The following is a 72,089-nucleotide window of genomic DNA, read 5'->3' as shown; positions in this document are numbered from 1 at the left end:
AGGATCGTACTCCCAGGATCGTACTCAAGGGAGGCGAGTGCTAGATCAATTTTAACGTAAACACTAAAAGATCTAATTAGTACTTTAAATAAATTATAGTACAAGAACAAAAAAAGGTTTCTTAAGCTTTTTATAATAATAAAATAAAATAACATAAAAGAAATAAAATTCAGGAGATAGAATAATAGAGTAAATCAAATCTCAATTATGGGTGATTAGCTCAGTTCAGTAATCTCCATCAACTGTCATTCCGAGTTCCTCGTCAATCAAATAGTCGCTACCCTGACAGTATCTTCCGATCTTCCACTAACGTAACGAGTCAGTAAGAACTACTTATCTTTCAACTTCATAGTCTAGACTAGCTTGGGGTGAAGGTGTTCACGAATGGATAATACTAATTTTGGGTTAATTCCCACCTTGATGACTTCCTGGGGTTGTCAGGCCTAGGGTTTGTTTTACGTTCTTTCTTTCCCAAATAGTGGATCAGTTAAGTAACCCTATAAAATAGTTAATAGATCATACCTCCACTACCTAATCCCCCATAGAAAGATTAGTTCATCATGGATTTCATAGACAATATAGTAAGGGAAAGCATGTTAATTAAATCGACAAGATAAAGTAAATGAAAGAGCCTGATTATATTGAGATTAATTGCTAATCCACAAAGTTTGAATACTTCCACAATTCAGATCTCTTGAAATCAACGAGAACAACTGAAAAAAATCTAAAACCTAAGAACAAAAGAAAACTAAACTAAATTTTATAAAGAGAATTGAGACTAAAGGAATGATGTCCATAACATGTGCCAAATGAGCCTATTTATAGAGTTCCGGTAGCTGTCGTCCTCAACCCTAGGGTAGCCAATTTTTCTAAGCTTTAGGTTTGATTGTATAGACCAAAATACCCCTATTTTGTATTTCATTTCTATCCCAGAGTCGATGTCGAGACACACCAGGACCTGTGTCGAGACATCGAAGGCATTCTTGAGCTTTCTCCATTTTTCTTCCTATGTTGCGACATCGAAAATCCCGTGCTGCGACATAGTGACCAGTATCGATTTAGTACGCGTTCAAAAGGTCTCTTACACACTCACAAAGTGTGTTAGCTTTCCCTTAGGCCCTATTTGGCCCCTAAGGTCAATAAAAGATTCAATTTGCACATTTTATTGCATGTAAATTAAACTAAGAAAACTTAACTAAAACATAATGAAAATGCTTGTATTCAAGCTCCTTGAATGCAAAAATTAGTTTAATCTACTACACCGAATTACTTTAGATCATATGGCTGTTATACTCTTCCATTCAGAAGCTATTACTAAGGCACAAATCTGATCTCTTAACCCCCAATTCAAATTTATCACACATTTCTTTCTCCGTTTGAAACATGTTTTTAGAATAATAGCTAAGTCTAATGAATTCTCTCTCGTAATCCATCATAGACATCCTTCCTTGTCTCAAATACAAAAATTCATTCTTCATTTTCTTAACATATATCTAATTCACATATCTTTCCCTTAACTTTTCCAAAAATAAGTTCCAGAAAATCATCTCTTCAAGAGTTACATTAATTAGCATTTCCCACCATTGATAAGCCTCTCTTTCTAACAAAGATATGGCACACAAAAGAATTTATTTTTGTGTACACTTCAATTCTTTTATTACCCTAGATACATGGGATAACCACTGTTCAGCCACATTGGGATCATCACTTTTATCTTCCAAAAACTCTTTAGCACCCTTTTTTTCTAATTTCTCTCACAAGATCAACTCTAGATGAATTTACAATAGGCATTGGTGGAGCAGGTTATGCCGAGTGAACCACTTCAGGTTGTGGTTGCTAAGGTTGTTGTGGCTGGTCAAACAGTTGTGTCATCATCGTGAAAAATACATTCTTAAAAGCATTCCCTATATTACCCTTATTGTTTGTAGGGGCTTGGTCTTGTGCAGGCATATGACTCTCTATCTCTTTTATAGTAGCTTCTTCGGATCCGTCTGATATTTTCTTATATCACTATAAAAGAAAATTTAACTAAGTTCAAACAATAAGGACTACTCTAGAGGCATATCATGCATGATGGGGCATGACTTAGACATAGCCTTTAATTTTCCAAGAATTAGACAAACCTAGCTTTGATGCCAAACTCATAACACACCAAACCCAACCCTATAATAGGATCCAAGAATAGAGGTGTCACTACTTTAAATAGGTAGATATAAAAACATGTCAGAGAAAGCTTTGCGTTGTTATTACAAAGTTATAGTTACAAAACATACTTTAACTGTTATTTTACTAACATAAAAGAAAAACCACCCATTTGAAATATTATATGAGTCATATGGTGTATAAACTGAAATATGATAACTTTAATAGTAAAATACTTTGGTTTAAACTCAAAAATTAATATTTCATTAAGTTCTCGTTAAAACAGAGTTTTAATAGACATAAGTTCTTTATACACATTATTTCAAAATACACCAATGTGCAACCCTATTATTCATGCATGATATGGACACAAAATAGTCAGCTCACAATATTAACAACTCTCTGGCGTAGTCCTTGATCAAAAACTTTCTTCAATCAATAAATGCTAAGAAGGAAAAAGAATAACAGAATAAGTTCATATGAATTTAGTGAGTTCCAAAGAAAAATCACTCAATACATTATTAGTATAATACTAAAACTATTCTAGAGATCATACACACATCACAGAGTACGCCCACTGGCATATATAAAACACAAACAGACTCAGTACACCAACTCGTATCATTTTTGGCGTATATTGTACACCAACTTAATATAACTCAGACAAATTCATCTTCATTCCAGCCACGTGCCCAGAATCTAGAATCAGAAGAATACCTTTCAAACTTATTCACATTCATTCTCCCCCTTAGCTCCTCATATCATTTTCATTCAGAACATCATGTTTTATTGTGATCTGCCAATTCGATTTGCAATATATCTATCCTACCGAAGGCTACACAAACATATCTCTATATCTTCTTTTTCACATTCAGTTCCTATCATTTCATACATATCAAAAGCATATAGTAGTGGATTGAACATGAATAGTGGCATTTACTTCATATCCTAGACAGACTGCACTTAATCTGATGACTTTGGATAACCATTATCCACACAACAACTTTCATTCATTACACACTCACATACTTTTCATTCTTTACAAAGGAGGAATACTTACCTTACACGAAATATAAAATATGTAACATCCCATCTAGCCTAGTCTAGTGTTTGAATATTGTTTATCAAAGTATGGTGTTTAGAGTAAGTTCTGAATGAGTAAGATATTAATTACAACTAAGTAGGTAAGGCTGTGAATGCACCTTTAGGTGAAGTCTGTGTTCGGCAAGCTTGGTGGTTTGACGAGCTCATCTCTGGAGTATACATCGCCCTAGCTACTAGATGAATATGCTAAGTCCTTAGTCTAAAAGAACTATTTACTATATTATTGCTTTATTATTCTGATCAAATTATTTAGTTAGACAAAAGAGAATTGGTTAGAATAGAACTAATTTACTGTAGTCGATAAGACTCACATTTATGATTAGAGAGAAAGTGCTTAGTCACAGGAATCGAATGGGGTTTAATGCAATAATCAGACTTCTCCACTAAACCTAGCTTCCTTGTATAGTTGTATAAAGTTAGTATTGGCTTCTTGAGCAAGTTTTACTTCTTCCTTTGCATCCATACTTTCTTATCAAAATTTTCTCTGCACTTTTCTTTTGAAAAACCTAAGACCAAAAACTTGCTTGAAGATTTGGGTTCGCTATACTCAGTCAACTCCTTTCTTGTTTAGCACTAGTAAATATCAGTGAACTTTAGGTTATTTCCATGGTTATTTACATGACCTTAGAGCTACACACTTTAGCATCAGTTTAGAGTGTAAAGGAGGAAACTTCCTAAATCTAGGTTTTTGTGATGATGTTTCTTGTAAGCTTGTTTAGTTTTCTAGTATAGTGATATAATAAGTTTAACTATTTATATTATAACTCAAAACACCCCTAAAGGTTTTCGTGATAAAGGCAAGTGTCTAGCAGTTTAATCTTGCTATGTTTTTTGGTGAGTTCTTTCTTACTCTATGTATGTGTAATGCCTTTTTTTGTGTTTGGTTTAAGGTAAGTATACATATTCTGTGAAGATGAAATATTTGTGCAAGAGTGACGGATGCTTGTTGTTATTAATCTAGTTTAGTCTATCAGTGTTAAAGACGTAAGAACCTTTCTTCGTGTTTAAGTTACGCCCCTAGCTTCTAAAATTAATAATATGATCTAAAACATGAAAATGAATTAATTGCATTGCCTTCAATGAAATGAGAACTAAACTAGCAGATCGTGATACATGAAAATGGTCGTGTAGCCTCTGGTAGGAAAATATTATTGCAAACCGAATTGGCAAATCATGACAAAGAAAAATGAATGGACGAATGATATGGCTCTACAAATGGATTAGGTTTTATGGCTAACACGAAGAAGGTGGTCTATATGATTGCATGGGTGTAGTGTACATGCCAAACGGATATTTTTCGTTGTATAGTCTGTTTGTGTTTAGCATCCGCCAACTGGTGAATTGTGTGACGATGCTAAGTTGGAAAGGTTTATACGAATTATATGTGACTGTTGCAAATGTTTTCCTCTGAAACAAACTTAGTTATTTGAACTTACTTAGTTATCTTTCCTTTTCAGGCCTATTGACGAAGTAAATAAACTTTGAAGACTACACCAGAAGACAATCATCATCATGAGACTTCTAATATTTTGTATTATGAATGATATGGGGCTGGTGTCAAAATGTCCACAATCAAAGAACAAATTTTGTATTCAAACTTGCACTCATGGAACAATGATTTCAAATGAAATTTTAGTAAATTATTTATGGTTTTCAAAGTGTATTATCTTATTTATCCTTGAATGACAAATAGTTTATATTTCATACTAACTTAAATTGTAGTTTAAGTTGGTTTACTCCAGATACTGTTTTAAAGATAATGATTTTAAGCCAGTCACATGTCATTCCTAGATCCTCCTTATGGATCGGGTTTGGAGTGTTACAAAATAACAAAGTTACAACACATGGAAGTAAGAACGAACTCGTTAGAAACTCTAACACATCAGGTTACTTTCCCTTTCACTTAGACCTTTATTATCTTCTTGAGCTAAAATAAAGACAATTTAACATATCAAATCATCATTTTATCAAATCCGATCATACATGCAAGAATCAACAAGACTCATATACAACCAGGAAGTTTCCTTCCTCACACACCATTTTAGCACTTATACATGCAAAACAAAAAACACGTAAATGACTTAAAGAATAACCTAGGGTTCATTATTAATTACCAGTAAGCTAGTATTAGCGAATAAGTTAGCTAAATACTGTGAACCTTACTTCAGAGAAGGTAGTTCTAAACTTAAATGTTTAAAGAGTTTTCCATAAAAAGTCTAGGAAGAAAAAGAAACTTAAAAATGTTCAAAAAGGCCACCACTTGACCTTATATACTTAAGCTAAAAGACATAGATTAGTGGAAAAATCATATAAATCCACTAACTCTCTTGACTTTCATTGTTAAGTGCTTTTAATTTAATTTAAGTCTTATCATCTACAATAGTCTAGTTCCATTCTCACTAAGTCTCAACTTAACTAGCCAAATTACCATACTTAAACAAAACTAACAACTACGAATTTATTGAGTTCGCCAAAACATTTAAGTTAGGCGGACACTAAACAAAAGAGTCTGCCAAACTGTAAAACCTGCTAAGATAAATAATTCGCCAAATGGTGCATACACAGAATCCTATACTTAGTCAAAACAAACATATTGCTTACTCACATATATCCATATTTTACCAAAACACACCAAACAATAACAAGAAATAAAGACTTTGTCGGGTAGGCTGTTACACTTGCTTTACGACAACACTTATAAATGGCTCGATTCATAAGAGTTAGGATCCATCACGACATAAGATGACTTAGTGGGGAAATTCTTGCACAATTTTTCCTCATTAGTCGAACCATTCAATTAAGGTATGACATTGCTAACTTTAAGCAATTTAAAGGTTAGACTCTCTACGAAGCGTGGGAACGCTTCAAGTCTACTTAGGAAATGCCCATACCATGGTATGAAAGACTGGTTACAATTGTAAATTTTCTATAATGGATTGGATGGGAGATTAAGAGCTGACTTAGATGGCACATCGGTTGGAGCTTTTATGAAAAATACCTACGGGTGAGCCTATCAATTGATTGAGGACATGGCAATGAACTCGTACATGTGGCTTAATGAGCACTTTTCATATAGCTAAAAGCCATCAACGACTAAGGTGGTCAAGGAAGACAACAAGTATCAACTGATTTTGGAGAAATTACATCGTCTATAGACCACTGTTAAGCCATTTATGAATGATGCCACTCAAATCTATACATTGTACTTGGAAACCCAATTAAAAGAATTAAATTATTTGGAAAATAGGGGTGAAAACTCCAATTCAAACACTTACAACCCAGGTTGGAAAGACCACCTGAATCTAAAGTGGGGAGATAAATAAGGTAGTGGATATTGAGCTCCAAACTCACAAAACCCTCCATATAAACCATTGCATATGCAAAGATCTTAAGAGAGATCCATGGGTAATGACCATGTTCGTTTTGTTCAATGATTGGATCAAACTAAGAATGGGATGCAACTTATGAGGTCTGAACTTCAATAAGTAAATATCGAACGGAATGCGCACAAGCTTATACTGATGTTACTGAATTAAAGGAAGAAATGTACAATATCGTGAGCACGTTGAATGAGATGCAGAGGAGAATGGGAACGGGTATCCCAAACAATACAAAAAATAATCCCCGAAGGGACAGAAAAGAGCATGAAAATTCAATTGCACTCCGTTTGGGTAAAACTTTAGTAAACTCGAAAAAGCCTCTTAATAAGGAGGATGACGAGGTCGAGACAAAAGACCAAAATCGGTAGCTGACCCAAAAAAATACCCCATGCTCGGAACTAGTGCTAATGAATGTATCATTCCCATCGAGGTTGGAGGACAAGCAACGAAGGGATGATGCTGAATTCGTAAGTTTTCTAAATTTATTTAAATCCTTAACGTAAATTTTTCACTGCTAGAGCTAATAGACAATATACCAAAATATGCCAAATACCTAAAAGAAACAATTTCTAGGCATAAGAAACTAAAGAAAGGTGAGAAAATCACAATCGACGCCTCTTATAGTGCCATAATTGCCCAAAAAATACCCCCAAAGCTAAAAGATCAAGGAAGTTTTACAATTCCTATGGAGATAGGAAACAAATATTTTAGTAAGGCCCTTTTGTGAATTAGGGGGTAGTATTAATTTGATACCCCTATCGACATATTTAAAAGTCGGATTAGGGGAGCGAAAAAATAAGGCATTACGCTAAAATTAGCCAATAAGTCCCCTGTATACCCCCTAAGGTGTACTTGAAGACGTATTGGTTAAGGTTAGGGATTTTATAATCCCCATCGACTTTGTTGTCCTAGACTTCGAAGAGGACCAAGATATTCTCATTCTGTTGAGTTGGTCATTTGTGGCTACATCTAGATCGACCATTAATCTTGAAAAGAATGAGTTAATAATGAAGATCGATGGCAAGATAGAAGTATTCAAATGTGGCCATGATTCCCAAAATGCAGAATATGAAAATAAAGTAAGGAGGATTGTTACGTAATTTCTTTAAGCACCCCTAACAACCTTGGTCAAAGGTACAGTCCTAGTTTAATGTGTAGGAAAACATGGATCGAGGCCGCACAACAAGTGAAAAGACCTTGGATGGAAGGGCACATGTTGGACGGGACAAGACGATCGCCAAAGGGGCAAAATGATGATCATGGAATGCAAAGGCTACCGGATGAGTCCGGTAGCCACACTTGATTTCGTCAAGAAACTTTGAAGATTTGTGTAAATTTTTGTGCATTTGAATTTTCAAATTTTTATTTTGGATTTTAACTAGGTTAGAGGTTTTAATTAGAGAAAGATTAAGGCCTTAGGCAAATAGGATGATCTTATTAGGGACCTATTTGCAATTAGGAGTAAAAAAGAGGGATCGACACGCCCCAAAACTCGAGAATGGAGAAAACAAGGGCAGTGTCGCAACACAACCTGAACCTAAAAACTTTTCAAATTCCATTCCATGTCACGACACTGCACCTCAGCATCGTGACAGGACATTTCGAACCAATATTTTTTTAAAAAAATTATGCCTGTGTCGTGACACGAAAATTCGATTCTCAAACCTAGAGCATTCGAAGTAAGGTGTTGCGACACCAACATCCAGTGTCGTGACAGCGATGCTAGGTTTGCAATATTTTGACTCGTTTTTTGTGCGACCCATACGGCCTTATAAATACCATAGAACAACCTATTTTTTAGTTGCGTCGGAAATAGTGGTTTTGAGGCCACCAATGTAACACCCCTTACCTGAGACCATTGCCGGAGTCGAGCATGAGGCGTTACTTGACTTAACTTAAAAGTTCGGGGCATACAAATTTACTTTTAAAAGTTATTTCACTGTTCATAATAAGGTTGTCCACCAGCACAGTAGTTACTAAATTAATTATAACTCAAGCTACAAAACTCTAAATTTAGATCCGTAAAATTTTTCTTGAAACTAGACTCATATATCTTTCTACCATAAATTTTTCAGAATTTTTAATTCAGCCAATTAGTACATTTTATTAGTTAAAATCTCCCCTGTTTCACTAATCGACTGTCCTGACCTCTCGTCACTAAAATCTCCCCTGTTTCACTAAAATCTCTCAATTGTTTCTACAGAAAATAGACTCAATAAATAATCTCGAAATATAAATTACAACTCATAAATATTTTTGTACAAGTTTTAATGATTGTCTAAATTTAGAATACGGGACTTCAGAATCCATTCTGACCTTGTCTCACTAAAATTCCAATATTTCAGAATATAAAATTCCTTTACCCACACCGTTATTTTTCTATGAAAATAGACTCGATAATATTTAATTCTATATATCTTTAACTCTATAATTCATTTTTTATTATCCTTGGTGATTTTTCAAAGTCACGTCACTGTTGCTGTCCCAAAACTGTTTCATTGCAAATTTTTACTCTTTCATAATTTCTAGGTATAAACTATCACCTAGGCATTCATAATACCAAACATATTCTTACTTAGCCATTTTAATAGCTAAACATTATCACATATTTACACATCATCCTTTAGCAATATCATAAGGACATACATTCAAAATGACTAAGTCTCTATACATGCCATAGCTCAAACATTGATCATCATAAAATACCAAGTTGTTGTTGTTGATAGTGTGAGCGTTCTCCGACGTCTTTAAGATCCCCGAATTAGCTTTGTAATACTATAAAAGAAGGAAAATAAAGGAAGTAAGCATAAATCTTAGTAAGTTTACAAGCAAATAAATAACAACATTTAACACAAATAAATATACTCAAGTATCATGATCTCTAATTTCCTCTTTACTTAATCTCTTACTCATTCACTTACTTGTTTACTTAGATAACTCATGATTATAACTTACTCTTCTCTTGCTGAAATATTGGTTCTCAATTGATAACATAATATGTTCTTAACTCTTATAACTCACCTGAATTTGCTATTTATGCTTTTACCTGAACTTTCATGGAACATAATTTGTTTACTAGCCCGTTGAGCCACATTGGAATAATAAGGATACTTGGGTCTCTTTTCTGATAATAACATGCCAAAGCCATATCCTAGACATGGTCTTACATGGGATGTTTCTTATACTGCCAATGCCATATCCCAGATATGGTCTTACATGGGAGTTCTCATATCGGTGTCCATGCCATGTCCCAGACGCCATGTCCCAGACATGGTCTTATATGGGACCTCTCATCTCGGTGCCAACAGACATGGTCTTACATGGGACCTCTCATCTCAGTGCCAACACCATGTCCCAGACATGGTCTTACATGGAACCTCTCATCTCGGTGCCAACGCCATGTCCCAGACATGGTCTTACATGGGACCTCTTTACCCAAATGTCATGACATTTGTATCCGATACATTCCTCATGTTTCAACGGGGCTTTTTAACATCAATTCTCTATCATCTCACACTTGAGTCAAAATTAAATAAATTCATAAAATAAATGCATAATTGGTGGAAAATAACAATATTAATAATTATTGAAATATTTTATTTATTTACAGTAAACTTACCTCGGTACAAAATATAGCCAAATTCACCAACTTAGCCTTCAACTTTATTCTTTCCTTTGTCTAACCTCGCGTTTCGTTCTTCTTGATCTAAAATAGAAATTTTAACTCATTTAATACTCACATCTATCAAAACAGCCCTCGAATCTAAATTTTGAAAAATTACAATTTTGCCCCTAAACTTTTACATAATTACACTTTTGCCCCAAAGCTCGAAAATTAAACTTTATCTCTTATTCTTATGTTTTATAACATGCTAAAAATTTTTTCCTTCTATGACAACATCAAATTCTTACTCTAACACTTACTTATAAACATTAGGTATTTTTACCGATTATGTCAACTTACTCGTTTTCACTTAAAATCGACTAGTAAAAGTTCTTTAACATAATTTCTAGCTTCATATTCTACCATAAAACATCAAAATAAACATATTTCACCTATGGGTATTTTTCCAAATATGAACCCTAGGTTAAATTATTGCTAGAATAAGCTAAATTAAGCTACCGGGGTTCTAAAAACGTAAAGAACATTAAAAACGGGGCTAGAACAGACTTACAATCGAGCTTGGAAGCTTGAAAAACCTTAGCCATGGTTTTACCTTGTGAAATTCGGCCATGGGGTTGAAGATGGACAAAAATTGGCTTTTAATTTTGTTTTTAATTCATTTTAATAACTAAATGACCAAAATGCCCTTAACGAAAAACATTAGAAACATGCCGAACCATGTCCATTTTTGTCCACCAACTTAAACAATGGTCTAATTATCATATAAAGACCTCAAATTTAAAATTTCATAACAATTGGACACCTCTAACATATAGAACTTAACTTTTACACTTTTTTACAATTTAGTCCTTTTGATTAAATTGAGTGCCCAAACGTCAAAATTTTCGAACGAAATTTTCATGAAATAATTTTGTGAAGTCGTAGACTATAAAAATATAATAAAATAATTCCTTTCCTCATCGGATTTGTGGTCCCGAAACCATTGTTCCGACTAGACCCAAAATCAGGATATTACAACCAAATCCGACTAGTAAGCTCGTAAATATTATTATTTAATATTTACAAGTCAAATATAATTTTAAAAAGGTTTTTTATTTGATAATTTATGTTATTTAAGCGATTTATTAAGTTCAAATGTTTTTAGAAAATAAAGTATGGGGACCTCATTTCTATAAACCAAGTCATAAATATTTTTATAAATATTTAAGGAGTTTCATTAAGGTGGTATTAAAGTTTCTTTGAACAATTTTAACGTTTCAATAGTTAATTAATTAAAATAGACTAAATTGTAAAATATGTAATATTTGATCACTATTTGATTTGAGTGATTAAATGGTTTATTGAATAAAGGAAAAGGGACTTAAATGGTAATTAGACCATTTAAGAATTTAGTGGACAATCTTGGGCAACTAAAAGCATGAAAATTGGATGATTATTAAATGGACAAAATAGTAATTTTGTGATAAAATAAATGTTAATATCATCATTTTCATGTCTTCTTCACCGAAATGGGAAAGAAGAAAAAACTCCATGGAAGCTTCTAGCTTCGGCCACGTTTCATTTGATGCATGTAAGTCTGTTTTAGTCCTGTTTTTAATAATTTTTATGTTTTTGAGATCGTTGCAACTAGGTTCAGCTAGCCCGTACCTTCGATTTTGAAACTGCTAAAGATTTTTCACATTTCCATTGATGAATATAGTGATTTTTCATGTAAAATGATGAATTTGAAATATTAGTTTTTATTTAAAAGTATTTTGTTAAGTTATTTTTTATGAATTTATCGATTAGGGAATAAATTGCTAAAATAATAAAATTACAAGGGTTTGATGTGAAATTGTTGCAAAAATGGGCTGAAATGGAGGCTATGAATATTCAGCTAGTGTAAAATTTTAATAAAAATGGTTAATTTGCATGTTTTAGGCTTCAAGACTAAATTAAATAAAAGTAAAATTTTAGGGGCAATCTTGTAAAAATTGCATTAAATACATTTTTTTTATTTTCTAAATTAATAGATTGAATAAAAATATTAATTTAGATCAAGATCGAGTGGAAAGTCGAGAAGAATAGAAAATTACCAAAATGCCCCTGTACTTTATTATTTCTACAATTTAGCTAGGTAAGTTCTTACATTTAAATATTATTTTAAATTGTTGTTTTAAATGCTATCGTTTTATATTATAATATCATGTCTCAACAAAAAAATTCAACGAAGTATCGACACCCATCGAATATGAAAACGGATGGTTTCGACCATTAGATATGAAAAGGGATGGTGATGACCATTAAATGTGAAAAGGGATGGCTTCGACCATCAATTAAAGAAAATGGATGGTTTCAACTATCAAATATGAAAAGGGATGGTGATGACCATCGAATATGTAAAGGGATGGTGACGACTATCAAATATGAAAAGGGATGGTTTTGACCATCAAATATGAAAAGGGATGGCTTTGACCATTGAATATGAAAAGGGATGGTTTCGACCATCGATTAAAGAAAAGGGATGGTTTTGACCATCGTTTAGCACACTTGTGTGAGCTTCAGCAAGGCTTCCGATTGACTTCACTGCGATAAATATGAAAAGGTATGATGTACCAATGATCAAACTATGATGACTCATGATTATGAAAGGTATGATTTAAGTGATGTTATGTTTATGTACCATATCTTACCATGTGATGATATTGCTAAGTTATGTGTTTAATCACTAGCTTGTGACTATGGTAAATGTTGTGTTTAGGTTTTTTTGTGTTATGCAAATGAAATGGTAAGTGTTTAATATGAACCAAGACATGTGTGTATGAAATTTATTGAAATGGTGATACATGGAAAACATGATATGTTATGAAGGATGATAAATCCAATTGGATCATGCTCAAGTATAATGGTTATCTATGTTAAGTTCACATGAATTATATTCAATTATGCTAACATGTGTTGTGGTGGTGTTTAGGCTTGTGCCAAGTGTATGATTGAATTATATCATTTTTAATCTTAATGAAAGACATTGAAACAGTAAGTGCTCAATTGGTAACATGCTTATGTCTATAAAAAGGTGGAATAAATCAAAGTATGTAATTTCTTATACAATGGTTGATTATGTAGTTGATTCCAAAAGAGCTATTTTTAAACACACTAGCTTATAGTCATGGTAGATGTTATGCTTATAACTTATGTATTATGCATATGAAATGGGTGAAGAAAAGTAATGAAATGGTAAATTCATAGTTGAAAAAAAATTTGAAGGAAAGGGAGTAATGAGTTTGAATGATGTATTATATGTGAGAAATTTAAGTATGTTATGGATGAATATACTTATATTATGGATAAATACACTAAGTCGGGAATTGATAATGTTTTTTAGGCTTATGATTAGCATTGGGATGAAAATAGAGTAAATTGAAAAGTGTATAATCTTATAGAAAGGTTGTTTATTATCTATTAAGTCTCATAAAATCTTATCACATTATGAATGATAAATATATGCGACATTAGTGAACTTACTCATTTATGAGTTGTTGATCATATCGATTTATGAATCTTATGGCATTGGGATAGATTTATGTTTATTCTATAAATTTTATTATTGAAATGGAATATCATGCTTAAAGTTTATAAAAACTTACTAATCATACATTGCTTACGTAGTTATTTTCCTTTACAAATTATCGAAAGCTCGATCGGGTTGGAAGTTAGTCGGAGATCCTTCACACTATCCATTGATTTTATCAGTAGATTTTGATGCTTTGGTCTTGGGTATAATGGCATGTATAGGTGGACTATGTCTAATGTTTAGTTGATGATATTGGCATGTAATATTGCTATGAATTTGTGAAACCTATGTTATTTTGATGCTTAATTGTTGGTGTTTATATGATCAAATTGATGCATAGTTTTTATGACCAAAGGGGTAAGTGTTGACATGTTTGCAAAATGATCATTTAGAGCATGATTTGATATGGAATTTAGTCAAGTATAATTGGTTGAATGGAGTTTGGTCATTTGAAATTTCTCATTTTATGCATGATTGAACATGTTTTGATACATTAGTCATATATGTGAATGGCTTGTATAGGTATGCTTGAATTGGGTAAAAGAAATGGCTTGGATTTGGCCTATTTCTTATCCACACGGCCTAAGACACGAGCGTGTCTCTTAGCCGTGTGTCCCCTGTAGGTTTTAATGGTTGCATTTTGAAAGTTACACGGCCTAAAACACGGGTGTATGGCTTGGCCGTGTTACACGGGTACAGACATGGGCTGGTACACGGCCGCCTGCCCCTACTTCGAATACCCACACAGCCTGAGACACGGGCGTGTGTCTCAGCCATGTAAGTCACATGGTTGTGTGACCCCTGCAGTTTGAATTTTTCTATCTTTTTCCATGAAGTTTTAAATGTTTCTAATTTAGTCCTAAATCGTTTCTAAAGTGTTCCTAAGGCCTCGAGGGCTCGAATAAGGAACAATATGCATGTGTTTGAATGGAATATGATATGATTCACGAAACTTTTTGAAATGAATATTTTGATGTTATAGTTTTACGGTAATGCTTTGTAACCATATTGTAGCGACGGATACGGGTTAAGGGTGTTACATCTAGTGGTATCAGAGCTATAGTTTAGTCATTTCTCAGACTTAACGTAGCATGTATGAAGTCTAAAAATTCATGCCATTATATAACATGTGATAGTGTGATGTCTCCTGACTCTGATGAGATTTGTTTTAATTATAGACAGAGATGTTTTCTAACCGAGCTAATTTCGATAATGCTGGAAGCGATATTCTTGTGTTTAAGTAAAAAGTTACTTTGGATTAGTAGAAACTCATAAAGGTAAGAGAAAAAGTTCATAATGTTATGTTGTTAATGAATGTTATGTTATGTGTATATATGAGAGTCAATTTTAGAGGCTTTACGATCTCCACCCCCTCACCCTCAAAGTCTTATACAACGGAATTTACAAGATTTTTGTTGATTAAGCCTACAAGTATGACATCGAAGAATTCAGTGGAGAAATGAATAATAATGCAGTCAGAACCGAGAATGGGTTAGCAAGTAAGGAGAGTTCTAGAAAAGATATTAGATTTTTTTCTGAAAATCATTTAGGATACGCAATGTTGCTATTAAATAAGAGGTTAATCACATGTAATCGACTTATTCAGGTATGGTATCTAAAGAACGAATTAATCAGAATTTCTTCTACATTGATTTCTTTAGTGAAACGGGATAATATGGAATTATTGATGACTGTAGTAGTCAGTGAATAATGTTTGAATTGCAAATATATTTGAATGTAGCGATTATATTCAAGTATCTTACGACGATCTCTTCTGGATATTCTATATGTTCTTTTATCTTCAGATATATATGCAATTGTTCATCTTCAAATGTGATTATTATCATATGAGAATGCTAGCTAACCAAAATGTTAGACGGAAGTAATGTTAGTTTGGTTGAATTATGGCCCATTTGATATGTTTGAATGTGAATTTGGCTTGTGGTCAATTATGGTATAACTTGATATGAAATTAAGCTAAATATATATATATGGATGAGTTATGGTCATATATATATTTAACTTAGGTATATGTGTATATGAGATGCATGAAAATAATGATTCAAATGATAGGTTATATTGACATGGTATAAGCCAAGTATGGTATGCTTAAACATGCACATGTTTGGTATGGTTATATAAGTCTAAGTGGAGTTATGATTTTAGGTAAATATTAACTAATTATTGGTCAATCTATGAAATGTTTTGAAATGAATGTTTTGATTTTTTACGGTAATACTCTGTAACCCTATTCTAGCGACGGATACAGGTTAAGGGTGTTACATACCAAAAAAAATTTAAACTTAATTTCTACTCCTAAACACACTCTAAAAACTCCCTTAATCCCCCTAACAGCAGCTGACCTATCTTAACTCCCCTCTGCTTCGGATTTTTATTTTTCATCGTGAGTTCTCTTCTCCAAACTCATCATTGCTGCCATTTTTCTAATCTCCTTCATTGACTGTTGCTGCGTGGACCAACAACTCAGTGAAACACTTCTAAATTTTAATTTTTTTACTATTTTTTTCATTGTAGAGTTTTTTTTAGATATTATTAGATTATATTGGATACAATTGGCCCTGAGAAAAGTTCGCGACACCTCGCAACCTTGTGAATCGGGGGAATTCGGTTCTACTCAATTTTGAAGCCAAGAAGTTGGAAAGTATTTCTTGGAATTCCAACAAAAAAACTTGTATTCAAGAATGCGGGTTCGACCCATTGTTCAATTTGAATGATGAAATTTGGGATTTGATTCGGGTGAACCATTGTATCGATTTTTGTCTCACCCTAAAAGAGTTAGCCATTGAATCGGTGGTGTATGAGTTTTATGCATTGTTAAAAGAGCGAGAAAATAATAAATCTCAACACGCAGAGAATACTCATGTGACCGTCCGAGGAAAAGAGGTCATTTGTACTCCACGAGAGATTTGAAACTTTTACAATGATCCATACTATGTCTCTGATGCTTTAGATGCCTTAGATATTGATTATTTCTGAGACATAGATATGGAAGAAATTGTTAATTACTTAACCGAGGGGAGAGGCATTTGGAAATGCCAACTGAGCACCAACATTACATTATCGTTCAATCAGGTAATCATGTGCACGGTTGCCAAAAAATGGGTGTAGTTTATCTGCACTTAAATTTCACCGACTTTAAATATGTCTAATGCCAATGTATTTTGAGTCGTTCTACTTTATTGTATCTTGTGGCATCGACAGGTGTGCATCAGCAAATGGATTTACAAAGCGATGTTTACCTGTATTAGTGGCAAGAAGATCAGGATATTTTTTTCGCACTTAGTGACTACCCTGTGCGAGAAAGAAAAAATCCTAATGTCCACAACGGAGCAGTTCATTAAGACGATGAAGAGCGTTATCGAGAACTCCATCTACACTCAGTACAACGAACTCCAACAATAACACATCCACGATTGGAACGTACGCTATAAGTAAAAGATGGATGTTCTGCTATCTTTAAAGCGGAAGAGCAAGAAAAAAACCCAAACAAGCCAAGGGCCTAGTGACATGACCAACATGGAGATAATCATTTAGTGGATGCAAGAAATGACACTATTTGGCATTGACTACACCCAAAGGTTCAGTATCCTAGTGCCTGAGCTTCCACCAAACCAATATCGACCCATGAAATTTTTCGGGCAAGCTGACGATGAGGAATGGGGGAGGAAGAAGGCGAAGCCGAGGAAGAAGAAGAAGAAGAAGAGTCGGCCCATGACAAGGACTTCAACGATGTGTTCTGATTGGAACAACCAATCATTGGAGGAGTCAAGACTCACACTCCAAGTCGTACCAACCCAACCAATTCTGCAGGTACGAGGGTCGCCACACTAGAAACGAGTCGAGGGAAAGAACTGATGATCTAGGAGAATCGGCCACAATTTGATTCTTATTAAAAACTTTTGCATTGTTTATTTAATTTAGTTTATTTTTATTTGGGGCTTGTATTTTTATTTTGGGATGGTTTTTAATTTGTTTTGGAACTTTCTTTATTTTTGCATTAGTTTTTCCGTTAGTTAATTTCTGTGTAGGAACCTTGTACCATATTAAGCACTACAATTCAGAGCTAAATTGGCACGAATAAGACCAGTCGACCACATATGAGGAACCTCAATGCTCAAACAGGGTAGTTTATTCTCTTATCTATTAGGCACAAATTAGAGACAATGTGTCAAATAAAGTGTGGGGTAACATAGAAATTTTTTAAAATTTTTTAAATTTCTATGTTTCTATTAGTTGTTTTCGTTAATTTTTGCTTTGTACGTTTGTTTGTGCGTGGGCTTCTGGTAATGCATGTGTTTGATTAAGAGCATGTAAATATGATTCTATATTTAAATTATAAATTTAACTTTATAGCAGTCAATTTTAGGTTGTTTAGTATTGCACTAATTAGTTCCTTTTGTTACATTGTGAATAGGTGATAGTGTGTTTAGTATACCAAATGAAAAATAGTTACATAAAAAGCATATGTGTTTTTTTCAATAAAAATTTGTTAGAGTATAAATATTTAGTTAAATGTAATCCATAAATTGAGACATTCAAAGATGACCTAAGGCATTCTTTGGTAGACAACTCCAAGCCAAAGTCCGACTTTAATTTAAAATCCCTAGTACCCTAATTTTTTAGTCTAAATCCCTATTTCTTGATAAACTGCAATGGAAGCCATAAGCTTAAAACATAATCTCTTGATCCAGTTTTCTTCGTCCTTGCACAAATTTAGATGTCAAGCCATTGATATTGACGGCTAGGTAGATACATCACGGTAGTCTCTTAAATAGAAGAAATATAATAGTGAACCTAGGGGATAGTATAGTATGGTGAATATAAAAGTCTTACAAACTTGTGCGTGAAGATAAAAATTGAAAAAAATTATCAGTTGGCATTCCAACTGTGAAAAATATAATGTCGGTAATGACAAAATATCACAAATAAAAATAGAAATAGAAAAATAAAGAACACACAGATTTTACGTGGAAACCCTTTCGGGAAAAAACCACGGGCAGAGGAGAAGAAAATTCACTATGTCGAAAAAATTAATTACAAGAGGAGTAGACTATGCCTATTTATAGGCTTGTAAACCTTATTCTAATAGGAGTGAAACTCCTTATTCAAATAATATCAAATAGATGGAGTTTAATAAGATTTAAAAAACCTTATTCTAAAATAAAATAAAAGAAGTATAATTCTCTAGGGATTTTACTTTTATTTTATTTTACCACAGTATTTTATTTAAATAAGGATTTGGGTCACTTAATTTAAAAATCTCCACCTTGACACGAATTCTTAATGAACAAGTTCTTCATCGCAAACTCTCAACGAACAAGTTTCTCCACCTTTTCCATAAAACCCCTTAAGGGTTTATTTTCAATAATGAACACCAACCAAGTCTAAGCAATGCTCAAACTTGGTTATAGGAAGTGACTTAGTCATCATATCTGCAAGATTTTCATGAGTACTAATTTTGCTCACAACAATATCACCACGAGCAATAATGTCATGAACAAAATGATACCGAACATCAATGTGTTTTGTTCTCTCATGAAACATTTGATCTTTTCTAAGGAAGATCACACTCTGACTGTCACAAAATATTGTATTGATTTGAAGGTCTTCATTGAGTTCACTAAAGAGTCCCTTCAACCATATAGCTTCTTTACAAGCCTCAGTAATCGCCATGTACTCAGCTTCAGTGGTAGACAAAGCGACTGTAGTTTACAAAGTGGCTTTCCAACTGATTACACAACCTCCGATTGTAAAGACATAACCGGTGAGAGATCTTCTTCTATTGAGGTCCCCAGCAAAATCAGCATCAACATACCCAATGACTCCATCTCTAGTTCTTCCAAACTGTAAGCAAACATCAGTAGTACCTCGTATGTATCTAAGAACCCATTGAACTGCTTTCCAATGTTCTTTACCAAGATTCGCCATGTATCTGCTAACTGCGCTAACTGCACTAACTGCATATGATAAATCTGGACGTGAACAAAACATGGCATACATGAGAGATCCCACTACACTAGAGTATGGAACATGTGATATGTACTCAATCTCATCATCTGATTGTGGAGACAAAGCCGATGAAAGTCTAAAATGGGCTGCTAAAGGAGTACTAACAGGCTTAGCATTCTGCATATTGAATCTGGAAAGAACTTTCTCAGTGTACCCTTTCTGACTTAGATACAATTTACATGCTTTTCTATCCCTGAGAATCTCCATACCAAGTATCTTCTTTGCTGGTCCCAAGTCTTTCATCTCAAATTCTTCACTTAGCTGGGCTTTGACCTTTCTTATCTCTCCTTTATCTTTCGCTGCTATCAACATGTCATCAACATAAAGGAGTAGATACACAAGAGAACCATCACTATTTTTCTTAAAGTAAACACAACTGTCAAAGCTACTTCTTTTAAAATCATGAGAAGTCATAAAGGAATCAAACCTCTTATACCACTGTCTTGGTGACTATTTCAAACCGTAAAGGGACTTTTTCAGCAAGCAAACATAGTCCTCTTTTTCTGAAACTATAAAACCCTCTATTTGTTGCATGTAAATATCCTCCTCAAGTTCTCCATGAAAAAATGCAGTTTTTACATCTAACTGCTGAAGCTCCAAATCATGCATGGCCACAGTACCAAGCAAAGCTCAAATCAAACTATGCTTCACAACTGGAGAGAACACATCTGTGAAGTCCACACCTAGAATTTGACTGTAACCCTTTGCAACAAGCCTTGCTTTATATATGGGTTGTTCAACTCTTAGAGTCCCCTCTTTCTTTTTAAACACTCATTTACAACGAACAACCTTTTTACCTTTAGGAAGTTTCACAAGATCCCATGTTTGATTTTTGTGTAGTGATTTCATCTCCTCTTACATAGCAAACATCCACTTTTCTGACTGTTCACAACTAACCGCCTTAGAATAATTAGATGGCTCTTGGTTTGCATCTATATCTTCAGCCACATTTAAAGCATAAGCAACTAGATCAGCCTCGGCATACTTCTTTGGAGGTTTAATTTCTCTTCTAGTTCTGTTTTTGGCGATAGAGTATTGTGGTGAAGAAGCAACTCTATTTTGAATTTTTGTACTGGCTTTAGTAGTCGACTCTGTTGTAGATTCTAGATCAATCTGATTTTCCACCTGTTTTTGATTTTCTTTATTGGAAGAGTCTTTAAGAGATAAGTTAGGTAGTATAGCAGATTCATCAAAAACAACATCTTTGCTAATCACAACTTTTCTATTTTCAGGACACCATAACTTATACCCTTTTACACCAGCTTTATAACCAAGAAAAACACATTTAATAGATCTCAATTCCAATTTTCCATTATCAACATGAGCATACCCAGGACAACCAAAGATCTTTAAATCAGAATAGTCAGCAGGATTACCAGACCATACCTCTTATGGAGTCTTTTTCTCAATGGCAACGGATGGAGATCGGTTGATCAAAAACATGCAGTAGAGGCTGCTTCTGCCCAAAATTACTTTGATAAGTTGGCATTTGACAATATACATCAAACCTTCTCCATGATCGTTCTATTCATTCTTTCTGCATCGCTGTTTTTCTGTGGACTATGACGAACTGTCAAGTGTCTCATGATCCCTTCTAACTTGCACAGTTTATTAAATTTATCAGAACGGAACTCTAAGCCATTGTCTGTGTGGAGATATTTTATTTACTTTCCCGTCTGTTTTTCAATCATGGTTTTCCAAGACTTAAATGCGGAAAACACATCGCTTTTCTGCTTCAGGAAGAACACCCACACTTTTCTGGAAAAATCATCAATAAAAGTTAGCATATAATTAGCTCCACCTCTCAAAGGCACTCTGGATGGCCCCCATAGTTCAGAATGAATATACTCTAACGTTCCCTTCATGTTATGGATTCCTCTGGTGAATCGAACTCTCTTTTACTTCCAAAAATGCAGTGCTCACAAAACTTCAGTTTGTAAATTCCTTGCCCATCAAGAAGTCCTCTTTTGCTCAATTCTGCCATGCCATTCTCACTCATATGCCCTAGGCGCATATGCCAAAGTTTAGTAATATCAATATCTGACAAGGAAGAGGATGACACAGCTACATCACCAGTAACAGTAGAACCCTGCAAAACATATAACTTGGCAGTCTTTCTCTGCCCTTTCATCACAATGAGGGAACCTTTGGAAATCTTCAAAACCCCACTCTCAGCTGTGTATTTGTACCCTTTTGAATCAAGAGTACTCAATGAAATTAAATTTCTCTTTAATTCTGGAACATGTCGTACGCCACTGAGTGTTCTGACAACTCCATCAAACATTTTAACTCTAATTGTTCCAACACCTGCAATTCTACATGAAGCATTATTTCTCATCAACACAATACCTTCAGACACTGTTTCGTAAGTTGTAAACCAATCCCGATTGGGACTCATGTGGAAGGTGCAACTCGAATTAAGGATCCTCCTCGCTCACTTTGGAATTGTTGACAGAAGCGACTAGAAGTTCACCATCGCTGTAATCTTCTACAACATCAGCTTTACCAGAATTTTCTAGTTGTTTTCCATTTTGATTCGTAGTCTCCCTTTTGATCTTGTTCAGTAGCTTATAGCACTCAGATTTAATGTGTCCCTTCTTCTTGCAAAAGTTACAAGTTTTACCTCTGCTTGAAGACTTCGATCTACCCTTAGATTTACTACGAGGATTCTATTCTTGTGTCCTTCCATGATCATCATCAGCATTTCGATATTGTCTCCCACGAATAATAAGAACCTCTCCCTGAGAGTCGATTTTAACCACAAGATGTTTCATCTTATCATACGAGGTTAAAGAATCATAAACCTCATCAACTGTGATAGACTCGCAGCTATATAAAATCGTATCTTTAAAGGTTGAATAAGACGGGGGCAACAAACAAATTAGAATCAACCCAAGATCTTCCTTATCATACTGAACCTCCATGGCCTCCAAGTTTGAGAGAATTTATTTGAACACTGTTAAGTGTTCGTGCAAAGATGCACCTTCCTCTAAACAATGAGCATAAAGACACTGCTTCATATGTAGCTTGCTAGTTAGAGTTTTTGACATACATATCTGTTCCAACCTCTTCCATAATCTAGCGGCAGTCTTTTCCTTCATCACATCCTGCAAAATTTCGTTAGACAAATACAAATGTAACTGTGTTAACTCCTTTCGATCCTTGCGCTTCTTCTCTTCTTCCGTCAAAGTTGAAGGCATCTTATCTACCCCTAATAGGGTTTCCTCTAAGTCTATCTGTGCAAGAACTGCTTGCATCTTTATCTGCCACAACGCAAATCTAGTGTTGCGATCCAACATCGGAATTTTGTACTTCAAAGACGTCATTACCGTGATTGAGATGAACAACCCAGAAGCTCTGATACCAATTTGTGAAAAATATAATGTCGGTAATGACAATATATCGCAAATAAAAATAGAAATAGAAAAATAAAGAACACACAGATTTTACGTGGAAACCTTTTCGGGAAAAAACCACGGGCAGAGGAGAAGAAAATTCACTATGTCGAAAAAATTAATTACAAGAGGAGTAGACTATGCCTATTTATAGGCTTATAAACCTTATTCTAATAGGAGTGAAACTCCTTATTCAAATAATATCAAATAGATGGAGTTTAATAAGGTTTAAAAAACCTTATTCTAAAATAAAATAAAAGAAGTATAATTCTATAGGGATTTTACTTTTATTTTATTTTACCACAGTATTTTATTTAAAAAAGGATTTGGGTCACTTAATTCTAACACCAACATTAGCTACTTTTGCAAAGTTTGTATCTGACTTTGAGGCCCCATCCAGCAATTTTAATGTAAAGAAGAAAGATACAATAGCTCTTGAGATTAGTATGCCTTTGAGACATACCATGTTCGGAGTTGTCCTTAAATGTTTTACTCCTGATGTGCCAAATAGCATATTTGGTAGGCCAAGGTTTGTATACCTTTTACAATTGATATATTTCAGTATGTGTTTTTACCTATCCTATTTAGCATTTTTCATAGTCCCTTTCTCTTAGAATAACAAATCTTGACCAGTTGATAACATGATAATGTTAAAATATCACCCTCCATAGTCATGGATTTATATATGTAGGTTATGGCCCTATGGATTTCTTTTAAGCCTTCCTAAGTGCTAAAATTTTTAGAGTTCAGTTATACTACTTATCGATTTCCTCTTTGATGTAACGACCCGATAGTCAGGGTTGTCGTAAAATGAAGTCTAGGACCCCATTCCCATAAAAAAATCGTAAATATTTTTTATTTAATATTTACGAGGTTAATTTAGTAGTGAATTAGATTTTCTTTAAGTGAATTTTATGAAATTAAGAATTTTTAAAGTACAATGACTAAATCGCGTAAAGGTTGAAAGTTGAATTATAGAATGAAATAAACTAAAAGAACTAAGGTAGCAAATATACATAATTATAGGTTAGTGGACGGTCACTAATGGAAGTTTAAATTATATATATACGTTATATGTTTTATTAATAATTAAATGAATTTAATTTATGTATAATGATAAAATAATAATAATAGTTATTATAATAAAAAAATAAAGAAAATATATTAACATGCAAATAAATTAGAAAAGAAAGAAAAGAAAAGAAAGAGAGAAAGAAATAAGGAGAAGAAGTTGCAGCAAACTTAGGGACTTTAAGGTTCAAATTCAATTTGGTTAGTGCGATTTAGTCATTTTCTTGTAATTTTTTATATTTTTGGAATCCTGGTCTTAGAGCTACCTGACCCATATTGTAATTTTTAGTATTGCTTAAGATTTTAGATGTTATTGTTGAATAGTTTTAGTATTAGGGATTAAATTGATAGACTTTTAAGTTAGAAATGGAAAAGGACTAAATTGTAGAATTAATTGTTAATTTTGAGCAATAAGGACTAAAGTGTGAAAAATTCAAAATTTAAGGGTATAATTAAAACTAAGGATTTAAATTTAGCTTAAAATGAAATTGGTATAAAAATATAGGATTAAATGTGGAAGTTAAAAATTAGTCTCGATTTAAGGACTAAATTGGAATTTAAGAAAATATTGTGTAAAAATTGAAATATTCAATGTGGAATTGAATTGTGTAGTATTAATGTTTTTTAATTGTTTTAATTTCATAGCTAACATCGTACCGGAATCCTCGACTAAAAAGGGGAAGGATAAATCGACGTCAAATAGCTCGGAATCCATGGTTTGTGTTTCTATAATCCGAACCTAGTTGTTAGTTATTGTATTTTGAATTATTTCATATGGTAAGTAGTTGAGGTGAGTACTTTAGTACTTTGAGATTGAATTGAAATTATAGTTGATTGAAATTAATATATGGTTAAATGTGATAATGTGAAAATATGATAATTGGATATTGGATGTATTTGTAATTGAAATGGAACTCTGTTAACCGTTTTGGTCTAAGTCGGGTATAGATGGCATGCCATAGGATAGGAAGAGTTTAGGGATTTCTTCGACTTCGAGTCGATGAGGCACTGGCTATTTCGAGAGTTACACGGCTTAGCATACGGGTGTGTGACACGGCCGTGTGACCCTACTCAGTGAGTTACACGGGTGAGGACATGGGCTGGGACACTGTCGTGTGTCTTTATTTTGAATGTTACACGGCCTGAGACACGAGCGTGTGTCTCAGCCCTGTGAGGCACACTACTTGGCCACATAGCCGTGTGACCCCTGTACCCAAATTTTTATAAATTTTTCCTAGACTTTTCAAATGATTTCAATTTAGTCTCAAATTGTTTCTTAGGTGTTTCTTGAGCCCCGAGGGCTCAATATAGGGACAATATGTGTATGTATGAATGGGTTAAGTTATGTTTATGTTATTGAATGAAATTAAATATAAATGTTTCAATTGTACGGAAATGCTTGTAACCCTAATCCGTGATAGAGAGTGGTTAGGGGTGTTATATTTCTCATTAGCAATTCAGCATTATATTAGAAGAGATACTATTTTTGGTTGAAATGTTTCATGAAAACCGAATGACCAATAGGTTTAAACGATCTACCTTGTTCAGTGTCTTACAATCTAGAGAATTGTTTTGTTTTCAATAACAACATTGTGATTAATTTTATTTATAATATTTTTTCAGGCAAGAAGCTGCTCAAGAGTTTTTTAAGTTTTATCATGGATCAAATGCATGATGAGTTGATTAAGCTTCAAGGGATGTCAAGTCACTTAAAGGGGTTCAGGTCATCTCTAGTTTCTTTTGTTGGAGAAGATGAATGGGAAACAGGTGGGCCAAAAAACAAATCAACTGTCACAAGAACTTAGAGATGACATGATAATTCCAACAATTTATACTTGTAAAATTTCTTTAAACAAAATGGAAATATATATTTATTAAAACTCTATTTTGTTCATCTCTAATATCAAAGTGTTAGTGTTTCTGTGGTGGGTTTTTGTTGAATTTTGGCCAGCAATGCAGCAACAAGAAGTTTATTTTGGTGCTAAACTTTACTATTGAAGCATTTGTAACAAGAAAACTAATGCAATGTTTCGTCGCCTATGCAATGTTTATTTTGGTGCTAAACTTTACTAAAGTTTATTTTGGGAGTTTCCTTTGGATGTTGCTAATGCAATGTTTCATCGCCTATGCAAGCTTACTATAACATCCTGCCCCAAGTTAGCTGGAAAATTACCTAGCCACCTACCATCTTTAGAAAAACTGGTACTTTATCGGTGTCAACAGTTATTAGTATCAATACCTAGCCTGCCAATGCTTAATGGTTTAATGATCTGTGGCTACAAAGAATTGGTGCAAACCAGTACAATTGACTTCAGTAAACTAGACCGGATGGAACTTTCAAACATTTCTAAGTTGACATGTCTAACGGAGGGCTTCATGCAAGGGTTGACAGAGGTAAGAAATTTGGAGATCCATGTTTGTAAGGATCTGCTGTCATTAGGGAGCCTCAGTTTTGTTCGTTATTTAGAAATTAAAAATGGTTTGCCACTCATTTCCTTGGGGGAAGAGGAGGAAGCAAAGGAGACGACACAACTTGATATCCCCTTCACTGTCGAATGTTTGACTTTTCATCTTTCATTATAGAAGTTTCAAAAAGCCTTCCCCAGCCTGTCCAATCTTAGAGAGCTATACATTACCATGTGTTTTAATTAGAGAGTCCAACTTGCCTTCAAGTCTTAAAATACTAGAAATCAAATACTGTTTTGAGTTACAGTGTGCTCTGGATGAAGAAGAAAAGGTTAATGATAATATCAGCAACACAGGTCTTCTTAAGGAGTTAACCATTAAGTCATGCCCGTTGCTTACATGCTTGTTTGTGTTGAAACATTTTCAAATATTTATAGTATCCCAATAACTATAAATGAATTGGCGTAATTAATCAAAAGATAAAAATTTTGGTCATTGGTCAAAAGTTATACCATTTGATTTTTTTAAAAAGAATTATAACTATTCAAAAAATATTATTTGAATAGTTACAAAATTAAATGAATAATTATTATTATTTATTTATTCATAAAGACACCGATTGAAAGATGTCTCTACGAAGAGACATGAAAATTCCTATAAATAGGAATGGGATTTCATTTGGAAATCATATCAACAAATTCTAATATTCTTTCTTTCCTTCATTCATTTTCTAATATTATTAGATTATTCTATAAAGTATTACTGCAGAAATCCTTTGTAGAAATTGAGTTTTTGTTATACATTGCTTAGTGCATAGTGGACTATTCTCGTCAGTGCAAAACGTAAATAATCATTGGCTTCATTGTATCCTCGAGGTTAATTTGCTTGAAACTCATTTGCACACCGAAGGTAGGTGGGGGCAAATATAACCTTAAAGATAGTGGCTTGATACACGCATTGGAGCCTATCCTATTTCTTCTTTTTCTGTTTGCGTTTCGATCGTGTGTTCGAGATTTTTCTTACCGGAGTTTTGAACTAACAATTTTAAGGTTATAATTCATTATGACTACCACAACACATGAAAGTGGAACACTAACGGAGTTGGCTTCCAACTTTGTTAAACTTGATCAATTTGATGGTGGCAATTTTCGACGATGGCAGAAAAAGATGCACTTCTTATTATCAACTTTGAAGATTGCTTATGTTTTGGATACTCCAAGACCAGAAGAGAATGAAAATGAATCTATTGCTGCAACCCGAGAAAGACAAAAATGGGACAATGCTAACTACATGTGCATGGGCCACATATTGAATTGTTTACTGATGGTTTGTTCGACACCTACCAAAACAAGGTCACCGCTAAAGAATTATGGGACAAATTGGAGGCAAGATACATGACTGAAGATGTTACAAGTAAGAAATTTCTTATCAGTAGTTTCAATAATTATCAAATGGTTGATGGTCGTTCTGTTATGGAACAATTTCGTGATATTGAAAAGATGTTGAATTAATTTAACCAATATGATATGAAAATGGATGAAATGATTGTGGTATCCTCCATAATAGACAAACTTCTTCCATCTTGGAAAGACTTTAAAAGAAGTCTAAAACATAAAAAAGAGGAAATATCACTTGAGGCTTTGGCAAATCATCTTCGTATTGAAGAAGAGTATCGAAAACAAGATTAGAACCTAAATTTTGAAAATGCCAAAGTACATATTATGGAGGAAGTACAGACTACTAAACCATTCAAGAGAAAGTTCAATCAGACTGATAGAGCACCTAAGTTCAAAAAGAAACAAAAGGGCTCATGCTATCATTGTAGAAAGCCGGGACATTTCAAGAATGAATGTCTATTTTTAAAGAATAAATCATCTTCTAAGGCTGATAATAACGAAAAGTTCGTTGCAATGATATCTGAAATTAATATGGCATAAGATGATAATACATGGTGGATTGATACCGGAGCAACCAAACATGTATGCAAAGACAAAATCATGTTCACAAAGTTCACACAATGTGAAAATGACAATGTCTTGTACATGGGAAATTCTTCCACAACAGCAATTAAAGGCAAAGAGTTTATTGAACTACAATTCACTTCTGGAAAGGTTTTAACCTTAAATTATGTATATTATGTACCAGAAGTTAGGAAGAATTTAGCGTCTGGAAGTCTGTTGAATAAGTTTGGTTTCAAACTTGTTTTTGAGGCAAATAAGTTTATTTTGTGTAAGGGAGGAATTTTTGTGGGGAAAGGGTATATGTATGAGAGCATTTTCAAACTCAATATTATTAATAAGAACAAAAATACTATTTCTGCTTATATGGTTGAATCTTTTTGTTTGTGGCATTATAGATTAGGTCATTTGAATTACAGAAAATTGAATGACATGTATAAATTAGATTTAATTCCTGTTTTTAATAATAATATTGAAAAATGCAATACATGTATGTTGACTAAAATTACAAGAAACTCTTTCCCTAAGGTTAAAAGGAAAACAAAATTGCTTGATTTGATATATAGTGATTTATGTGACTTGCATAATACTCCTACATTAGGTGGAAAGAAATATTTTGTTACTTTTATTGATGATTGTTCTAGATTTAGTTATGTATATTTATTGCATTCAAAAGATGAATCGCTTGATAAATTTAAAGTTTATAAATCTGAAGTTGAACTTCAGTGTGAATCATTTGTCAAGTGCTTAAGATCAGATAGAGGTGGAGAATACTATAATCCAAGTTATTTTGAACTCACTGGAATTGTCCATCAAGTTTCAGCCCCTTACACACCACAACAAAATGGTGTAGCTGAAAGAAAAAATAGAGTCTTGACTAAAATGGTAAATTCAATGTTATCATATTCAGGTCTTGGACAAGGTTTTTGGGGAGAAGCTGTTCTAACAGCTTGTCATATATTGAATAGAGTTCCTAATAAGGAAACTAAAATAACCCCCTATGAACAATGGAAGAAAAGCAAACCAAACCTTAATTATTTGAAGGTTTTGGGTTGTAGAGCTATTGTAAAAGTTCCAACACCTAAACATAAAAAGTTAGGTGAAAGAGGAATTGAATGCATATTTATAGGTTATGCACATAATAGCAAGGCATATAGGTTCATGGTAATTGAACCAAATGATTCAATTTCAATTAATACTGTTATTGAATCAAGAGATGCCATTTTTGATGAAAATAGATTTAATTCTATATCAAGACAATTACAACCACAACAAATGATTCATTCTTCAAATAAGAATGAGATTCCATTGAAACAAATTGATAATAATGATGAATCTTGTCAAGAATTAAGAAGAAGTAAGGGGATTAAAAAGGTTAAAGATTTTGGACCAAATTTCATTATGTTTCTTGTAAAAGGAAAAGGTTAAAGTATATGCAATAAGGTACCTTATTGTTATAATACTGAATCTGATCTTATTACATTTGAAGAGGCAGTGAAATCTTAAGACTCTGTTTTTTGGAAAGAAGCAATAAATGATGAGATGGATTCAATAATGGGAAATCAAACTTGGATCTTAGTTGATCTTTCACCAGGTTCAAAACCAATAGGTTGTAAATGGATCTTCAAAAAGAAAATGAAGGTCGATGGAACCATTGATAAATTTAAAGCAATGTTGTTAGCAAAAGGTTTTACACAAAGACAAGGTATTGATTACTTTGATACCTATGCTCCAGTAGCAAGAATTGTTATAATTAGACTCTTAATATCACTTACCTCTATATATAATATGGTTGTTCACCAAATGGATGTTAAAACTGTATTTTTAAATGGTGAATTGGAAGAGGAAGTGTACATGGAGCAACCGGAAGGATTTGTTGTTCCAGGACAAGAGCATAATGTATGTAAGCTTGTTAAATCTTTATATGGGCTTAAACAAGCACCGAAACAATGGCACCAAAAGTTTAAAAATGTTTTTTTAGCTAATGGCTATAAAATAAATGAATCCGATAAGTGCATATATAGCAAATTTGAAAATGAAAAAGGTGTCATAATTTGCTTATATGTAGATGACATGCTCATTTTTGGCACGGATTTGGAACAAATAGAAAACACAAAGAAATTCTTGTCAAACAACTTTGCTATGAAGGATATGGGTGTAGCAAATGTTATTCTTGGGATTAAAATAACCCGAGATGAAAGCACTATAGCTTTATCACAATCACATTACATTGAAAATGTGCTTAAAAAGTTTGATCTTTTCAACTGTATACCAGCATCTACACCCATGGATCCTCAATTAAAATTAGTATCTAATGCTGGTAGGAAAATTGGTCAATTGAAATATGTAAGTCTAATTGGTTGTCTTATGTATATAATGACTTGTACAAGACCAGATATTGCATATGTTGTTGGAAAATTGAGTAGGTACACAAGTAATCCAAGTAGTTTGCATTGGCAAGCTTTGAATAGAGTACTTAGGTATTTAAAGAAAACTATTAAATATGGATTGTGTTATAATGGATATCCTCCTGTTTTAGAAGGGTATTCGGATGCTAGTTGGATTACAAGTTTGGAAGATCATGCATCTACTAGTGGATGGATCTTCATTCTTGGTGTAGGAGTCATTTCTTGGGGTTCCAAGAAACAAACATGTATTACTGATTCCACCATGGCAACATAATTTATTGCATTAGCCGTTACATCTAAAGAAGCAAAATGGTTAAGAAATTTGCTTTATGATGTACCTTTATGGCCTAATCCAATTTCACCTATTTCTATCTGTTGTGATAGTGAGGCTACTTTAGCAAAGGCATATAGCCAAGTATATAATGGAAAGTCTAGACACATTAGATTAAAACATAGTTATGTCCGACAATTAATCTCTGATGGAGTGATCACTATTAATTATGTGAGGTCAAGTGAAAATTTGGCAGATCCTTTGACAAAAAGTCTTACTAGAGATGCAGTAAAAAGGACCTCAAAAGGGATGGGACTCAAGCCTATTAATTAGAGTCACCCATGATGGAAACTCGACTCAACGCTTGGTATAACGTCAAGTCTTGAGTTCAATGAGACAAAGTACATCATTAGTATGTGACTGTTAGCACTATAAATAAATCCATCCTAAGATTGAAGTGCTAGGTACCCGTAATGATAAGGGAAGGATGAGTAATGTATTCTTAATGGACCCATAACATAAATATGTTAGAGTGTTATAATTACGAGAACACTTTTGATGGGATCCACCTATGTGAGTGGAAGTGTGGCCGCTTCTAGGAGCTCAAGGGCTTGGCTCTGACAGCACTCATGAAAAGAGAACATAGACACATGGCCATAATAGTGTCCCTAGATACTATGCATTGACCGATGTTGAAATTATTGTGTGAGATGTGTTTAATTAATCAAATGGAATGGTTGGTTCAAAGCTTAGTCTACCATGCAATTTCCATTAACTTTAACATGTTTTCACCAAGTGAATGTTCAATCGCAAGACACCTTTATTTATGCAAATTGATTTCCAAGAATATCAAAATCTAAATATTTTGAAAATGGGGGGGAGATTGTTGGAACATTTTCAAATATTTATAGTATCCCAATAACTATAAATGAATAGGTGTAATTAATCAAAAGATAAAACTTTTGGTCATTGGTCAAAAGTTATATCATTTGATTTTTTAAAACAGAATTATAACTATTCAAAAAATATTATTTGAATAGTTACAAAATTAAATGAATAATTATTATTTATTTATTCATAAAGACACCTATTGAAAGATGTCTCTATGAAGAGACATGAAAATTCCTATAAATAGGAATGGGATTTCATTTGGAAATCATATCAACAAATTCTAATATTCTTTCTTTCTTTCCTTCCTTCATTTTCTAATATTATTAGATTATTCTATAAAGTATTACTGCAGAAATCCTTTGTAGAAATTGAGTTTTTGTTATACATTGCTCAGTGCATAGTGGACTATTCTCGTCAGTGCAAAACACAAATAGTCATTGGCTTCATTGTATCCTCGAGGTTAATTTGCTTGGAACTCATTTGCACACCGAAGGTAGGTAGGGGTGAATATAACCTTAAAGATAGTGGCTTGATACACGCCTTAGAGTCTGTCCTATTTCTTTTTTTTCTATTCGAGTTTTGATCATGTGTTCGAGATTTTCCTTACCGAAGTTTTGAACTAACAGTCTGCTAGAGGGGAGTTACCTTCAATACCTCACCATTTCACTTTGCACAACACTGGAAACAGTGACATCCGAGTGAAAGTTACCATCTGCTCTTACGCACCTTGATATTTCTATTTGTCCAAAGTTGAAGTCAGTAGCTAAAAGATTTCATAAGGATTCATCCCTTGAATACATTTCGATATTCGATTGTGCAAATCTTAAATCACTACCTGAGTGCCTTTACAACCTCAGTAACCTGAAAATATTTTACATAGGTAGTCTCCGGACTTTTGTTTCCTTTCCTGAAGAAGGTTTCCCTGTTTGCCAACCTGAGATTGCTATTCATCGGCTGCTTTGAAAAACTTAAGGCTCTGCCCAACTGCTTCCACAAGCTTGCATCTCTACAACGCTTGTTTATAGCTGGTTATCCCAATATCATATCCTTCCCAGAAGAAGGTTTACCCCCTAATCTCACAACACTTGAGCTCGGAGGTACAAATATATGTAAGCCGATATTCAAATGGGGAGTGCACAAGCTTTCTTCTCTAGAAGAACTCACTGTTTGTCGATGTCAAGATGTTGAGTCCTTTCCGCAGGAGGAGATAGGAATGAAACTGTCTTCTTCTCTAACTCAACTTATGATTGAAAATTTTCCAAACTTGAGATACCTATATACAGGGGCTTCAGACACCTCAACTCTCTGGCCAGCTTGATAATTTCAGACTACCCAAAGCTCACATCTCTACTAAAAGATGGTCTACCTCCTCACCTTTGGTGGTGCATATTTCTCAATGTCCTCTGCTAGAGCAACACTGCACAAGAAATAAAGGTCTAGAGCGGTTCAAGATAGCGCAAGTTCCTCATGTCAATATAGGATGTAACACCCCTTACCCGAGACCGTCTCCGGAATCGAGTACGAGATGTCATCCAATTTAACTTACCGATTCGGAGCATAAATATTTGCTTTTAAAATTAAATTTACTGTTCATAACAACACTGTCCACCTGCGCAACTGTCACTAATTTAATTATAACTTGAGTTACGAAACTCAAAATTTAAATCCGTAAATTTTCCGTGAAACTAGACTCATATTCCTAATTACCATAAATTTTCAGAATTTTTGACTTAGCACATTAGTACAGTTTATTCATTAAAGTATCCCCTATTTCACAGCTCGACAGATCTGACCTCTTGGCGCTAAAAATCAAATATCTAATTGTACAGAATTCATATAAGGTTACCATTAATTTATTTTGAAAATAGACTCACTAAGGAATCTAAACATATAAATTATGACCTATAATTATTTCTGTACAATTTATAATGATTTTCTAAATTTAGAACAGGGGACTTCAAAAACCATTCTGACCCTGGCTCACTAAAATTTAAATATCTCAAAATATAAAATTCCTTTTCCTACACCGTTTCTTTCATGTAAAAATAGACTTGATAAGCTTTAATTCTATATATCATTCACCCTCTAATTCCATTTCTACTATTTATGGTGATTTTTCACATTCACATCACTGCTGTTGTCAAAGAAACTGCTTCTTTGAATTAGTTACCATTTAAACATACATAACTCCAAAACATATTCTTTAATAACTACTTCAATAGCTAACATTAGCCATATCATTTGGACATGCTCAAAATGATTAAGACTCTATACATGCCATAGTTTAAACATTTTGAAAAGCACATAATACCGAGATGGTTATGATAGTGTGATACGAGCTCCGACGGTCCACTATTCGATCAAGTTCAAATCACTATAAAACAAAGGAAAGAAAGAGATGTGTAAGCTATAAATAGCTTAGTAAGTTACATGTAAACAATAATTACTCAATTAATAATTAACACTTTAACATATAACTAATCAAAACATTTCTTAGCAATTTCAATCACTTACACATACACAATCTTACCAATTCACTTGCATATACATTTTCACACTTAACATTTCATATTCACTTTAATTCATTATTAATCCCGTTGAACACTTGGAATATATACGGATACGTAGAGATTTAGCACATAAGTGCCACACTGATATGTAGCCGAAGCTACCACTGATATGTAGCCGAAGCTACCACTAGATGTAGCCAAAGCTACCACTGAAATGTAGCCGAAGCTACCATTGATCAATAACACTGGAAATGTCCACGGGTCTGCTCACACAAGCTGTCAGGTGTCTGCAACACATGCTAGATCACCCAGCACCCGGGACTCACTGTAACACTGTAACACTGGTCTCTAGTGACATGTCACTTGTATCCAATTCTATTCCTAAGTTCAACCGGGAATTTACACTTAACACTTTATTTTCAACACTTTATCACTTGAATAATTCATGAACAACTTTCCTTCCACATTCAATATTAATTCACATATCAAATATAATTCACAATTTATACAAATATAACTATTATTTACATATAACTTACCTCGGATGCAAAACGACTATTTTTGTAATTTAGTCGATAACTTTCTTTTTTCCCCGATCACTTGCACTATTTCTTCTTTCTTGATCTATATTAACACAATTTAATACATTTTATCAATATTCCATTCAAATACAATTCATACACAACATTTTGACACATTTACATTTTTCCCCATAACTTTTCAAAAATTCCACTTTTGTCCCTAAGCTCGTAAAAATAAAATTCTCTAAATTCTTAAATTTCAAACTTCACTAAATCATATTTCATGCTCATAACGGGCCTCAATTTCACAAAATCACAACTTTATGCACACTTTACCATCTTTCACAATTTAGCCCTTTTTCAACATTTTTCATTGAAATTCATCTAGTAAAACTTGTAATTAACACTTCAAACATTCATTATCTAACATCACTAATCAATTTACAATTATATCATGAATGGGTCAATTTTTAAACTTTAATTTCATTTAAATTAAATGGTAGAAACATGAAATTCAAGCTTCAATAAGCATAAAAATACGAAAATAATTAAAAACGGGGCAAGAAATCACTTACAATTGAGCTTAGGAAAATCAAAACCCTTAACTATGGTAACCTGAAACTTTCGGCAGCAAGCTTCTGATTTTTTTGAAGAAGATGGACACTTATTTTCTCTTTATTTTGTCTTTTACCCAATTTGGACAAAAATGCCCTTGACCCATTACTTAGATATTTTTCTAGAAATACCCTTTTGTGTCCATAACACTAATTTATGGTCTAATTGCCACATAAACACTTCCAATTTCATGCAATAATTCAATTAAGTCATTTAATCACTAATTAGACACACTTTGTATTTTTCTCAATTTAGTCCTAAAAATTCAATTAAGCACTAAAGCATTAAAATTTCCTATCCATATTTTCACACAATATTTCAATCAATCAGTAACTAATAAAAATTTATAAAATTAAACTATTTCACTTCGGATTTGTGGTTACGAAACCACTATTCCGATTAGGCCCTATTTCGGGCTATCACATAGGACATAGATTTATTACTCATGATCAAGAACGAGACTAAAAAAGACTTCCGAATAGATGAAGGTTGGGCATATATGCTTCAAAATCTGCTGCAATAAGGTGTTGATTTTTCATATATCTGGTTCATGTTTGTTTATTTGTATTTGTTTACTTGCCACATTTGAACATTGTCCTGGCTTTCTACTACTTTTGGATGAATAAAAACTTCAGTAAAAAGCCGTGAGAGGATACTGTTCTTGACAAGATGTTGAAAACTGGTATAATATGCCAAAACTTTCATCTGCCTTTCTTTTAAAGATTTAGCCTGTTAGACATTCATTTGACCTATTAATCTGATACTATTTCTCATAAGGTTTCAGAAAATTATTTTTCAAATTCGGTGTGCATAATTTAATCAAATTCTAAAATGTTTCTTTTTGAAAGAGCTTAACCAATTATTTGCTTCAACTTTTTGGTGTAGCGGTCCCTCAAACTAGACTACTCTGAAAGACCACATACATGGTTGGGGGTTGGCTACATCCCTTCAAAGTTTTCTTACCGTTGCTTTTAAATTTCTGCTTTACTGTATAATAATTCAAAGAAATACATTCCCAAGTAATACACAAAACACAAAAGCAAAGGGTGGTCCTTTTCTTTTGGCTCAAAGAAAAAAGGTGGTCCAATCAAGAAAGATTAGAATTTGAACATAGAACTTAGTCCAGTTGAATCATGCAGTCAAATAGTATCTAGTAGAATTCATATTCAAATTCCAACATCCGCAATCCCTTTGCATAATCTCAGGGTCCGGACATGTTAGCACCTACAAATAGCATACCAAATCCTTGTAAACAAATTATATACAGATGAAGTTATTAAAATACTGTTGGGTTAGGCAGCCTAGCATCTTTTTACTTTGTTGCTTTAGAAGACATCTTACTTTTTCGTGAATCTATGGATGTTTAAGGTGTTCTTTATGTGGTCCTATACAGAGAGGATCACCATTAGGCTATCAGGATAAGAATAAACAAGTAGAGCGATTGTCGGTTCGCAGCTTGCTGGTTCAACAATCTTGATTGGTTGCTTTATGGTGACATAAACAACTCTTCCCTTACAATATTGATTCTTTTATGCTTTTTGCTTTTATTTTTCTGGTTTAGAGGGAAAATATCTCAAGCCTTTAATCAATACTTAATTGTAGACCAAATGAATGCTTTTCAATTTGATTAGTCCCAAGTAAAGGACAAATTTGTCTACTAATCCAACAAAAGCAGAGGAATATTTTACTTTGTCAAGTTGGAGCACAACAAATTACACAATATAATGAAGGTAAAGATTCCTTTCTTATCTTCAAGAGTTAGTGAGATTTTAAGGGGTTTTTTATACCTATAATCTATGTATATTTTCCTAATTATTCTTGAAGTTTGTCATATTCAATGGTAACAATGCCATGTTCAGATGTTCTGCAGCCATTGATTCAGTCACTCAAATTTTAATTATAATTGAGAAGGAATAGTACTCCCAACAGTCTCTGTTATTCTTACCAGATTTGTTTGTCTTTGATTAGCAAACACATGATTCCAACAATAAATTATGGTTCTTAATCAAACAACAGAAACCTGCTATATTCTCAATCATGCACATGAAGTTAAAAAAAAAAGTGTATTGCTTGAACTTTCTTTCAAATCACTTTACAATACCAAAAAGAAAAAGAAAAATTGATCACACAGCACTAAGAAGAATTTCATCCTAAGTAAACTGCACACTGTAACTTGAACCCCAAAATAAACTTCAACAACTTCTCTTTTGTTTCCCTGTGTTCACAGCTTTAATCAGAACTAAACCAAATTGACTTTTAAAGCACTACAAACAAATAAAAGAAAGAAGCAGTGCTTCACTACTCACAGCAACATTACAAGACAATAGATTTCTGGTGTGTGTTGATTGTGTGCTTGCTGCTTAAGAGGTGTCCTCGTTTTTAGGCACCCACCAGACCCTTATAGATTTGTCGAGGCCTCCACTATAGAGCAAGAAGCCAGTACCAACATTACAGGGGGATGCCTGCAAACACTTGACTGGTCCTTCATGCCCATTTATGACCCCAACTTTACAAAGTTTACCATAAGCCTCTCGTTTCCAAATACCAATGGTTTTATCAGCTGAGCCACAGCATAAAAACTCTCCCATCATGCACATACACAAAATAGCCATGTGGTGTGCTTTTGTCTCACTTACCAATTTCCAACTAACGCAATCACCATTCCTTTCCCAACCCATTACAGATCCATCCGAACCTCCTCCATACACCCACTTCCCATCCTCAGAAACAACAACTGAATTCAATGAAATATCACTGTGATCCTCCATAATCCCCAGCAATGAATGAGAGGTCTTCCCTTGTTTTCCCCAAGCCTTAATCTTACCATCCGCTGATGCTGAGTAGACTATTCCCTTACAAGCTACCAAGCAATTGATAGCATCATCATGTGCTTTTATTGACTCCATACACTTCAAATCAGATATCCTCCACACCTTAAGGGTCTTGTCCCATGAACCAGAATAAATCAAGCCATTATAGACTGCCAGACAAGAAATGCTATCCGCATGTTCAATCCATAAACGCTTATGATGCCGCCGAGTTTGGATATAATTGCTTTGCTTCATGAACTTCCCCAAATAGTCCTTTGTAGTAGGAAGTGTGTCAACAAGCTTAAACACATTCTCTGTGCTTCTTGACACCTTCCAAACTCTGATCCTACTATCTTGATGTGCAGTGAAAACCTTGTTGCTAACGGTGACAAGCGCCTTCACCGAGCCATCACCTTGGCCAAACTTTGTGAACTGCCTCAAGTCAGGCTGTTGCCACACAATAATATCCTTGCCTTGTGATGCACTTAAGATGAATTCCCCACATAAGGCCAAGCAAGAAACTGAGCCAATATGCCCGGACAGCATTGCCAGTGATTTATAGGATTGAAACCCAGGTAATGGTTTGCAGGGAAGTTCATATTTGGTGACATCTTGAACCACAAATCGTTGAGATGAAAGCGGGCTATCATCAGCTTCACTGCTTGTACTGCTAATGCTTCCACTACTTGTTGTGGCAGATGATGATAATAAGGGAGTTGACAAGACAGGTTCTTGCATAGGAGCAGCCATTGTAATGAGAATCATTTCCTGAACCCTTTTGAGAAAGATTGAAACAGAGGAAAGGGATCAAAAACAAAGGCACGGATTTCTTGTTAGAGAGAAAGAGAGAGAAAGAGGTTGTGAATAAATGAAATAGAGGGTGAGGTGTAACGGCTACTTTGACAAATATAAAGCTTGCTCATGAAAAAGTAGGTGTGAGAAGGGGTCCACTAGAGAAGGAGCTTTTTTAATCCATCATTGTGAATGAAGGATCGATCTGTGAGGCACTTTGGCCTTTTCTTCTCATGTTGTCTGGTTGACCAAATTATAGTTTGGGATTTAAGGTTTCCGCTTCTGGAAATGTCTCATTTTCAGGGGATTTTCATCTTCTTTCTTTGTTTCCATGCTACATTTCCTCTTAAATTCACAGAGCTAAGAGAAAAAAAGTCAAAACGTCAGTGAAGTTTGTATTTTTTTTTTTTGGATTTAAAAAGAAATAGAGAGAATTTAGATAGATTGTTGTTTGTGCAAAAGTAGGAAGTAACAATAAAAACAGAGGTAGTGGCTGCTAATTCCACTAAAGTTGGTGGAATTCCAACATTCCCATCTAATCAACGCTTAGTTTAGCATTGGTGTGATTGAGAAATGCTCATTTTGAAAAGAAAATGTCTTTGCTAGAAAATAAATATATATATGTGAAAAATATTTGAATTTGTATATAATTTATAAAGAATCTGTGAGAGAAAAATATTTAAAAATATTGATGTTTCTCTCTCTTTAGCTCACTAAATTATAAATCATCCCTCAAGCATTTTACTTTCTAATTTTTAGTGAGGTATTTCTCTTAGAGAGCATTAGAGCTTGGTTTTCTATTTAAAAAGCTTTGCAGTCTTTTCTCCATTTAATTTTTTTAAAAAAATTATATTAAAAATATGTAAAATATTGCTCAAAAGTATTTTGGATGACAAAGCCAATTTGTTTAGCAAAGTTCAGACTTGTATAATAAGTCAAAAATCTTGAAATGATCAAATTTCATAGCAAGTGTTATTTATTAATGATGTGTTTGGAGCTGCCTTGGCCCAAACATTTACTAACGCTCCATGATTCATTATTTTATTACTTGGACCTACTTTAAATAGTTTAAGCCCATATCAATGAACCACCCTCTTTTACTTTAACATCCCAATAACATGTTTTGTTTACTTCGTAATTCATAGAAAATGCAAACTTTTGTAATGTTTTTCCTATAAAAGAAGAAAGAAATGTCCAAACTGATAGGAAACTGATGGTGATGTTTAGACATAATCAAACCATCAAACACAAATGTGCATGGCTGGCGGCTTTGATGTGTTATTAACATCCTTGTCAACATTTAAGGAAGACGAATGCATGCCTAAGTTGTTTTTTAAATCTAAATTATTAAAAAGTCATAGAATTTGATTGATGTTTTTTTTTTACCGATCAATTATTAATTTGACCTTAACTAAGTCCAACTAGATAGATTTATAGTATTTGGTAAACCCAATTAGAATAGGCAGAGCCGTTGAGCTGAATTTTAGAGGGAAAACGCCATTAAAAGGATGCTTGAATTAGACAGAAAGAATAAAAGCACAAAATTAATGTAAACTCTAGAAACCATCCACACAGCAAAACATTGTATTGCAAGGACTGCTTGATAGGTAAACCTGATCATGTCCACGCTGTCTATCTAGGCTCGAAGGTTTGTTTGAAATTTAAAAAAGTTTAGGTAAAAATATTAGACTCAAAAAAATGGGTTTGGACAAAAAATTTAGGCTCATTTAAAATATGAGTTAGGCTCAAACTTGAACATTCAAAACCTAAGTCCGGCTTGTTTTTAAGTTTATAATACTTTATATTATGTTATTTTTATATATTACGTAATTTAGAACATATTAAAAAATGGATAAATATCAAAACTATACATGAACTATGATTTAATGTACAATTGTATATATGAACTTTGATTTTACACAATTTTATACATGAGATTTTGATTTGATCAAATTCTTGTAAATTATTAACATACTTTATGATAAAACATCATTTTATGTTTATATATTCCATGCATAAATAATTATATTTATCCATTATAAATATAAATTGACGTATTTATTTCTTTAAATGTACACTGTAAGGCCCAATATTTGCCCGGCCTTTAATAAAAATATATATCAAATCAAAATAAAAATAAAAACAAAAATTTTTATGTCTAAAACCCTAGCCCAATGACGAAGTGGCCCAACAAGAAAAATCAGAAATGAAAAACCCTAGGAGATCCCAGCGCCGCAGGAACCAGGACCCAACCTCTGCCCTCGCACGCGCACCATGCCTCCACGCCACGCACCTCCGTACACTGTACCTGCAAATGAAACAAGGACAACGCAGCACACAAAGAAACAAAAGAAGAAAAGAAAATAGCGAATGACAGATATGACAGATTTTGTATTTTTCTTCCTTTTATTATTCTGTATTTTTTTCGATATATAGACCGATTGCAATAGAACAAAAAAAGGAACGAATGTAAAAAAAAGCAGAGAGATTTAATGTAAAAAAAAAAAGCATTCAAAGGAATCAAAAACACAAAACAACAGTTTCAAAAGGTGATTGGCCTTCGTATTCTGATTCCTTTTTTTTTCCTTTCCTCTATTTTTTTTGTATCAGCGTTTACTTCTTTCAGTAAGAAGAACGAAAACAAAAGGAAGAGGGTTTAGAACTCATACCTGGGTTTAGGGGTGAGCAAAACTCGATTTGACTCGAAAAAGTAGAAAAAAAAATTCTAATTTCGAGTTAAACGAATCGAGTTATTCGAGTTTATCGAGTTATTCGAATCAACTCAAATTTTTTTTCGAAATTCGAGTTCGAATCGAGTTGAGTTTTCGAATTCGAATAACTCGAATAATTCGAATATCAAACTAAAATATTTTACATTTTTACCCTAAACTCCCAAACCTTTTTACTTTTCCCTAAAAACTTTTACTCCTTCCCACTTTTCCCCCAAAACTTTTACTCCCCTCCCCTCCCAACCCCCCAATCTACCCAAAATCCATTTCCCACCAAAATTTTACTCTCCCATTTACTTTTTTCTCAAAATTTTACTCCCAAAAACCCTCAAAACTTTTTATTTTCCCCCACAATTTTTACTTCCTCCCACTTTTCCCCTAAAACTTTTATCCCCTTCCCATCCCACCTCCCATCTACCCCAAACCCTCCCCCCTCCAATTTTTTTTTAATATTTTCCCTCCAAAATTTTTACTCCCCCCTATTTACTTTCCCTCAAACTTTTATTCTCTAAAACTTTTTATTTTCCCCCTAAACTTTTACTTCTCACCCTTTACTCTCAAATAAAAAATCAAAATTATCCAAAAAAAAATCACTAAACATAAATAGTAATAATTTTATTTATATCTACTATTTATATTATTAAATTAAATTTCACAATTTATATTATTTATATTATTGAATTGTTTAGTCATATTGAATATTTACATTAAAATTGAATTATTAATTATGCCATAAAATATTCATGTTAAAATTTTATATTGGTATAAATTTCACATTTTATTTTTAAAATAACTTTTATTAAAAAATCATATTTTTACATTTAATATATTATTTAATTCCAAAATACATAGTGACAAGAATCTGAAAATAATTGAAACAACTAAGCAAGAAAATAAGCTAACCAGTATATAAAAATTTAATAAATAAATTATGAGGTGATGAAAGTTAATAAAAAATTTGATTAAGGTGGACAAATTTTATTACGATGGGTGACAATGGTTAGAAGGACCCAAAATTATTTTTTAAAATTTAACTCGAACAAATATATTCAATTCGATTCGATTCGAATTCCATGTCACTCGACTCGATTCGAGAAAACTTCAAATAAAGTTAGGATGATAAAATGAGATTCGAAAACTCGATTAACTCGAAAATTTTCGATTCGATTCGATCGAATGCTCACCCCTACCTGGGCTTGGTGTGTCGCCGAATCCCTCCTCCATTCGGATCGGAGTTGAATGGATGGGGGGCTTTCGTTTTTTTTGATGCGGCGCATGCAGGAGGAGATTATTTAGGTTTTTTTTAGTTTGATTTGTAAATGGCAGAGGCGCGATCAGAGAAGTGGAGAAGAAGGACGCCGGCGGGGTTCCAAGGCTAAGCCTGGAACCCTAGCAGAGAAAAGGGAATCCCCCTTTTATATTTTTTCTTGCGTTCTGCAGAAAATGAAACAACAAAAAGAGAAGTAAAATTTTTGCTTTTATGGATTGTAAAACGGCGCCGTTTGAGGGGGGAGATCTGTGCCTTCTTGCCCTAGTGGGTAATTTGCGCCTTTTGTCCCCCCAATTCTGCGGTACATTCGATACAATCTTTTATTTCGCTTAATTTCGGCCACAGAACTTTGCGCCTGTTCCAATCTGGTCCTGCGCAAAGCGATGCGCATAAGGGACGGGGATATTGCATAATCGGTCCCCCATGTCCTCAGCACAATTTATTTCAGTCCCCCTGGCCACCTGATTCATGTATTTGCAGTTTAAGACCCGTTTTTTTATTCCGTTTCAACCACGTCCTCAATATGTTTAATTAATTAATTTTTTATATATGCTATTTTATCATTATTTGTTTTAAGCCTTTATATTTATTATTTATTTGAAATTGTTTTACATTAAAATTTATATATATATATATTTTTAAACTGTTTCTTTTATTGTTTAAGATTCTCTTTTATATATTGTTTTATTTTAAACTATTTTAGATTGACTAGTATTTTATTTATTTCAAATATATATGTATGCACTATCCATTTTAAATTTATATGTATTATGTAATTTAAATTGTTTCTTATGTTATTTATTTTGAAATTTCTTTATATTGTTCGTTTCCAAAATGTTTTTTTATTTATTTCATGTTTTTTATAGATTAAGTACTTTATACATTATTTTACCTCATGTTAAAATATATTAAATATATGCTAGTTACTTTAAAATCATTTTGTACCTTTTTCAACTATTATCTGTTTTTTGTGTTTTATTTATTATCTATTTTAAGATTTTCCTTATTTTATGCTTTCATATGTACATATATGCTATTAGTTATTTTAAAATTTTTCATATATAATGTTTTTAAATTGTTTCGTATATGGTTGTTCTACATTTTATTCAAGACTCATTTATTATTATTCTAAGTTTGCTCTACATTTTATTTATTTTAATTTGCCCTATACCACTTATTTTTGAAATTGTTATATATGTTATTTAATTCACTCATCCTTGATTATTAATCCTAGTTTTCAAATAATATATCTTGAGTGTGTATTGTCACTATGTATACCATAATTAGTTTACTCGTATTTTTCATATTGTTGTCATACATTTGTATAATTTTATCCATGTATCGTTATTTCATGTTTATTATTATATTATTATTTAATGTCATTATTGTAAATTAAACCCCAACATAGTTATCCAACTTAGATTGCTTTATCATTTTTTAAAATAAGATAAATGCTTACTTCAAATATCTTACTCGTTATCATTCAAAAGGAAATTTTTAAAATAATGCAATATTTCGCGTTTCGTGAATTCGAGGAATTGTACCCTAACTTACGAGGTTTCAATTTTCTCACTAAATCGAAACCATGAAGTATCCTTTTAAGATTTCAAAAACGAAAGGAATCTCGACAAGGCAATATTTTGCATTTTGGTAATTCGAGGAATCGTACCCTAACTTACGGGGTTTCGATTTTCTCGTCAAACCTAAATAGAAAAGTACCCTTTTTAAGCTTCAAAATCAAAGAAATTTCGATATACGGCAACATTTCGCGTTTTGGGTAATTCGAGAAGCCGTACCCTAACTTACAGGGTTTCGATCTTTCTCATTAAACTTGAATGATGAAATTTTCCCTTTAATTTTAAAAACATGAAATTCCAATAAAAATTAAACTCAAGCTTATTCTCTAAAGTTTCAAATATCGCGTCCCAACTTACGGGCGTAACATTTCGTTACTTTGAAATAAGCAGGTCTTTAACTCATTTTCAAATTTACTCGAACGATTTGTAGATGCACATCAATAAAAATGGATTGCATTTCAATTTGTTTTTTTTTAATTTTCAAATTTCGGCATAAAGACATTAATTAATCAACTAGATACCAATTTTTGGGCATTACGAGGGTGCTAATCCTTCCTCGTACGTAACCGACTCCTGAATCCGTTTTCTGGATTTTGTAGACCAAAAATTATCGTTTTAGTAAATTTAAACTTTTATTAAAATGATTAAATTATGAGGTGACCTGATCACACCTCATCAAAAAAGATTGGTGGCGACTCCCATTTTCGTTTTATTTTCAAAATCCAAGTCGACCCCGTTTCATCAAAAAAATGGTGTCAACATGCACGATTAAATCAAAATTAAAGTTTCAAGTATACATTTGAACCACAATTGGAGTTTCACGCGTATAATTGCACCAAATTAAAGTTTATGTATACAATTGCATATTAAATCAAAGTTCATGTATACTTTTGAGATTTATTCCTAAAAATAAATTTATACTAAATATATAATACTACTCTAATGTAAACATTAAAATAATGTTACGATGACTATATAAAAATATATAAAATTATTAAATATTAAAAAATATAATATAAATATTCTTAAAAAAATTAAAAATAATATGGACGGCCTAAAATGGGTTTAAGTTAGGCTTTTATAAATATGAGTGGATTCAAACAAAACTTTAAACTCATATTTTAGACCGAATCATACTCAAACAAATATAAAATACATTAATATTATATTTTGGCTCGACTTAAACTTCAACACCAACACCTTTATTGACACGCGATTAAAGGGAAAAGGGGTTACATTTTCATGGTCAAATCAGGGTTTTGTTTTGTATTTCCAAATCAAGATAGCAAGTGTACCTATAAATAATCACTAACATATTTATAAGCTTCCGCTTCAAAACAAATTCAAAGATGGTAAATATCTAATACATCACCTGAACTTCAAAATACACATCATTTCATCTGCTTTCTTTCATTCTAACCACTCTTCCCCTTCCACCATAACAATATAATTTTACATTTGGTAGTATTATTATTTTTCATTTTTTAATATATAAATTAGTAATAAATTAATTTCAATTGATAATTTTTAATTATTGACATGATTTCTTTTATAAGAGAAAAGATAAATTTTTGCTTATTTTGAAGAATTTTATTTTTTTATAAAAGCTTTTATTTATTTTTCTAATTTTAAGTTTAAATTTGTATTTACTATATTTTATTGGTTTAATGATAAATTTGGCCACTAGCATTTACATGTTTTGTCAAAATGGCCCTAATTGTATTTTTGAGCTTTTTTTTTTTGCCGACAACTTTTGTTTTCTTTTTTCAAACTGCTTTTTCTAACAGATTTGATAAAAATACTGTTAAAAAATTAACTTGGATGATGTGGAATATTTTTAAGGAGGTGTAATTTATTACTTAGGTAACCCAATAAGATAATTACATGTGAAAAATAATAAAATAAATAAATCATATATGAAATTTTAAAAAGTAACTCTTAATCTAAAGAAAATAAACGTAATTATCTAAAAAAAAGTTTTAAAATGAATGCATACGTTTATTTACAGAGAGGTTTCAGAAAAATAATTAATAAATCAAACCGAAAATACTGAATGTGTGCATTCATTTTGAAACTTTTTTTTGTAGATAATTACGTTTATTTTCTTTAAATTAAGATTTATTTTTTTAACTTCATGAATTATTTATTTATTTTATTATTTTCCACATGTAATTATTTTATTGGGTTATTTAAGTAATAAATTACATCTCATTAAAAATATTCCACGTATGAAATTCCACATCATCTCGTTAACTTATTTAAGGATACTTTCATCAAATCTATTAGAAAAAGCAATTTGAAAAAAAGAACAAAGGTTAATGGCCAAAAAAGGCTCAAAAATATAATTAAAACTATTTTGACAAAACATGTAAATGTTAGTGGCCAAATTTGTCATTAAACCTATTTTATTTTATGTTTAATTATTGTAGTAAATGTGTATAGACAAATAATATCTTCAAAATTAATATACTCCTCCACTATAATGGTTGGTGCATGAACAACATGTTAAGTTGCATGAATGAGGTGTAAATAATTATACATGTTTTACATTAATGTCTTACAGAAAAACACAAAGAATGAAGGATTTATGCCAAAAATTGTCCCATCAACCAAAAATGAAAACATTAAATATACCTAGTAAGTTGAGATTTTTTTAAATATTAATTTAAGTTATATGATATTATTTTTAAAAATTTTATCGTCTAACATATTATAAAATGTGCAATGTTATGTTAATTCATTTTTTTTATTTATACTCACAAAAAAGACTTATAATTTTAATTAATTGATTTTATAATTATAAGATAAAAATTTTAAATGTAAAAAATTTATATTAACTAAAAATTATTAAATTAAAATACATTGACTAAATTCAGACCCATACTAGAATTTGACTTTTATATATAAAGTTGTTGATAGTTCAAAACAATATAATTGAGATTATGTTACCGGTGAAAAATAGGATAAGGTACAGGTATGCACATTGTTAGACCACAATATAAATACGGACAAAATAAGCTAGTTATCAAACGCTGGTTGGTAGACTGTGGAATCATTTCTTACACCAACAATCAATAAGAAACTGAGTTTGGAGGCAAAACATAAGATCATATATTTTTCACTGACTTAATGACCGGAAAGTGATGATAGTGCCAACCGTCAAAATATGGGCAACCACATTAGATTCAAATAGAAGAAAACAAGTAGGAAGTTGAAAGACGCAACCAAAACCTATATCTAGATGTCCATGGAGTTAGGAGTTAAGGGTTAAAGGAGTTTACTGGTGATTGGGCAATGTCCATTTACTTATTTTTCTTGTACCAAATGATTCGCTTTAAAAGTGCCGTGTTCAACCACCTTAATTTCTTATGCTTGATTTTGGAGCATGTATTTGACAAGTATAAAGACAGACACTCTTGCTGCCCAAACGGAAGACGGTAAAGAAGGGTACAACAAAAAGAACAAAACATGATTATGAGTTAAGTGGACATCAGATTTCCCACTAACAAAATTTAGCTAATCAATTAGATGATGGTGTGATTAATCACTAAGCCATGATTATGTGGCTTATTTAATTTGATTAAAAATCCCTCATTCCATGACAATTCTAAAACATTTTGTGGGAAACGAGGAATGAGGATAAGACACATTCCAAACTAAGATCACACCATCCCCCTTGAAGTTGAAACTCTTCTCATCTACTTTTGGCTTTTCTCGAAATTTCCTCCTCTCTTTGTCCTAATGCTAGAAGAAGCCCCTCCCCCCTCTAGTATATATGCCCTTTGAGTTTTGAAAAGCAAAAAAGAAGAAGAAGAAGTTGATTTGGAGTATTAAATCTAATAATTTTTACTATTATATGGCATAATTAAACATGAGAAAAACTTTTTCAATTAAATTAATTTTGTAGGTGCCTCCATCTTCCAATTAATCACTATAGAGATAGTAAAATTTTCTTAAAAATTGCATTTTTAGTTTGTTTAAAAATTTATAATTCAATTATGATCCCTCTCAAAACTAGTAAATTGATAGTTTAATTTCTTTAAAAATTGTAAAATTTTAAATTAATACAATAATAAAATTACATTTTAATCCCTCCATAAATTTATAATTTACTTTTGACTCTTTAGAAAAAAATTATAAAATTGTCCTTGTTTGATATGTTGTTAAAGTTGCTCTCGTGAGTTTATAAAGATAAATTGACAACCTTATGACTAAAAATACTTATAAAATTAATGATTGAATTAAAATTATTAAATCGAAATAAGATGTTTAAAATACATAAATGAAATCTTGGAAAAAAATAATTAAAACATTATACAAAATGCAAAGCAACATAATAAAAATCGAGGATAGATAAAATTGAATGTTTTTGAAAAAAGAAAACACCCTTGCCATTCCCACTACACCACTCACTAAGCAACAAGGAAGGGTGTTGTTTTGCTTTGGTAGGACATGTTTGGCTTTGTACTGTGATTGAGCATAATAACAAGTTTTGGCCTGCTCCACTTCACATCGCGACAACACACACAGAGGGCTCTATCTCAATGCCTTGTATATGTATTTCAAGAAATTCCATATTCTTCTGAACCCTCCAAAAGACAAACAAAACAATGAGGATTGAGGACAAAACCAACATCATGTTTTGTTGCCCAATGCAAAGCTGCCTTACAAAAACCCCTTCAAGCCAACTACTTTAATTCCAATTCACTCACTTTCCAACAAAAACCTTAGACCACCACACCAACTATTACTAACCCCGCCTTTTTACTCTTCTCAAAACTTTCCAAGGGTCTTCCAGGATTTTGATGAATTTCAAAGCCCATTTGGGGATTTTAATATATTTCTCTGTTTGATCAGCTTTTTTTTTCCTGAGGAGAATTTGATCTGCTTTTACTGGTAATTCCCTTGTCTGTGTTTCTTGATTTTTGCTGCTTAAATATTCTTTTTTCTTTGATCATGGATTTTCCTCTGTTTCTCAGTTTGTTTAAGGAGGGCCTGAGATATGATTCCAGAGGGACCATCCCCAGTGACTTCATCACCACTTCAGTTCTTCCCCTGGATGTCACCCTCTCCTGGTATAGGATCCCCTTTCCCATGGCTATGGGAGCTCAAACCTGAGGAGAGGGGTTTATGGTTGATTCGTCTTCTTGTTGCATGTGCAAACCATGTAGCTGCTGGTAGTCTTGAGAATGCCAATATTGGCTTAGAGCAAATATCCCACCTTGCTTCTCCCGATGGAGATACCATGCAAAGAATTGCTGCTTACTTCACTGAGGCACTTGCTAATAGAATGCTTAAAGCATGGCCTGGCCTTCACAAAGCCCTCAATTCCACGAAAATATCATCGGTACCCGACGAAATTCTTGTTCAAAAACTGTTCTTTGAGCTGTGCCCTTTCTTAAAACTTGCATATATTATCACAAACCAGGCCATTGTAGAGGCTATGGAGGGAGAGAAGATGGTTCATATTATAGATCTAAATTCCTGTGAGCCTGCTCAATGGATCAATCTTTTTCAGACATTTAGTGCAAGGCCAGAAGGGCCACCGCATCTGAGAATTACAGGCATCCATGAGCAGAAAGAGGTGTTAGAGCAAATGGCACTTAGGTTAACAGAAGAAGCTGAAAAATTGGACATTCCATTTCAGTTTAACCCAATAGTTTGCAAGTTAGAGAATCTTGATTTAGAAAGTTTGCGTGTCAAGACCGGAGAAGCTCTTGCGGTCAGTTCGGTCCTTCAGCTTCATTCTCTCCTGGCAACTGATGATGAGGTGCCTAGAAGGAACTTTAACTCCCCACCGGTGTCTAAGACCCGAGTTTTGCAGATGACTCAACGTACTTTTGGAGAGTGGCTTGAGAAAGAACCAGTCCATATATACAACCCAAGTTCTGACATAGCATCTTCTCCATCATCCCTAGCTCCAGCTCCAAAAATGGGGAGCTTTCTAGCCGCTCTTCGGGCCTTGTCACCGAAAGTAATGGTTGTAACCGAGCAGGAGTCCAACCATAATGGTTCTACTTTAATGGAGAGGGTAATAGAAGCATTGAATTTCTATGCTGCGCTCTTTGACTGCTTAGAGTCTACGGTATCAAGAGCACCAATAGAGCGACAAAAGGTTGAGAAGATGCTTTTCGGAGAGGAAATTAAGAATATTATAGCATGTGAGGGTGGTGAGAGAAAGGAGAGACATGAAAAGCTGGAGAAATGGATCCTGAGACTTGAATTGGCCGGGTTTGGAAGGGTGCCATTAAGCTACCATGGCATGTTGCAGGCAGGAAGGTTGCTGCAGACCAATAACTACGATGGTTATAAGATGAAAGAAGAGAATGGGTGTTTGGTTATGTGCTGGCAAGAAAGACCTCTATATTCAATATCAGCCTGGGGGTTTAGACGCTAGGATTACGACTCATTTTATTTATGCCTGCCCTGTACCCTCCTCCTAGGTGTCTCTTTCTTTCTTCCTTTGATTGTAGTTTAATTTGTATGTATATGAAAGACTTTTTCATTCTATAGTTACTTGAGAAAAAATTTTAAACATGTATCTCATTCATTTCCTTGGGCTGCTGTTGGAGTTTGAGTTGCAAAGGAAGCAATTAATGAGTACATGATGGCAGCTTGAGAAAAATAAAACAGCCCATTTAGGGCTCTAAAGTCCTATTAGGATCATTCAATCAACATGCACATGCTGCATTAAGGGAATTGACCAAATCGCAAAGCTTGTTTTCAAGGCATTAAGGGGACGTAGCATGTATGATCCTCAATTATTGATCATCACCAGTTCATTTCATTTGATTTTGACATTAATTATTTTACCTTTTCCTGCGCATTTTCAATCAGTAGCCATCTTATTTTTTACAAGAAACAATCTACATATGATAACATCTTAGAAAGCTCTATTGTATTTCTCTTCATTTCGCCTTCAGCACCTACGTTTGTCTATGCGTTAGGATGGAATTTGGATTATATTATTACAAGGTAGGTATAGATTTAGTTTGGTTCAAATTATTATTTTATTAATATTTAAAACTAAAAAAAAAGAGGGTAAACTACCAAAATAGTCACTTTTGTTTACCTTAAGTTATATTTTAGTCACTTATGTTTGAAGTGTTACGTTTTAGTCACTTAGGTTATCGCTTTGTAACATTTTAGTTACTGAGCCGTTAACGGTGTAACTGTAAGCTGACGTGGTACGTTAAATCATTATTTCAAACAAAAATTTTAGATTAATTTATACAATCAGTCCCCGTATTTTTTCGTTTTGAGCAATTTAATTTTTTTATGTTTTTTTTAACTTTCCTTCTTTTTTTTTTCTTTTTTTTTTCCATTCTCTTCTGCTTCTCCCTCTGTTTTCCCCAATTTTCCATTTCTTTTAACATAGTTTTCTCTATGTTTTCCATTTGTTAAAACTAGTCCCTATACTTTTACTTTTTTAAAAAATTTAACTTTTTCGAGTGAGGAGAGCTTGTGGACTAGTTTTAACAAATGGAAAATATAGAAAAACTAAGTTAAAAGAAATGAAAAAGGGAGGAAAATAGAGGAGAAGCAAAAGAGAATGGAAAAAAAAAGAAAGTTAAAAGAACATGAAAGAAAAAAATTAAATTACTCAAAATTAGAAAATATAGGGATCAATTTTAGAATTTAACCTAAAATTTTCGTTAAAAATGATGATTTAACTTGCCACATCAACTTACTGATATACCGTTAACGACTCAGTGACTAAAATGTTACAACATGATAACGTAAGTGACTAAAACATAACATTTCAAATATAAGTGACTAAAATCTAATCTAAGGTAAACAAAAGTGACTATTTTGATAGTTTACCTTAAAAAAGAACTTTTTTTTTTAACAATTTCAAATAAAAAGTATAAATTTTAAAAGTAGTTAATAGGCCTGATAAGCTATGGTCTAAATGGTTTGTCTAATAGTCTAATTTAAGGTCCAAAAAAGCCCAAATAACAGAATTAAGAAAAAAGGAGGGGGGGGGGAAGTCGGAATGAAAATCAGAAATTTCTTGCCAAATAATCTTTCTCTCTACTCGATAGTCTTTATTCCTTTAACTGAGCTCATAAAGGAACTCAAACAAGGCGGCGGCTGATTTATAGGTAAGCTTCGAAAATCGTTATTTTGAGTTGCTGTATTCTTATTTTAGTTTGTTTTTCAAGTTTTTTTCCTTTAAAATTTTTTGTTAGAATTTGAAGATTCTTGTGAGACTCTGTTTAATTTTAAATTTGGATTAGCAAAGACAAAGCCTGCCACTGTTTTTACTTTTAGCTTTTATTTGTTTGGATTCAAGTAAAAAATGTTGAACCGAATCCATTTGTCGGAAGGTGTTTGATGAAATGCCAAAGTAATTTCTTTTATTGCTTTTACAGTGAAATGGATGATAAATTTGCTCAAGAGCTGTATTCAGAAAGTTTGCACCTATCCAATTTACAATTAGACCGTTCTTCGAGTACCAATGGTAATTAGTTAATGCTACCAATTCCATGGGTACCCAAAAGTTGTGCATTATTTAGTAGTGCTGTTATTTTATATGTTTTCAGGTTTCAATAAGGCGGACATCCAGGATGAAGATGGATCTTTATGGGGTGGTTCTGATGAGGAATTAGATAAAACATCTGATTTAGACCGTGAATGGAAGAGAAGGCATGACCAATTCCACACGGTACTGACAATTCAGAATTTTCTTTTTCCACTATTTGTTTAGTAATTGATGTCAGTTCTATATTGAGAATTTCTAGATTGGTTATCGTGATGGGCTGATAGCAGGGAAAGAAGCTTCCGCACAAGAAGGTTTTAATATTGGCTTTAAGCAATCAATTCCCATAGGGTACAACTGGGGCATAGCAAGAGGTGTTACCAGGTACAATGAAGAAGGGGATAAAATTTGTCATTCTTTTTTTATGTCTAGAATCTAGATTTCTTATACATTTTCTGCATGACATTACTCTGAATCTTATTTCAAATTTTATTCTTTTTCTTGTGTATATGTGTATCTTTGCCTTTAAAAGCGCATTGGCTTGTCTTCCGGATGAGTTGAGGGAGAGATTGATTGAAACACAAGAGAATAGAGATAAATTCCAGGAGTTATATGAATCTGTGAATTTGCTTTCAGCTACAGATGCACTTAAGTTGTTCCATGATGATATTTTGACAAAGAAAGCTGTGGAACAGAGCGGGTCTACTGAGGCTAGTGTTAGTGTAGGTGCTGCACAAGAACATATCTCAAATTCTTCTAGTTTGGGAACTTATAGTACAAAGCTCCAATCACTGCTTCTTGAATCTCCTGAAATCAAAGTACAATTCTTCCATCAAGGGGCTTCAACTCCTGATCGTTGTTGAAACTGAATGTGAATTCTTGTTTTCATCCATGAAGCTCAGAACTAGAATAAGCGTTTGAATATTTGGTTAAAAAGTGCTTAGCTCTTGTTTGTATGTGAACATGAATACAAGGTTGACTATTAATGGCACATGTAGTTTCTAATAGACCTGTACAAATATAAAAGTTTTCTTTTATGTAATGACCAAAAGACCCAAAATATCTAATGAACAATCGTTTTCCAAACTTCTGTTTTCTGTGCATTCTATGTGGGCCTGTCTTATGTATTAGCATATGGTGCTTGACAGTTGCAAGTTGTATTAAGCATTTTTACAATGCTATGCTGCATTTGGATCTATCATAACCAGTATGTTTGCTTTTTATCATTATCAGTATTTTACCTCAGTTTGTACTGCCTTTCTCTTAATCTGTTGATTATCCTGGACTTAAGGAGAATGATATAGTTGATAATGATTATATTATGGAATCCTCCACGTTGCATATTAATGTTTAAATATTTTGTTAAAACTAAATATCCATGTTCCTACTCTTGCATGTGAATCCTAATAATAGTTAAAATCTTGTATGGCAATTGTAGCTTGACATGTTTAGAAACGGTACATGAAAAGCATTTGATGATTTTTGATATTGCTGGTGATCATAGTAGTACATAGCATTAGAAATAGACATAATAGACCTCCAAATGATAGATATGATCCAGTTGAAAGTACACAAATTCTAGTAGTTGAAATAGGCACTCTCCTCTCGACACATAACTTAGGAGAAACTGCCTCCTTTCCTTTAATTAACAATAACAAGGAATGGACTTGGAATAATGAGTTACTTAATTACCTCTATAACATTATCAATTACAAGCTTGAATGGATTGTCCATGGCCAAAGCCTGTTGAAGTTTGCCTCAAATGAGTTTCACATTTAGTTCTTGGCTGGACTGTTTCAAAGGCTTCAACAAGTAATGCCACCTTTCGTTTTCTAGCCGGAGCAAGTTTGGTGACAACTTGTTGTAGTGCATGATCGAGCATCCATTCCTCTGCATTTTTCCTTTTATCCATTGGTTGATGCCTGAGATCAACCTTTTCTGCATCTGGCTCTGGAACAACAGGCAAGAGGTTTGGTTCTCGCAGGTTGAATTTCTTTTTCTCCTCGTAGTTATCTTCATGTCTTTTGCACCCAATTGTCCATTTTCTGTCGCTATGATTTTCAGGCACTTCTTCTTTAGCATTGCTTCTAGTGAAGGAGAACTTGCTTCTTGGCTTGGGGATGGTTTTAGTTTTATCATTTGCTGCAGGGTATGTTTCTGCCACATCCAATCCAGCAGTAGCACTATCCTCGAATTCCATTTTTCCAACTTCACTGCCATCAGCTAAACGAGTTTTATGCATCCTTGAACCGTTATGCTTCTCTGGATCCATGGAAGTAGGAACTTTTAACTTAGCTTCTTCTTGATCTTCCTCTAGGGCACTCTGATTGTCTACAACATGCACATTCTTATGTTGGCTATCTGACAGATGATCTTGACTCTGGGAAAAAAGGCTCTCTAGAGCAGTATCTCGAGTTGAAAACCTTTCATTGTCTTCTACCTCAAATTCATCGTCTGCCCTTGGTAGAACATGAGATAAACCAAGGAATCCAATCAATAATTCGGAATAAGCTACTTTCTCTGCTTCCGTTTTATCTCCCGTTTCACCACTTGGAAGTTTATTTTCTGGACAGAAATCACAGCTGGTGTCAATCTGATCTGCTTCCGTATCCCCCGGCTTCCAGACTATGTTGTAATCTTCATTTGTTTCATCTTGCTTCAACTTATTAAATGAGTGGAGCTGAAATTGCTCGGTTAAGTCAAAAGCTTCTTCATTCAAATCAATAGTGCTGATGTTTTCAGGAACTTCTAGTGCTTCAGAAACATCATTAACTGTTCCAGGAACTCCATTCTCCAGCATTTTCTCCTTGCTTGGTGTTGGTTCCTCATGTAACTTCTTTCTTGAAGAAGCTGTTGTAAAGATGCCTATCAAATATGTTTCAGTGTTTTCTTCTTCCATGGCTACCGATACCTCCAACATGTCTTCAGCGGAGGAAACTTGGTTGTAGCTCAAGGTTTCTTCAAAGGCTTGTTCTGCTCCATCAGCCGAAACCTCCTTTGCAGTGTTGCTGTTACTTTCATCTGAATTGATCAGAATTTCATCACACAGATTATCCCTATGACTTTCTGACGAATCCCCAGTATCCAAATCAGATTCCATTGAAGAATGGGCTTCATAATCAGGCTCTGAAGCAGAAAATTGCCACTCTTCCCACTCCAAATCAATAACTTGAAACATAGCATGGTCCACGTCAACCTTTGAAACGCTTTCATGCTTATCACCTTTTAAGTTCAAGGGTGGTGATTCTTCTTTAATAAGAACTCCTCTAGATTCTTCATCTGCGTCTCTTTGTTTGAGCGTTTCACTGATATCATCAATTTTGGAAATAATGTCACCACAATGTTCAATTTTTTCATCAAAATCAATCTCAGAGTCTGGTGATCCTTCAGATGAACTATCTGAAATTAGCTCTACCCCTGTTTCATTGTCATATCCAGGATTATCCTTTCCCTTGGCCTTCATTTGTGTGCTTCCATGGGTTGCTTCAGCGTCATTTCCTTTGTTTTTTGCATAGATTTCAATGAAGAAATCCATGGCTCCCCCTTGCATCAAATGAGAAGGGGAGATATCCAAATCCATTCCATTGCTGGTGGGCCTGTCAGCAAAAACCACAGGCTCTTCGTCACCCCCCTCCGTTCCATCACCAGAAGGCTTTACTCTACGAGGGCTCAAAGCTTCCATCTTCATGCTTCTCTGGGTTTTCATAGAACGTCTCCTTGCTTTTAAGAAACATTTCAATTGAGGCAAAGGAGTATGGTGATGACCATTAAGGGAACAGTAAGTATATGGGCAGACCTTGATAATAGAAGTTCCCTCAGACTCAGTCCCATGATTCAGCATGAGATATGAGGGAAACTTTGAATCCTTTAAAGTTGAAGAACAGGTAGCCCTCTGTACATTCATATCTGCACATAAAGCGACCCTGGAACATTTTTTGGCCGAAGCTCTAGCCGGCTTGAAAGTAGGAGATTTTGTCAAAGTCCTCACCAGCTTCAAATTAGATGTCCTTGTTAGAGTTCTAGCACCAGCTGCCTTATTACAAGAATCAGAGCTGATAGAACCGGTTGAACATCTTCTACGTAGATTCTTGCTATCTGAACCAGCTAGAGAACTTACCGGAGAACTCTCCTTTTTGGCCTTGGAACTGCTGGTAGACTTCATGTAGTTTGGTGATCCATCGACAGCTTTGATCACAGATTTATTCTGTGGAGTTGCAGCTGGAAGAACATTGAGAGGTGGTGGTTTTCCAGGTTGTGCAAAGGTTTTCCTCAAAGGTGATGATGATCTTAGACTGCCTTCTGAGAGCTTAATTGACGTTGATTTTTTCATTTTTTTCTTCAAGTCAGTTGCTTGGTGCTGACAATATGATGGTTTGAGGCTTCCCAACAGCCTTTCTGTTTTAAGGAGATCACCTTGGATTCCATTACCGAGTTTGTTGGGCACCTTTCTTTGAACCATCCTCGAAGGAAAACTTAGAGCATGGATAAGAGATGAGAACTAAGGTGGGATTATATTTTGCTTCCCATGGATGGATATTAGAGAGTTGAGCTATGGAAGAAAAGTAGTCTTGTTGAGCTTTGTTTTCTTGGGGTTGAAAAATGACATCAAAAGGGAAAAAAAGAAGAAGAAGAAATTTTAGAAGATCAAACAATATAAGATTCCTTTTTGATTTGGTTTGGTTTTCAGTGGGCGGCCTTTTGCTTAACTTGAACTGTGATTTGGCTGATGAAAACAAGTGTTAGGGGCTGATTTGCACTAACATATGTATTATGCTTTGTATTCATTCATTTTAAGATGGTTCTTCCTTGATGCATGATTGAGATGCCACGTAATTTCCACATCATAATTGAGGCCAATTTGATTGGAAATAAACATTTAGCAGATTTAAATAAATATATTTTATACCATAGGATTTCAGTTCAAAGTATATTTAGCCGTTAGTGGCACGTTATATATAATGCCAAATCACCATCCATTTGTTGCAAGCAAAATGTTACGTCAATCAATATAATAATTTTTTAAATGAAGGGGAAAAAACCCCTAAAGCCAAAAAGAAGAAGAAGAAGGAAATTGAAATATAATAAAGGCAATTAGGGTTTTAGATGGGGAGGCAGGCAAAAAAGGAGTTTGGGGAAGACAAAGGCAATAGTGGGTAAAAAGGGGAGTGATCGTGGGGGGTCAACTTAAAAGCCTCTGGTTATAGACGCTCCTCTCTCGAAATTTGAGGAAATATAAAAATGAAAGGGTCCCATAATAATCCTTTGTATTCCCCCCTCCCCCTCCGGCCCATGCCTGCCTATTTCAATTTGCCAAATTCATTCCAAGTTTCTTAATACAATAAATATCACTCGCCCTTTCACATTTATCATCTTTTTTTTCTTTTTAATGAAAATTATTGTTTACTAAATTTATAAAAATTGATAAAATAATAAATATGATTTTATTTGAAATGATAAAATGATAAAATTTATGATGTATTGAGTTTGATGTCTATCATGTGCATGTATTTTTTAGATTTCAAATAAAAACATAAAAATAAAATAAAACTACCTTCAAAATAATATTTACCTCTTTATAAGAGTAAAAAATATTTTTTTAGTAAATTTACAATTGAGCTAACCCTTGTTAAGGGTGACACCAATTTAATCAAAATTTTAAATATTAATATAGATATTTGACAGACATATCTATATTTATCTATATTATGTAATGTATTTGATTGAATTAGCGCCATTAATTGAATTCTATTCAATTGTAAAATTATCAAAAATTCATATAATTAAATTAATAGGTTTTATTATTTAAATTTTACTATTTTAATAAACTCATATTTAATTTTTCATATTTTTTTATAATTTTATTCCATAAAATTTTGACAACCGTGATTGTGGTATAATCCAATTTTATGTGGAAAGAATTATTCTTTGTTGGTCCCCATAAGAACAAATAAATAGCAGCATCAGTCCGAAGAAAACTTTGATAAGGCCAGAAAATGGGACTGAATCTATCAGCGCAGCTTCTTCAAGCATTGCATAATGATTGAGCATCATAAATGGATACAACACTACCAAGTTAGTGTATTATGACTTCACTTGACACCATTAACTGTTAGTTCAAAACTCTGGTAAGGAAAATCTCGAACACACGATCGAAACTCGAACAAAAAAAAGAAGAAATAGGACAGGCTCCAAGGCGTGTATCAAGCCACTATCTTTAAGATTATATTCGCCCCTACCTACCTTCGGTGTGTAAATGAGTTCCAAATAAATTAACCTCGAGGATACAATGAAGCCAATGACTATTTGCGTTTTGCACTGACGAAAATAGTCCACTATGCACTGAGCAATGTATAACAAAAAACTCAATTTCTATAAAGGATTTCTGCAGTAATACTTTATAGAATAATCTAATAATATTAGAAAATGAAGGAAGGAAAGAAAGAATATTAGAATTTGTTAATATGATTTCCAAATGAAATCTCATTCCTATTTATAGGAATTTTCATGTCTCTTCATAGAGATATCTTTCAATAGGTGTCTTTATGAATAAATAAATAATAATAATAATTATTCATTTAATTTTGTAACTATTCAAATAATATTTTTTGAATAGTTATACTTATTTTTTTTAAAAAAAATCAAATGATATAACTTTTGACCAATGACCAAAAGATTTATCTTTTGATTAATTACACCCATTCATTTATAGTTATTGAGATACTATAAATATTTGAAAATATTCCAAAAATCTTCCCCATTTTCAACATATTTAGATTTTAATATTCTTGAAAATCAATTTGCATAAATAAAGGTGTCTTACGATTGAACCTTCACTTAGTGAAAACATGTTAAAGTTAATCGAAATTTCATGGTTGACTAAGCTTTGAACTAACTATTCCATTTGATTAACTAAACACATCTCACACAATGATTTCAACATCGGTCAATGCATAGTATCTAGGGACACTATTATGACCATGTGTCTATGTCCTCTTTTTATGAGTGCTGTCAGAGCCAAGCCCTTGAGCTCCTAGAAGCGGCCACACTTCCACTCACACAGGTGGATCCCATCAAAAGTGTTCTCGTAATTATAACACTCTAACATATTTATGTTATGGGTCCATTAAGAATACATTACTCATCCTCCCCTTATCATTACGGGTACCTAGTACTTTAATCTTAGGATGGATTTATTTATAGTGCTAACAGTCACATACAAATGATGTACTTTGTCTCATTGAACTCAAGACTTGACGTTATACCAAGCGTTGAGTCGAGTTTCCATCATGGGTGACTCTAATTAATAGGCTTGAGTCCCATCCCTTTTGAGGTCCTTTTTACTGCATCTCTAGCAAGATTTTTTGTCAAAGGATCTACCAAATTTTCACTTGACCTCACATAATTAATAGTGATCACTCCATCAGAGATTAATTGTCGGACATAACTATGTCTTAATCCAATGTGTCTAGACTTTCCATTATATACTTGGCTATATGCCTTTGCTAGAGTAGCCTCACTATCACAACGGATAGAAATAGATGAAATTGGCTTAGGCCATAAAGGTACATCATAAAGCAAATTTCTTAACCATTCTGCTTCTTTAGATGCAGTTGCTAATGCAATAAATTCTGCTGCCATGGTGGAATCAGTAATACATGTTTGTTTCTTGGAACCCCAAGAAATGACTCCTCCACTAAGAATGAAGATCCATCCACTAGTAGATGCATGATCTTCCAAACTTGTAATCCAATTAGCATCCGAATACCCTTCTAAAACTGGAGGATATTCATTATAACACAATCCATAGTTAATAGTTTTCTTTAAGTACCTAAGTACTCTATTCAAAGCTTGCCAATGCAAACTACTTGGATTACTTGTGTACCTACTCAATTTTCTAACAGCATATGCAATATCTGGTCTTGTACAAGTCATTATATACATAAGACAACCAATTAGACTTGCATATTTCAATTGATCAATTTTTCTACCAGCATTAGATACTAATTTTAATTGAGGATCCATGGGTGTAGATGCTGATATACAGTTGAAAAGATCAAACTTTTTAAGCACATTTTCAATGTAATGTGATTGTGATAAAGCTATAATGCTTTCATCTCGGGTTATTTTAATCCCAAGAATAACATCTGCTACACGCATAACCTTCATAGCAAAGTTGTTTGACAAGAATTTCTTTGTGTTTTCTATTTGTTCCAAATCCGTGCCAAAAATGAGCATGTCATCTACATATAAGCAAATTATGACACCTTTTCCATTTTCAAATTTTCTATATATGCACTTATCGGATTCATTTATTTTATAGCCATTAGCTAAAGCAACCTTGTCAAACTTTTGGTGCCATTATTTTGGTGCTTGTTTAAGCCCATATAACGATTTAACAAGCTTACATACCTTATGCTCTTGTCCTGGAACAACAAATCCTTCCGGTTGCTCCATGTACACTTCCTCTTCCAATTCACCATTTAAAAATGCACTTTTAACATCCATTTGGTGAACAACCAAATTATATATAGAGGTAAGTGATATTAAGAGTCTAATTTTAGCAATTCTTGCTAATGGAGCATAGGTATCAAAGTAATCAATACCTTGTCTTTGTGTAAAACCTTTTGCTACCAACCTTGCTTTAAATTTATCAATGGTTCCATCGACCTTCATTTTCTTTTTGAAGATCCATTTACAACCTATTGGTTTGGAACCTGGTGGAAGATCAATTAAGATCCAAGTTTGATTTCCCATCATTTATTACTTTTTTTCCAAAAAGTAGAGTCTTGAGATTTTACTGCCTCTTCAAATGTAATAGGATTAGATTCAGTATTATAACAATAAGGTATCTTATTGCATATACTTTCATCTTTTCCTTCTACAAGAAACATAATGAAATCTGGTCCAAAATCTTTGACCTTTTTAATCCTCTTACTTCTTCTTAATTCTTGACAAGATTCATCATTATTATCAATTTGTTTCAATGGAATCTCATTCTCATTTGAAGAATGAATCAATTGTTGTAGTTGTAATTGTCTTGATATAGAATTAAATCTATTTTCATCAAAAATAGCATCTCTTGATTCAATAACAGTATTAATTGAAATTGAATCATTTGGTTCAATTACCATGAACCTATATGCCTTGCTATTATGTGCATAACCTATAAATATGCATTTAATTCCTCTTTCATCTAACTTTTTACGTTTAGGTGTTGGAACTTTTACAATAGCTCTACAACCCCAAACCTTCAAATAATTAAGGTTTGGTTTCCTTTTCTTCCATTGTTCATAGGAGGTTATTTTAGTTTCCTTATTAGGAACTCTATTCAATATATGACAAGCTGTTAGAATAGCTTCTCCCTAAAAACCTTGTCCAAGGCCTGGATATGATAACCTTGAATTTACCATTTCAGTCAAGACTCTTTTTTTTCTTTCAGCTACACCATTTTGTTGTGGTGTGTAAGGGGCTGAAACTTGATGGACAATTCCAGTGAGTTCAAAATAACTTGGATTATAGTATTCTCCACCTCTATCCGATCTTAAGCACTTGATAAATGATTCACACTGAAGTTCAACTTCAAATTTATAAACTTTAAATTTATCAAGCGCTTCATCTTTTGAATGTAATAAATATACATAACAATATCTAGAACAATCATCAATAAAAGTAACAAAATATTTCTTTCCACCTAATGTAGGAGTATTATGCATGTCACATAAATCACTATGTATCAAATCAAGCAATTTTGTTTCCTTTTAACTTTAGGGAAAGGGTTTCTTGTAATTTTAGTCAACATACATGTATTGCATTTTTTAATATTATTATTAAAAACAGGAATTAAATCTAATTTATACATGTCATTCAATTTTCTATAATTCAAATGACCTAATCTATAATGCCACAAACAAAAAGATTCAACCATATAAGCAGAAATAGTATTTTTATTCTTATTAATAATATTGAGTTTGAACATGCTCTCATACATATGCCCTTTCCCCACAAAAATTTCTCCCTTAGACAAAATAAACTTATTTGCCTCAAAAACAAGTTTGAAACCAAACTTATTCAAAAGACTTCCATACACTAAATTCTTTCTAACTTTTGGTACATAATATACATCATTTAAGGTTAAAACTTTTCCAAAAGTGAATTGTAGTTCAACAGACCCTTTGCCTTTGATTACTGCAGTGGAAGAATTTCCCATGTACAAGACATTGTCATTTTCACATTGTGTGAACTTTGTGAACATGCTTTTGTCTTTGCACACATGTTTGGTTGCTCCGGTATCAATCCACCATGTATTATCATCTTGTGCCATATTAATTTCAGATATCATTGCAATGAACTTTTCGTTATTATCAGCCTTAAAAGATGATTTCTTCTTTAAAAATAGACATTCATTCTTGAAATGTCCCGGCTTTCCACAATGATAGCATGAGCCCTTTGTTTCTTTTTGAACTTAGGTGCTCTATCAGTCAGATTGAACTTTCTCTTGAATGGTTTAGTAGTCTGTACTAACTCCGTAACGTGTAGTTTGGCATTTTCAGAATTTAGGTTCTGATCTTGTTTTCGATACTCTTCTTCAATACGAAGATGATTTGCCAAAGCCTCAAGAGATATTTCCTCTTTCTTATGTTTTAGACTTCTTTTAAAGTCTTTCCAAGATGGAGGAAGTTTGTCTATTATGGAGGATACCACAATCATTTCATCCATTTTCATATCATATTGCTTAAATTGATTCAGCATCTTTTCAATATCACGAAATTGTTCCATAACAGAACGACCATAAACCATTTGATAATTATTGAAACGCCTGACAAGAAATTTCTTACTTGTAACATCTTCGGTCATGTATCTTGCCTCCAATTTGTCCCATAATTCTTTAGCGGTGACCTCATTTTGGTAGGTGTCAAGCAAACCATCAGATAAACCATTCAATATGTGGCCCATGCACATGTAGTCAGCATTGTCCCATTTTTGTCTTTCTCGGGTTGTAGCAATAGATTCGTTTTCATTCTCTTCAGGTCTTGGAGTATCCAAAACATAAGCAATCTTCAAAGTTGATAATAAGAAGTGCATCTTTTTCTGCCATCGTCGAAAATTTTCACCATCAAACCAATCAAGTTTAACAAAGTTGGAAGCCAACTCCCTTAGTGTTCCACTTTCATGTGTTGTGGTAGTCATAATGAAATATAACCTTAAAATTGTTAGTTCAAAACTCCGGTAGGGAAAATCTCGAACACACGATCGAAACTCGAATAGAAAAAGAAGAAATAGGACAGGCTCCAAGTCGTGTATCAAGCCACTATCTTTAAGGTTATATTCGCCCCACCTACCTTCGGTGTGCAAATGAGTTCCAAGTAAATTAACCTCGAGGATACAATGAAGCCAATGACTATTTGCGTTTTGCACTGACGAGAATAGTCCACTATGCACTGAGCAATGTATAACAAAAAACTCAATTTCTACAAAGGATTTCTGCAGTAATAATTTATAGAATAATCTAATAATATTAGAAAATGAAGGAAGGAAAGAAAGAATATTAGAATTTGTTGATATGATTTCCAAATGAAATCCCATTCCTATTTATAGGAATTTTCATGTCTCTTCATAGAGATATCTTTCAATAGGTGTCTTTATGAATAAATAAATAATAATAATTATTCATTTAATTTTGTAACTATTCAAATAATATTTTTTGAATAGTTATACTTATTTTAAAAAAAAATCAAATGATATAACTTTTGACCAATGACCAAAAGATTTATCTTTTGATTAATTTCACCCATTCATTTATAGTTATTGTGATACTATAAATATTTGAAAATGTTCCAACATTAACAACAACAACATGACTCCCTGCAAAAACTCTCATGTTTTCTTGTTCGCTAAATTATCCTGTTTTTTCCTTTTCAAATTCGATGTTCAGCAGCACTAGTAACCAAACTGTCTTATAGTTTTATGTGAAAATGAAAATATATAATGAAATTTATAACAATTATATTATATAAGTTGTTAGGGTAGATAAAGATGGTGGTTGGTATTATATAGGGTGCAAAGAGTCCTTAAAGATAGTAGTTTTAGAGTGTAAGAGATAATATTTGAGCAATGTGTGGGTTATATGGTTGATATCGTATATGTAACTTTTATTTTTGTTGGAAATATATTACTGCAAAACGAAATAATTAGCACTGACAGGATAAAAAATTAAACGTAAATAAATAAAATAATCACTGTGCCGTGAAAGAACCACTTCTTAGAAGCAAATCCGTCCTGATTGGTATAATCGTGTAGTGGATGTCGCCTCCCAAGGTTTACACAGTACTTCAATAGTCATACACCCAAATAAAGAAGGTTAAACACCAATGGTATTGCTCTTATTAGAAGGAATTGAAAAAAAAAGCATAAAATATAAAAGAGAAGAATGATCTACTATTTATACTATTTTTTGAAGGGACAAAATGATAAAATAGCAGTGCCAATTTCCAAAAATAGCAAAGGATTTTCCCCAGCCGAAAATATTTTGCAATAGCTAGAAGATTTTCTGCAACTAAAAATATATTCTGAAAGAAAAAAATGTTTCTGATAAAACGAACAAAAAATTTATTAAAAAAAGAAACACAAGCGATAGCGTTGACACAAACACGGTGTAACAACCCGTTTTTCAGTGGTGTCAGAAACAGAGGTTTCGGGACCACAAATTCGATGCGTAAATCCGTAATAATTAGCATTTAAATTATATGGGTTAAATATAATTTTATATTGAATTTTTATTTGAAGAATTTTAGCTAATTGAAATAAATGGTTAATATAAGTGGTTGTCCCAAAAGTCAAGTGATTTCAAAAAATGAGGCATCGGGACCTCGTTTTTGAAAATCGAGCTAGTAAATATTGTTATTAAATACTTATTGAACCATTGTATAGGTAAGTGAAGGTTTAGTTCAAAAATTTATTGTTTAAATAGTTAATTTATGAAAAAGGACTAAATTGTAAAATATGTAAAACTTCATAGTTATTGTTTTTTATTGACTTAAGAGTATAATTAAGATATGTTTAAGGATTTAAAAGTCAAATAGACCATTTGTTTTTGTTAGTAAGACAATTAGTACAAATTTTATTAGATTTTTATTTATTAAATTAAACGTTAAAAATAATTAAAACAAATGAAAACATAAAATAAACATTAAGGTCATTTTCCTTATATTTTCCACCACCAAAAATCGAAGATAGAAAACACCATGGGAGAACCTTGAAGTTTCGGCCTTGTAAATTCCTTGCATATCAATAATTAAATCATATAGGGGTTAATCAGGGAAAAGAGAAAATTGTTGATTAGTCCCTGCAAGTCAACTGACATCATAATCTAGGTAAGTTCATAGTGTAATGAAATGTATATGTGTATTTCTTTATAATTATATTATTTTCCACTAGTTGATTGTATAAATGTGAAATTTCATTAGTTATATACATTATTATTTCATGTTTCGATTAAGTAAAAATAGAAAATGAATATTTAGTGATGGTAATTCTTTTGATTTGCACATTATTGAAATGAATGTAACAGATCTATAAAATGTGTACGGAAATAAGAAGTGCCTCTGAATGATTGATCTATTGATATTATGAGTTTAAGGATAATGCCATGTTGAACATAGTAAACGGTTAGGTTACGATTGACATGCCAATAGAGTTAGTACGCACGCTTATACGGGATTGCACTTCAGTGACTCTAATTGCATATTTGTACTTCTTTTTGCACTTCGTTGCCTCTATTACGCATCTATGATGCCTTTGGTGTGGTGTAGTTACTTGAGTATCTGAGTCAAGTTACTATAGTTCATCGGGCTATGTGTTAATTGATCTATAACTTAATTACTTGCTAAATTCTATTGCATATTTATGGTGTTACTAAGTGATAAATGTTATAATGAAATTCTTGTTTATAAATGTTGTTGGTTATATTGAGAAAATATGGTTGATGGAATTGGTTAAGCCTTTTTGGAAGGTGCCATTTAAGTATATATTTATATAAGTATGAATTGTTGGCTTGAAACTATTGTGGTACATGAATTATTCTACTGAATGCTTTGATACTGATGTTAAGTGACATTTGTAATAATTGTCAGGGTATGGTTATGAAAGCTCTTTTAATATTGATTTATAAGTTAAGGTAAGATAATATTGAAATTCATGAATCATATGGAGATGTTAAGTGATGAAATTGATTATTTAATGATTATGTATCTAAAAGTTGTTTATAATAATATTGAAATGACAGGAAAGTTTATAGTTATAAGTATGAAACACACACTTTGTAAATATGATATTAGTGTCACAGTTATGTTTTTAAAAGAAATAAAATATGTATGTGAATTGACATGGTCAAATGGATGATACGTTTTACATGTTGAATCTTTCTTATTGAATGATACAGAATTATGTCATATTAAATGATTAAAATATTATACGATTGATATGTGAAACACTCAACTAATTGTTTTAAATGTTTTGTCAAGAAATTGTATTAGATTTAGTTATATTTGTTTACTTAATTGTAAACCAAGGTAAGAGTTTTGTTTAAATACCTATAAACTTACTAAGCTTTATAAGCTTACTCTTTCTCTTTTCCTACTTTCTATAGCTTACCATATTGAGGAATTGGTCGGTCAAATCAACTTCAGAGCTCACACTATCCAACCCTTTTTCGGTAGCTTTTTTCTTTAGCTATTTCGGTTTGTGGCATGTATATAAGATTTGAAGTTGTTAAAGTTACCATGTTCGTTGAATTGTAATTAAGCTTATATGGTTTTGGTTTGGTAATCTATGTTTGATGTTGATGATATTTTGGATGTGGTTATGTTTGGTACATTTGTTATTTGACAATGTTTTGGTTTGGTTTCTCTTATGATGTTGAAATATGGTCAATTTGGTAGATAGTTAATGATCATGGATAAGTTTGAGGTGTCTTTGACATGTGATTTGGTAATTGATGTTTTAAGTAGTTTTAATTGATGGTAAATGAGTTACTTGTGATCCAAGTAAGTTCAATTTGGTAAACTTGCATTTGAAGGTTCAATTAGGGGCACACGGCCTGGGACACGACTATTGCACGGCTATGTGTCGCACATGGTCTCTTCACACAGTTGTGTGTTTCAAAATAGTTTGTTAGACGGTTTGTGACATGGCCGTGTGACCTTATATCTAATATACACATGGTCTAGCACACAGCCCGTGACACGGCTATGTAAGGGTATTTTGAATGTAACATGGGCTGTCACATGTTTGACACATGACCATGTTACTAAGCCACACGGCCTAAGCTTTGTCACACGGCCTTGTGACCCCTGTTTTCAAATTTTTTTTATTTTGATTTAGATTGATCCCCGATTGGTTCCAAAGTCATTTTTAGGTTTCGTATTGTAACACCCGTAACCCGTATCCGCTGCCGAAATAGGGTTACGGAGCATTATTGAAGTTTACATTTCAAAACAAATAAAAATTTTAAACATTTTAATTCATATCACTAATCATAGCAAAACCAAACAAGAACATGCATATCATCCCTTATACGAGCCCTTAAGGCCCTAAAAACACATTGGAAACAAGTTGGGACTAAATAAAAAATATTTAGAATTTTTTAGAAAAAGATGAAAATCTTCAAACTGCAAGGGTCACTTGGCCTAGAGACATGCCCATGTCTTAGGCCGTGTGGACATTTGAAATAGGGACATACGACCGTGTCCCAGTTCGTGTCCATGCTAGTGTAACTCTTTGACTTGGGTCACACGACCAAGCCACATACCCGTGTGCCAGGCCATGTAACTCTCGAAATGAAACCTTTAAAAAGCTACAGGGGATACATGGTCGTGTCGCCTGGCCATGTGTCACACATGGCTGAGACACACGCCCGTGTCTCTGACCGTGTGGAAGAAAAATAAGCCATTTCCAAGCCATTTTTCTTACCCATTCATGCACACACCTATAACCAATTTACCACATGCAATCAAGCACTCCAAAATGCACCAAACCATGCTATAGCAAACTACCCAATTAAGGTACATAAGCATACAACCAATGTGTCCAAAAAGCACCTCAATCACAATCATTAAACATGTATATCCATATACATAAACTGGCCAAAATTTTAACTAACTTATAACTAAAGTTATGTCATAACTTACCACTTTGTTTACCTATCAAATTTCACACTAAAAGTACCAAACATGCCATTTTACATCTAGCACCAATAGCCATACATGTCATCTATAATAATTATACCAATTCACCATATTCAAACATATCAAAAGACCATTTATAATATACATTTTTATTTACCATTTGAACTTCCATCATATAGTTATTATGCATATCAAATACATATATTTAACTTATACATAATTAACCATAACTCATCCATTTATATATAGTTTAATTCCATACCAAGTTATACCATAATTGGCCACATGCCAAAATAACATGCAAACATACCAATTTGGTTATTCAAAAGACCACTTCAAATGACCATATCAGCTCCAACCATCAAGGCCATCTAAATGACACAAATCTAACCATATCTAGATGGTTCCAACAATCAACATGTGTACAAACCATATTTCAACCATGCACATCTATTCAAAACCTTTCCAAGGCATACCAAATCTTGACCATGTTGAGGTCAATTCATCATATATCACTTTGGTCGTTCAAACATGCTTTAACACATTATCAAATTAACACATATCAACAAGGTACCAAATGTACCAATACATGCCAAACACATCAATTAACATTCAACTAATCATCAACCATAAGTTCACCTATACATGCCATTATAACCTTAACCAAAATATTGAAATCTATCGATATAACTGCTGGATAGTGTAATAGATCTTCGATGAACTTCCAACCCGATCGAGCTTCCGATAATCTGAAAAGTAATAAAACAACAACTATGTAAGCAATGAATGCTTAGTAAGCTCGTATAAAATTTAGTCATATCAATCCATTTCAAATATGAAATTTATACATATCAAGAATAATCATATAACAATACTGTAAGGTTCATGAAACCATATCCAACAACTCACAAAGTGAATAAATCCAAAACATCACATATACATATCATCCCTAGCATAGTAGGACTTTATAAAACTTTAAACCCTTTCAAATTTTCTTATTTTCATTTGCATTTCATTACTTTCTATTGTATTTAGCTCAAATAACAACATCAATTTAATTCATCATTCCCTTTTTCATCATTCTACATTTCAGGTCTGAACTTACTATTTCATTACCTTTCCACACCCATTTCATATGCATAACACACAAGACATAAGCATATCATTCAATCATAGCCACAAGCTAGTGCATTAAAACATTACTCCTTTTGGAATTAGTCACATGATAAACCATTTCATAAGAAATTACATAATTTAAACCTTACCACTCTTTCACGAACACAAGCATATTTCCATTGGAGCACTTACCATTTCAATGCAACTTTTAAGTAAACATAATACCATTCAATCAATAGCTTGGCACATGCCTAAGCATCAAACAACAACACATGTTAGCCATGTAAATACATATACACACCAATAATCATGGATGAGTAGAACAATTGATTAATTTTCATATACATGTATCATCCAATTCAATTTTCCATATACCATGTAACAACATTTCCATGTAATTCATATGTGTCCCTGTAACAATCTGTATTGAACTCTTACCATTTTGTATCAGAATATTGCCCGTTGAACCATTTAGAATACCGCTGGATACTTAAGATAGCTCACACATAGTGTGCTAAACTGTACTCCATCAATTCTTGTACATGTATGGTCATTCGAGCTATGAATCGGTCTGCTTTCATGAGATGTAAATCGGTAAGCTCATACGAGCTGAGAATCGATAAGCTCTCACGAGCTGCAAATCGATAAGCTCATACAAGATGAAATTGGTAATCCCTAATGACATGTCATTTGTACCCTACGAATTCCTAAGGTTTAAACGGGGCTCAATAATCGTCATACGTCGTTGGATTTACGTAATTTCATAACACGGTAAATTGCATACTAATATATATTGATTTTGTCACAATATAATCACATATTAACATTCAATTTGATCAACATTATACATAATAAATTTCATATGAACTTACCTGGCTAAATTGCAGAAATACCAAAGTTCAGGGGCATTTTGGTAATTTTTCATTTTCCTCGATTTTCCATCCAATCTTGATCTAAATTAATAATTTCATTTAATATATTAATTTAGACAATAAAAAAATTTATTTAATGCAATTTTATCATTTTTGAAATTTTTACAAAATTTCCCCTAAAGTTTTACTTTTATTCAATTTAGTACCTAAGCCCAAAACATGCAAATTGACCATTTTTACTCAAAATTGAACCTAGCCGAATACTTATGGCATCAAACACATCACATTATTACAAAAATTTCACATCAAGTCCTTGTACTTTTAATACTTTAGCAATTTAGTCGTTAATTGAAAATTTCATCATAAATCACTTAATAAAA

At 33.0% G+C, this 72,089-nt stretch overlaps 4 protein-coding genes across 4 annotated transcripts; 2 read left to right on the top strand and 2 right to left on the bottom strand.

Annotated features, from left to right (window-relative positions):
- Window positions 1–37,929: 37,929 nt before the first annotated feature.
- LOC107948733 (protein JINGUBANG) lies at window positions 37,930–39,725 on the bottom strand. The gene is made up of 2 exons (XM_016883371.2): window positions 38,187–39,725; window positions 37,930–38,095 (listed from the first exon to the last, which is right to left on the bottom strand). The coding sequence occupies exon 1, from the start codon at window positions 39,453–39,455 to the stop codon at window positions 38,241–38,243; it is 1,215 nt and encodes a 404-aa protein (XP_016738860.1). The 5' UTR covers window positions 39,456–39,725; the 3' UTR covers window positions 37,930–38,095; window positions 38,187–38,240.
- A 9,694-nt stretch (window positions 39,726–49,419) lies between these two features.
- Window positions 49,420–51,570, top strand: LOC107948739 (scarecrow-like protein 3). Its single transcript, XM_016883374.2, has 2 exons — window positions 49,420–49,954; window positions 50,038–51,570. Exon 2 carries the CDS (start codon window positions 50,061–50,063, stop codon window positions 51,453–51,455), a length of 1,395 nt encoding a protein of 464 aa, XP_016738863.2. The 5' UTR covers window positions 49,420–49,954; window positions 50,038–50,060; the 3' UTR covers window positions 51,456–51,570.
- Window positions 51,571–52,989: 1,419 nt separating this feature from the next.
- LOC107948754 (protein YAE1) lies at window positions 52,990–54,766 on the top strand. Its single transcript, XM_016883394.2, has 5 exons — window positions 52,990–53,163; window positions 53,434–53,522; window positions 53,605–53,726; window positions 53,803–53,924; window positions 54,073–54,766. The coding sequence occupies exons 2-5, from the start codon at window positions 53,438–53,440 to the stop codon at window positions 54,401–54,403; spliced, it is 660 nt and encodes a 219-aa protein (XP_016738883.2). The 5' UTR covers window positions 52,990–53,163; window positions 53,434–53,437; the 3' UTR covers window positions 54,404–54,766.
- Window positions 54,767–55,002: 236 nt separating this feature from the next.
- On the bottom strand, window positions 55,003–58,409 carry LOC107948748 (calmodulin binding protein PICBP). Its single transcript, XM_016883387.2, has one exon. It carries the CDS (start codon window positions 57,997–57,999, stop codon window positions 55,246–55,248), a length of 2,754 nt encoding a protein of 917 aa, XP_016738876.2. The 5' UTR covers window positions 58,000–58,409; the 3' UTR covers window positions 55,003–55,245.
- Between the last annotated feature and the right edge of the window lie 13,680 nt (window positions 58,410–72,089).

The sequence above is a fragment of the Gossypium hirsutum genome, chromosome D04, assembly GCF_007990345.1.
Source record: "Gossypium hirsutum isolate 1008001.06 chromosome D04, Gossypium_hirsutum_v2.1, whole genome shotgun sequence".
In the NCBI taxonomy this organism is placed as follows: domain Eukaryota; kingdom Viridiplantae; phylum Streptophyta; class Magnoliopsida; order Malvales; family Malvaceae; genus Gossypium; species Gossypium hirsutum.
The sequence above is the reverse complement of the archived record's forward strand: the minus strand, read 5'-3'. Positions and strand labels throughout refer to the sequence as shown.

Excerpts from the sequence above, each read along its gene's own strand:
- LOC107948733 (XM_016883371.2), bottom strand. The coding sequence starts at position 39,455 with ATGATTCTCATTACAATGGCTGCTCCTATGCAAGAACCTGTCTTGTCA.
- LOC107948739 (XM_016883374.2), top strand. The coding sequence starts at position 50,061 with ATGATTCCAGAGGGACCATCCCCAGTGACTTCATCACCACTTCAGTTC.
- LOC107948754 (XM_016883394.2), top strand. The coding sequence starts at position 53,438 with ATGGATGATAAATTTGCTCAAGAGCTGTATTCAGAAAGTTTGCACCTA. Across the intron at positions 53,523-53,604 it reads CCGTTCTTCGAGTACCAATG|GTTTCAATAAGGCGGACATC; the intron begins GTAATTAGTTAA and ends ATATGTTTTCAG. Across the intron at positions 53,925-54,072 it reads ATAGCAAGAGGTGTTACCAG|CGCATTGGCTTGTCTTCCGG; the intron begins GTACAATGAAGA and ends TGCCTTTAAAAG.
- LOC107948748 (XM_016883387.2), bottom strand. The coding sequence starts at position 57,999 with ATGGTTCAAAGAAAGGTGCCCAACAAACTCGGTAATGGAATCCAAGGT.